Below are 72,089 nucleotides of genomic sequence, written 5' to 3'. Positions count from 1 at the left end.
ATGATGAACACTCCACGAAACGGTCCTCCTAACGTAGAACGCCCGCGGCGCAGACGACAGACACCTCAGTACTTAGAGGATTACGCTGTCAGTCAACTACCTAGCCTTCGACAAACGGTAAACGCGGTAAAAGTAGAAAGTAAAATTATGTCTGACCTTAACGACCAGGTTACCCCGACCACAGAGGCCCTAGTGGGTTCTAATGTAACTGACCAAGCTCACGGTGGGGACCAGGAGGGAGCTGACATGCCTTTACCCCCCGCCAATACCGAAGAAGTAGTCCCCGACCAGCCCCGGGAGGAAGACAACCCTACAGAGAGAGAACTCTGCACGGAAGAAGAGGAGGAGAGCGCCGAGGAAATAGAGCTCCGGGACTCCCCAACGAGTACCGCCAGGAGTGGCTCACCTCTACAACCGTCTTCCCCCAGCGAAGCGGAGAGGATGCTATCACAGGCGTTCCTCGCCAGCCTGACAGCCTCTACCGAACGCAATCGAATTCAGGGTGAACGCGATCGACTTCAGGGTGAACGCGATCGACTCCAGACACAGCAACGGAGCGAAGAAGAGCGCATACGCCTGGAGATGAGACGCCTTCAGACGGAAGAGAATATGGCAAGAGACCGGGCCGACGCCCAGCGCGCCGCTGCCGGTGCCCAAAGAGAAGCAGATCTCACCAAGCGCGAAGCCGAGCGCGACAGACTACAAGCGCAGCTAATGGAGCAGCTGATCCTCAAGGCAACACCCTCTCCCTCCGCCAGGGGTTCAAGGAACTCGTCGAGACAACAGTCAAGGGCAGCGTCTCCTAACCGAGCAAGCGACCCTGAAATTGACCAACAGACCAAGCCTATACCCCCCGCAGACCCCCTTCCCAGACCGGTCCAAGCGAGACCCAGCTACAAGGAAGGAGCGGCATACACTGCGGAGAAGCTAAATAAACGACTACAGGATCTAGAGGACCTGATAGAAGAAGAAGAGGGAGAGGAGGAGAACCAAGCCCGACGACAGCACAGTACTCCACAGGACCAGGAGGTCCAGTACAGCCCAGGCTATACCCCCGCGGCGCTGCGCTACAGACCCCCGACCCTATTCACGGGTGAGCACGACGCACGACCAGCCCCGAGGAATAGCACCTGGACCAGCGGGCCATGGTACCCTGCCGGTACCAGCCCACAGAGAGGCGCAAGAGGAGACTCGCCTAGGAGGTCTCTCCCCCAACGCTCGCCGATGTATCAGCCATCCACGGCGTCATACATTGCCACACCGACGTTTCCAGACTTCACCTATGAGAATCGAGCACAGTACACGGAGCTCCGGATGTGCTTAGAGACAATGATGGTGGATGTCGCTGATGAACGCCACAAGTATGCAATATTACTGAAGCACCTGAAAGTACCGCGAGCGCACAATATAGCGCTAGCCTATGCCACCTCTACGACCCCATACACCGCGGCTCTAGCAGCGCTGGACCAGAGATATGGACGTATATGGGATTACGTAATCCAAGAGATAAGGCATATTGACCGCCTACCCACAGCAACAGACAATCGCTCATTAGACGACCTGTCTATAAAAGTGCAGTCCCTGGTAGGGATGCTGGGAGCGCAACGAGAAAAGGGTATGCACGAGCTATACGCCAACTCTAACGTCGAGAGGATTTTAGAGAAGCTGCCACCCGCCAGACAAGAGCGCTTTAGGCGGCAGAGAGACCACCGTGATCCTAACGGTCCCGAACCATCCCTCCTCGATCTAGCTGACTTCCTGGCGAGAGAAGTCAGCAGCTTACGACTGGATACGTTCGTGCGGAGCACACCAAGCTCCAGAGAGGGACCCAGGAGAATAAACGATGGAAGAAGATCGGTGACTGTCATGCACCAATCAGAATCAGTACCGAGCAGTAAGAACCACAGTACCCCCTCGAGAAAAGAGAAGTGGAAGATGGTGTGCCCGTACTGCGAGAAGGAACATTGAGCTACCAAGATAAAGTCATGGACACTTACGCCGTCCTTGATGACGGGTCAGAGAAGACCCTTCTGCTCGCGTCCGCTGCGGCCCAGCTGGGACTGCGGGGGAGCGAGAACCAAATGACGATTCGGACAATAAGAAGAGATTTAAAGACGATAAAAGGCGAGAATGTCTCCTTCACTATCGCAGCAAGCGGGCAGCCAGAGCGACGGTATAGGATTACAAATGCTTTCACCAGCCAAGAAATAGGACTATCACAGTACACCTACCCCATCGCCAAACTGATGGATAAATATGTGCACCTGCGTCAACTACCTATCCCGCTCATAGACGGCGCCACCCCGACCCTGCTGATAGGCTCCGACCATGCAGACCTCATAGTCCCGATAGACCGGGTCCATACAGGACCCCGAGGCTGTCCTGCAGCAGTCGAGACCCGCCTAGGATGGACACTACAAGGCCCCCTCGCTAAATCTCTCAACCGAACAGCAGCCACTAGCTGCCTCCACTCCAGAGTGACAGAAGAAGACACCACTCTCCTGCAGCATGTCGAGAGGCTATGGACACTAGAGACAATGCCCTTTAAGAACGAAAAGAAAGACATTCGTTCTAAAGAAGACGTTTACGCCATAAACCTCCTCGAGCAAGGGACAAAGAGAGTCACAGTCGGCGGAGTGATGAGATACGCAACTCCACTCCTGAGGCGAGAGGGAATGCCCACCTTTCACGCAAAGAAAGACGCTACGGAGCGGTATCTATTGAACACAGAGCGGCGCCTAGCCAAAGACCCCGCTCAAGAGAGTGTGTACCGCGCTGAGATTGAGAAGCTAATCACAGCGGGACACGTGACAAAGATTGACATTAAAGAGGCCGATCAGACGACCGAATCATGGTACGTGCCGCACCACAAGGTCCACCACAACGGCAAGGATCGCATTGTGTTTAACTGCAGCTACCAGATCGGATCCCAAAATCTGAATAAAGAGCTCTTGCCCGGCCCCACACTCGGCCCCTCTCTACTAGGCGTGCTACTACGCTTCCGCCAGGACAAGGTGGCTATCAGCGGGGATATCAAAGGGATGTTCCTGCAGGTGAGACTAGTGGAGGAGGACAAGCCCCTGCTGCGGTTCCTATGGAGAGAGAGGATCGGAGATGAGCACCCAGCCATCTACCAGTGGGAAGTCCTCCCCTTCGGAACCACATGCAGCCCGTGCTGTGCTACATTTGCACTACAGAAACACGTCGCAGAGGACCCAGCAGCAGATGAAGAGGTCCGACACAGTGTGAAGAACAGTTTCTACGTGGACAACTGTTTACAAAGCGTTTCGACTCAAGAAGAAGCCGAGGCTCTCCTAATCAAGCTACGCGCCTCCCTGATCAAAGGCGGCTTTGATCTCAGGCAGTGGGCCAGCAGCGACCCGCACGTATTGCGCAGCCTCTCCCCCGCGGACAAGGCTGCCAGCAGCGAGACCTGGATGGCGACCATCCCAGGAGAAGCCCAAGAAATGACACTAGGACTAGTCTGGCGCTTCAAAACAGACTCGCTCCACTATAGACACAAACCCCTGACCACGGAGCAGGGAAGGTCGACGGCGATACCGACCACCAGACGGAGTGTGTACAGAACACTCGCCAGACAATATGACCCGTTGGGATGTATTCTACCTTACACCACCAGGGCAAAGATGATTGTACGAGCACTATGGGACAAGGACCAGGGCTGGGACGACCCAATACCCGCACACCTTGCCTCCACATGGAGAGAGTGGGAGACGGAGCTCCGCTCACTCCCAGGCGTCAATATACGCCGCAGCTACTTCCCACCCACAGTGAGGCCAGAGACATGCAAGATGTATCTACACTTCTTCAGTGACGCCTCCGAAGTAGCCTATGGATCGGTGGCCTACTTGCGTGCCCAAGAGAAGGGAGGAGAGATACACACTGCTTTCATCCTGGCTCGCTCAAGAATAGCCCCACGAAAGCAACAATCTATCCCGCGTCTAGAGTTCTGCGCAGCCCTAGCAGGAGCGCATCTAGCCACATTAATCCAACGTGAACTCACCATTCCGGTGCACAGAACAATCTTGTGGTCAGATTCCACGACAGTACTCACATGGATCAAGTCTGATTCATGCAGATACAAAGTCTTCGTGGGAGTCAGAGTCACCGAGATTCAAGAGTTAACAGAAGCAGCGAGCTGGCGATATGTGGACACCAAACACAACCCAGCTGACGTCATCACCCGGGGAATGTCCCTAGATGACCTCACCCGTCGCAACATCTACAGTGACGGACCAGAGTTCCTCAAGCTCCCGGAAGGAGAGTGGCCTACGCCCACCCCACGGGAAGCGAGTAAAGAGGAGGCTGAGAACAAGAAACCTATGTTCTGTGGACTGAGCACAGTCGCCTCCACAGACCCCAACATAGATGATTGCATTACCCTACAGAGTGCGCAGCTAAAGACATTCCTGTGGCACCACCGAGAGATTCAGCCCACTGCCGACATTTCAGCAGCTGACTACGAAGAAGCAGAACTTCTTCTACTACAACGAGCCCAGAGAGACTCGTTCCCTGATGAGCTAGACTGTCTACAGGGAGGAAAGCCCGTCCCATCAGACAGCAGATTGCTCCACCTGGCACCCGAGAGCGACGCCCATAATCTCATCAGAGTGGGTGGTCGTCTGCGGAGAGCCCCCGACCTACCGGATGACGTTAAGTACCCGATAGTCTTGAACAGCCGACACAAGGTCACAGAGCTGATCATAAAGAAATACGACGAGGATGTACACCACGCAGGAGCAGAGAGAGTCTTCGCGGAGATCAGACGTCGCTATTGGATACTTCAAGGGAGAGAAGCAGTGCGATGCTTCCAGCGAACCTGTCTAGACTGCCGAAAGTGGCGCGCGCAGCCCAGCATACCCCGGATGGCTGACCTACCTCCCTGTCGCCTCCGACTCGGCGACAAGCCATTCCACTCCACAGGCATGGACTGTTTTGGCCCGTTGTATATAAAGAAAGGAAGAGGAACCGAGAAGCGGTGGGGTATTGTATTCAAATGCATGACCACCAGAGCGATACATATCGAACTCCTTTCAACCATGAGCACAGACTCATTCCTTATGGCCTTCCGAAGATTCACATCACGGAAAGGAAAACCGTCTACATTGTTGTCTGATCACGGGACAAACTTCAAAGGCGGAGAAAGAGAGCAAGCTATGGGCCCAGAACTTAAGACCCACCTCGCTCCATCCCAGATTGACTTCCAGTTTAATCCCCCGAACGCACCCCACTTCGGTGGAACCTGGGAACGAGAAGTACGTTCTATAAAGACAGCCCTGTACGCCGTGCTTGGGGCCCAGACTGTGGCGGAAGAAGTCCTAATGACAGTCCTCACGGAGATCGAGGGAGTATTGAACTCCAAGCCCCTCGGCTACGTCTCCAGTGATATAGCAGATGTCGACCCAGTCACCCCCAACACACTCTTGATGGGGCGGCTGGACCCCGCGCTACCCCAGACAATGTACAGGCCTGAAGAAGCGAACGGCCGAAGAATGTGGAGGTACAGTCAAGTACTAGCTGACAAGTTTTGGAACAGCTTTCTACTCCACTACCTACCGTCTCTACAGACCCGCCAGAAGTGGGTAAAAGAGAGAGACAATTTGACAGAAGGAACAGTCGTCATGATTATCGACCAGTCACTACCCAGAGCTATGTGGCCGGCTGGCCGCGTGAGCAAAGTGATCACCGGTGCCGATGGCAAGGTCCGAGCAGCTGAAGTGCTCGTCCAAGGGCGAACTTACACACAACCCGTGGCGAGGCTAATAGAACTGCCCAGACTCCCAGACACTATCGATGACGACCATGACCCCACGACTTTGTGAGTTGACTGACCCTTACAGCGGACCTTGAGTGGTAGACAGTGCGGTTAATCTGTCTCTGCTTAGCTAATTAGGTGGGACTAATTAGGGGGCGGCTGTTGTGAAGGATCAGATTAAACCGAATATATATATTTATTTATGGATATATATTTAATAGTATTTGTATATCGTTTGATATCCCTTGTATATTCCTTGTACATATACACTGAATATCCCTTTAGTCTACTAACAGCCCATAATAGTTTCATTCTCTCATTGGACAAGAACCTGGCGCCAGCAGCCAAGCCCCTTGGTTCAAGTTCAATCGTGCCGACGAACATGTCGTTACTAGCCCGGTTCCGCGTAGGAATACGTCTGGCGAAATACGAATGGTACTATTTGTTCACAGCGCATATATATATATGGCGCAAGTAAAGTAGAACTTTCTTTTAGTCCCTTAGCCCTTAGTTCTTTACCCTCCAACCTAGTGGCAAGACGTTAAGCCTCACCCACGATACACGTGTGGTGCAGTATGGTCAACTTGGCCTCAGAATGGCATTGAGACATCGTGTGGATTAATAGTTGAATTGTCATAGTTTGGCACTATACCGTCGAGTGGGACGTATTTCTATTAAGTTAATAATAGTCTATTATGTATGGTGCATCGTTCGGTTAGAGTTATAAAGTGAGCAGTACCCCCATCGTTCCTCGCGTTATCTAGAGTCTTAACCAGGCTGGGCAGACCACGTGTGGTGCTTTCATCCGAGGAGTTCTGGGCCAGGACGAGTGGACCTGCACATTGGATTACCTTACCCGGACGACGGCGAGCCCTACACGGCTTGGATTATCTACTTGCTTTGGGTGCTTTGATTATGCCATGGATAACAGCCAACACTGGTAAGTGTTGGAACTACCCCTGAGAGGAGCCCAGGTGAGACGGCGCTCTACCCCGAGTGAGGTCGCCTCACGTCTCTTCGTTGTGGACCGGCAGCTACCGTCTACAAGAGGGCCCAACGGTATTCATCTGTGGACCAAGGTTCTGTGGGCACCGTGTTCAGCACTCTGAATTCTCCCAAGAAATCGTTGGCCAGATGGGATATCGCCGGCGGCTCTCCTAACCCCCCCCCCCCCCCTCTACTGACTTACAACCAGCAGGACCCCCCTTTAGTGTATCCAGCTATAATCATTTAAGTACCATCGCTATAGTTCCCTAAAGAACCAGGTTGTATACTTGCTTCCTGCGTAACCAGAGATTGGACATTCAATGTTGATTTGCCTACGAATACTAATTTGCCTTACAAGTGCATTCAAATCATAAATGTCATTAAGTGAACGTTGTATATACCCTTTGCTATATAAAATATTCGATTTATACATTTGTGTGGACTTGGTTTCATGGTGGGAAAGTGTTCATCATATCTATATCATGTACTGTGTGGCCAGTAGTTAAAGTACATAATCGGTAGTGGTTTAATGATACCATACTTATCAATACAGTCAGGGAATTGTACCCCTCAGTTACAACTATGCTTGCACCTCATGGTACCAAAGCACCTCAAAGGCGCTAAAAACAAAATTACAAACATCTCAAAACAAACTGGTCAGACTACTGCTTGACCTTACTCCTAGAACCCACCTCACCCCTGCCCACTTTGACAACCTAGGATGGCTTAGAGTAGACAAAAGAGTACAGCAACTTGCAATGGGCCTGGTCTACAAGATACACTACACGACCAAGGTACCCATGTACATGTCAAAATACTTCCCAAAGGTCAGTGAATACCATGATCACAACACCAGAGGGAGCTCCACAAATCATGTTAAACCCAGATTCGGCTCAAACAAGGGACTAAACACGTTTCGCAATTATGCCACATCAATGTGGAACGCCCTACCCAAAGCTGTAAAGGAATGTGAATCACTACCCACTTTCAAAACTCTCAAGGGACACCTACGGCATTAGCGGCACGGTGGTGTAGTGGTTAACACTGTCGCCTCACAGCAAGAAGGTCCAGGGTTCGATTCCCGCTTGGGGACCAGGTTTCCATGATGCCAGGTACTCAGGTGGGGTATCTCCCAGGCCTTTCTGTGTGGAGTTTGCATGTTCCTCCCCGTGCTCGCAAGGGTTTCCCCCCCGATAAGATAAAACCCAATGGAAAAACATGCACAACAACAGATCGCTAACGCTGTGGCGTCCTTGACGAAGACGGACAGGAGCACTTGGATTGGTCCCCTGGCGCGGCTCACGTTGACGCCTGTCTGCTCCCGGCTGCCCTTGGGGGGGAAGGACGACGGGATGGGTTAATCACAGAGACAAATCGCATCTGCGATCCTAAAGAGACAATGCATGTGTGTGTGTTCCGGTGTGTGTGCTAAACTAACCACTGTGTGTACCACTAAAACATTGAGTGTCGTTGCATGCCGAATAAAGACCTCTGCAACAGGTCCTGCATTATTATTATTACGGGAGACTGCAATTCGAAACTGGCCCCTGTAAATGTCCTAACCCAACCCCCTCCAATGTACAGTAATTTACGTATGGTTTTGTCAATATTCCAATGTACAATTTTGCTTGTTTGTACAGTGTCCCCCCCCCCCCCCCCCCAATGTACAGTTTTGCTTGTTTATACAGTGTCCCCCCCCCCCCCCCCCAACCACCTCTAATGTAAATTACCCAGTATGGTTGTCAATATCCCAATGTACCCAACCCCCCCCCCACACAACCCCACCCAACCTCCTCCAATGTACAGTTTCTACGTCAAATGTATATACTCCCTTTTCTTGACTCTTTTTGTATCACAAACAGTACTGTATTTGCAAATCTGGTATGTCATAAATGTATAGATGTAGCAGTACTGTCTATCTGTATGTCATGTATGTCATATATGTCCTGATGAATTGAAAATGGGGGACCCTGATGTAAACAAGACAAAAGTCTTTCTCTGGTCTGCATCCCCTTAACAATTGTGTGTATTGAGCTGAATGAATTAATGAATGAAAACTTTATTTAACAGATTGCAGAATGGGTACAATACAGTACGACTCAATAAATACAATTGTTAAGGGGATGCAGACCTGAGAAAGACGTTTGTCTTGTTTCCATCAGGGTCCCCCATTTTCAATTCATATAGACATTTATGACATACACAACATACATGACATTTATGGCATAGGGACATATAGGTATTTAGTACTGATACATTTGTGACATAAACAGTATTCAAATATACAGTACTGTTACCCCTAGATCCTGACAGAGTATATACATATGATGGGGAGGGGACTGTACATTAGGAGGGGGTGGGTGGGTGGGAGAGAAATATACATACGGCGGGGAGGGAATATATACATGCGGTGGGGAGGAGACTGTCTATTAGGAGGTGGTGGGGGTTTTGGGCATTTACGGTGGCCAGTTTCGAATTGCAGCCTCCCGTAGGTGCTCTTTAAGAGCGGTTTTGAATGTGGGCAGGGATTCACATTCCTTTACAGCTTTGGGTAGGGCGTTCCACATTGTTGTGGCATAATTGCGAAACGTGTTTAGTCCCTTGTTTGAGCCGAATCTGGGTTTAACATGATTTGTTGAGCTTCCTCTGGTGTAGTGGTTGTGGTATTCACTGACCTTTGGGAAGTATTTTGACATGTACATGGGCACCCCGGTCGTATAGTGTATCTTGTAGACCAGGCCCATTGCAAGTTGCTGTACTCTGTCGTCTACTCTAAGCCATCCTAGGTTGTCAAAGTGGGCAGGGGTGAGGTGGGTTCTGGGGTTCAGGTCAAGTAGTAGTCTGACCAGTTTGTTTTGTGATGTTTGTAATTTTGTTTTAAGCGCCTTTGAGGTGCTTTGGTACCATGAGGTGCATGCATAGTCATAGTACCCTTGAATGAGTGCTCCTGCCAGAGTCTTCAGGGTATTCTTGTTTACCAGAGAGGAGATCCGGTACAAGAATCTAGTTCGTTGGTTGACTTTTTTTTATTACATTGGATGCCATTTTGTCACAGGAAAGATTTGCCTCTAGGATGGAACCCAGGTAGGTAATTTCGTCTTTCCTTGTGACAATATTGTCACCCACTGTAACTGAGAAGCCGTCGGTCTTGCTGAGTTTGTTATTTGAACTGAAGAGAATGGACTCTGTTTTGCCCATGTGTAATGATAGTTTGTTATCAGTGAGCCATATGCAGATTTTGCCTAGTTCCGAGCTGAGGGTTTTTTCAACCTGCAACTTGTTCTTGTCAGAGACCAGCAGGGCTGAGTCGTCCGCAAACAGGAACAAGTTGCAGTCACAGGCTGACGACATGTCATTTGCATAAATAAGGAAGAGTAGCGGTCCTAGTATGCTTCCTTGTGGAACACCACAGCTCACTGTGAGGGGGGGGATAGAGTACCGTTTACCTCTACCATCTGTTCTCTCCCCTCCAGGTAGGATTGCATCCAGCTCACTGATAAGCTATCAAAACCAATTGCTTTTAGCTTGTCCATCAGAATGGAGTGATTGACAGTGTCGAAGGCCGTTTGTAGGTCCAGCATGACCATGCCGCAGTATTTGCCCGCGTCCACCTCTTGTTTGATGTGGTCGTTCAAATAGGGGAGGCATGTGTCAGTGGAGTGGGACGTTCTGAAGCCAGATTGGAATTCGTAGATTCGATTTTTTTTCCGCCAGGTACTTTTCGACCTGTTCGTAGACTATTTTCTCCATGACTTTCGAGATGGAGGTAAGAATAGAAACAGGGCGGTAGTTGCCTGGGTCTAATTTGCTGCCCTTTTTGTGCAGAGGGGTCACTCTCGCAATTTTGAAGTCCTTGGGGACGTGCCCCTGTTTTATAGAGAGGTTTATTATGTGTGTGATGACTGGGGTGATGGCGGCTGCTGCGTCTCTGAGGAATTTGGAGGGGATGTTGTCATGGCCAGTGGCCTTGTTAGGTTGGAGGGCGCTACATTTTTTGAGTACCTCATCGGTTGTTACCATTTCAAGTTTGAAGTCGTCTTTGTGGACCCCTAGGTTTTTGTAGTATGCTACTATGTGTTCTACCCCATAATGCCCTGAGTGGGAGGGTAGTTTGTTTACCAGTGTTGTGGCTATGTTTGTGAAGAAGATGTTTAAGTAATTGGCTACATCCAGCTTGTCTGTGATGAGCGTGTTGTCCGTCTTTATGTTTATGTTTGAGAATCTGGTTTTAAGTTTTTTACTGCAGCCTAGTTGATTATTGAGTAATTTCCAAAGTTTGCGGGGTTTGTTTTTGTTTTCCTCAGTTTTGTCGTTGATGAAATTTCTTTTTGCGGTTCTGATCATGGTGTTTACGTCATTTCTTAGTCTGTTTCTTTGAATTTTTAGTTCAACCACGTGGGCTTGGAGTTCACTGTTTGAGCTTTTGGAAAGCTTTTATGAAGTTCAGAGCATTTTTTGTCTCTGGTTTTCATAGCGGCCAGTATTTCAGTGTGCATCCATGGCTCAGCGCGATTTTTAACCCTGGTGGTTCTTATGGGTGCCATGTTGTTGAGTATTGCTGTGAATTTGGTTTTGAATCCAAGCCATGTTTCTTCAACCTGTGTACCACTGAGTTCATCTGACCAGTCCAAGCTCCCCAGTTCTAGGTTAAAGGCCTCTCTAGAGTACGTTTTGAGGTCTCTAGATGTGACTGTTTTGTGACAGCCGGCCTTCTGTTTTAGCTTTTTGCGGGTACAGAAAATCATATAATGATCACTTAACCCGCATGCTATCACCCCTTTATTGGAGATCATTGACTTGTCAGAGGTCAAAATGAGGTCAATGGTGGTTTGTGTCGAATCACCTACCCTTGTGGGTTGGGTGATTAGCTGGCTGAAACCGGGCAGATCAGAAAATCTACTGAAGGCCTTGAAGACGGGTGCTGCTTTACGCAGCATATCCGTGTTCCAGTCCCCAATAAGAATTTTTTCTACCCCCTCCACCCCAGCTAAACACCCATCAAGTGTGTCATAGAAGCCACTCTGTTCTGGTGGTTTATAGATTGTGCCTACTAGTACTGGTTTCGCCCTGTCTAATAAGATTTCAATCCAAACAGTTTCAATTTCATCATGGTTAAGGTCAGTACGGTTGATGTATTTGGTATCCTTGTGTATATACACACAGACGCCACCTCCATACTGATTTCTATCCCTCCTGACTATTGAGTAGTTTTCAATTTCAATCTCTGGATCCTGTACAGATGAGTCTAATTTTGTTTCTGTGAAACACAATATGTTAGCCTTACCGTTTAAAAACAACTGTTTGATTTCAGCCAGTTTAGGTCTCAGGCTATTTGTATTAAGATGGAATATGTGAAGTCCATTTTTGCTGGTAATCAGATTGATGTCGTCACACTTGAGGTAACTCTGTTCATTTGTGTCCTGTCCTGTGGTGGGGGGAGGGGGGGGCGTTGTTGCTGTTTGTGCCGTGAGTGGGGAGGGGGGAGGGGGTGATCCTTTGTCCTTTGCTGGAGTCTGTATTCCTCTGTGTGAAAGCCCGCGATGTGGGGGGGGGGGGCTGGTTGTTTACAGATGTGTCTGTTAGTACTCTGTTGTGGGGGAGGGGGGGTGCCTTTTGTCCTGGCCCCGGCCCGGGTAGACTAGCTGGCATGGCGGGGCCAGCCAAGCTAACCGTCGGGTCCTTGGTGACCTTGATGTCCCGCGCCGTTCTCCAAGTCTGCTGGGGCTTCGGTGAGGGTATGTCGCCGCTTGCTGGTCGGTTGGTGCAACTGCTGGCTGAAGCGTCAATTGCGTGGATGCTGTTGATCTCCGGCGCCGGTGTGAGGAGCGATGCCTCGCTGTTTTGTCCCTGCGACGTGCTGGGCGCCTCGGTTGTGAACCCCGGTTCCTTCCCTCTCGCTGTGGCCTCTCGTGGGTTCTTTTGCAGAGGTGGTAGAGGAGGAATGTTGCCGTTGATCATGTCGTTAGCCGCCGTCTGTGTGTGTAGCAGTTGATCTGTTGTGCTGGCGACGCTGGCTGCCGCTTCTTGGGTCAGCAGATCTAACTGTAGTCTCTGGTTCCGTGTCATTACGGGACCAGGGTTCTGATGTATGTCACCCGACATGAGCAGATATAATAAAAACATTGATCTCTTATTACACTTGCCTGTCGGGGGTAATTTCTTTCGTTCCGGATTCGCAGTAAGTACAGTGTGGATAGTCGTGGCTCCGAATGCTGGATGTTTCGCGTTTTCGCTACCCTCCTCTTCTGTCTGGAGTTGTTGCTTGAGTTGTGAATTCAGGTACAAGTCCATAATCCACAGGAGGGAAAGTAGAAAATGCGCAAAATACTTTTTTGTTGTTGATCTGTTGCGTTGGTTACGGGAGCTGGGTAAAATGCGACCGTCCATGTTGATGCCGGATATTGTTAGCACATGCATGAGCCTGGTCTCTTTTGAAAGATGACATTCTGAAGTGTCTGATTCCAGAATTTCTTTTTAATTTTAGTGCTAACGTAATAGAGTTACATAGGTCTGAACTTTGAGTTGTAGAAAAACGTGTTACTCAACGAGTAACGAGGTTAGTTAATGAGCGTTACCTCTGGCGGCAGCAGGTGAAGCGATGGTCCCAACTAGCAGGAGGAGAAGCCACACACACATCTCTGCTCACACACACACAGAGAGTCCCGGACACACACACACACACGCAAGTGTTAATGTGGTTTGATGTAATAGTCTCTGGTTTAACTTTAATCTAATATTGTCGGGTTTTCTTCACATGCTGACGTTCTGTACTGTATTGTACCCATTCTGCAATCTGTTAATAAAGTTTTCAATCAATCAATCAATCAATCAAACGATGGTCGCAGGCAGCAGCCTCTCACTCTGATTAGACCAGTCTGTCTCCGACTAGTCTGTTCCACAAGTGTTTTGCTCTGCATACCGCAAAGCATGCTGGGACCCCAGCTCAACGCCCAAATGTAAAATGGCGGCATGGTTGAAAAGTTGGAGCTGTTTTGTCTGACTTTGTTTTCCTGTTTATATGTTTTCTCTCGCGGTTATAATTAGACTAAAAGCATGACATGTTCATGTTTCGGGAAAGAGAGGTGTTTTTTTTGTATCGCAAAATAAGTATGCTAGAGTGGTAGTGTCTCGTTATTAGGTAAAATGTCATGCGCCCAGCAGGGCATCCTAATGTCCAGATGCTAGGCTAGGCTAGTTAGCTCCTCGGCTAACGCTAACGTTAAGTACAGCGGGACAGCTTTAGCCTCTGCACAGGTTGGGGATGGGTGATCGATTGATTGATTGGTTGGTTGGTAACGTTACCAGTTATGGCTCGTCTCTGAAATACTCCACGCTGAACTGAATATGAAGAAGAGGAACTATACATAGAAATGGAGGATGACGTGAAAAAAGTGAAAAAGGTAAGTTGGTCATAAATTATGGGCAACTTTGTTCAGATATTTATTTATTTGGCTGGCTAGCCAGCTAATGAACGCTACAGTAATCTAGCCTGCTGCTTACACATCTATGCACTTGTTATCTCCCGTCAGAGTCGGTGCAGGTGTGGTTAATGTTAGTCACCTAACTGAACTCTCACTTAACTTAGCCAGGTTTAGGTTATACAGCCACTGGCTGATGCAGCCACTTGTTATTCACAAGTTGTGATATGCTTTCAGTTTCACACACACACACACACACACACACACACACACACACACACACACACACACACACACACACACACACACACACACACACACACGCACACACAACTCAATCCCTTGTTAGAGTTTATTTTGGACTCTACTGAGATAGAATGTTAGCTGAATGGAAACATTTGCCTATTCTGAATATTCAATAAAAGCCTATAGTCTTTGAACTTGAGTGACCATCTGAGTTCAATTTCTTAGAATGTACTATTTATTTACATAGTACAAATTATAATTATGCCATCATAATGAATTAATATTAATACGTCTCTAAATGTACACAGTTATATGGAGGAGGAGGTCACAGTGTTTCTCAAACTGCTTAATAGCCTATTTGTAGCGACCCGCCACAAATAGATTTTCCTAAAGTGACACAAAAACACTATAACAACACTTGATGTGTAGCATGTCCATTAATTTCCACTGCTGACTATGTAGCCTACTACTTTGCCAACCCTAGCCTCCCACCACCACAAACAACCTAAAAAAAAAAAACACTTAATCTAAAATTATGCTGTGACACACCATTGGAGATGGACTTCTTTATAGCCTTAGTTGTTATAAATCTGGCCCATGTGTTGACTAGTTTTATGTATTGCATGATTTCTACTGGGGCCACGGTATGCACAAATGTTGTGCAAGTTGCAACCAAATCCAAGGCAGAGTTGTGATTTAGAAAATGATTATATATCGATGTAAAAGCTGTCTGAATTCTGTCTCCGATGTTCTGTGTTATGAAGCTAAATCAAATGTTCTGTCTCCCCAAGGTATGTAGCCTTGTATAGCCACATGTTCTACTTTTATTGTCTCACACTGCTGGAGGAAGTGTTTTGATTTATCTTGGAACTCAGACTACCCCCCCCCCCCCCCCCCCCACACACACTGCCAATGGTAGGCTCTCAGTCAGGTTAGACTGGAGGAGAGAGAGAGTCAGTGAAGGGCAGGGCCCACAGGAGCTATTGGGCAGGAGGATGTGACGTGGTCCAACAACCTCTGTGTGAAGTGAACACACTGACAGGACTGCTGGGATGTCTTGGGGCTGAGACCTCGGCTAGGGAACATCTGGGTGTGTGCTGGTCGTGGTCGTTTTTTCCATGTGAGGAAAACCAGTGTTATAACTTCCTCACTTAATGCTGCCTTGTTGGGCAGGGACTGGGAGGGAATGGGAACGTCGTCTTCTTTTTTTTCTTTTTTGGTGAGGACATTTTTGTTAGTAAGTAAGTAGCCTACTCGGCAGCAGCAGGTGGGCTTTTTAGGCCATATTTATTATGTTCATAACATTTTTACTTTACACGTTTGTTCAATCAATCAAGCCATTACTAGAAAGGCAGTGTCCTGGGAAATAGAAACTATTCTGCACTGCACTTATTTGGGCCACTTTCATTATGGTCTTAAATCAGATGCAGGTCATGCGACTTTCATGTGATTTACGTCACTCTAGATTGAGATTTGTATGCAGGTCAGTTAAGGAGCGTAACCCGTTCACACTGGAATCTGTCAATCTGATATTTGCCACATAAAAAAAAGAAAAAAAAGAAAAGATCTGAGCAATAAATCAGAATTGAGCACTAAGGCTTGCAGTGTGAAGGTTGATGCTAGGAGGTGAAGCCTCAGTAGTGATTATCAATTAATCTCTTTCAACACGGATGGTAAATGAGAGCTGTGGGTTAGACAGGTTTTCTGATGATATTCATACAATGTCGTCGTCTTGAGAAAAACTGATTCTCAAAATTATTGTTGGGTTATTAATTCTAGAAGCAATTTTTTGTATGTATGTTTTGGATTTAATCTACGACTGGTTATGGACCAAAATGTCATATCACAATATTTCTCTTAGTTTCTTTAACGGTATAGTGGTATTTGACACTGTAGTTTAACAATACAAAATTACAACGTGATGCAACCGATATTCTATTTTAGCCTGGTATCGGACCGATATCTGATACCAGTATCGGTACACTACACTCCTATACTAAACTTGAATATTAGGCTTAGGAATGTGATTCAGTCATGCATATTGTATTGCCGTTCAGCAATATGAAAAGTTATTCAATTATACGTTTGAAGATTGTTTGGCCAACTGTGCCATCCTGGTTTGTGAAATACTCCCCTGGTTTGTGAAATACCCTCCCAGGTTTGTGAAATACTCCCCTGGTTTGTGAAATACCCTCCCTGGTTTTTGCAATCATCAATGTGTTAGCAGCGCATACAGTTATTTTTCTGTCCACTAGGTGGCGACATTGAATATCATGAGAGACCCAGAATATGTTTTCTACATCACCTTTGGTACTAATTTGTAGAGATGTTCCGATACCATTTTTTCCTTTCCGATCCGATTCCGATACCTAAGCTTTGGGTATCGGCCGATACCGATACTTATCCGATACCAGTGCAAAAAAAAAAAAAAAAAAAAAAAAAACGATATTATATACATTTTTTATAAATATATATATATATTTTTTTAACAAATACTGTTTTATATATACTGTTTTTTAGTAATAACTAGAAAGTAATGGTATTTATTCAACAACAGGTGATTGTATAGATTTGTATTAGTATCATTAATCAATGAGTATGGGGCTTCAGCACTGCAGATATACCCTACTCCAATGATCCACACGGACATTATACGTTGCTGCACTCGCTACCCACTGGCTCTGCAGATATACCCTACTCAGTCTGTCTACAAGGCTCCGTTTCAGTAGCAGTCGGATCTGTTGTGATTTTTGCACAATAAATATTCAACATTCTCTTTTGAGACTCCGCCTCAGACTCTTATCATTTGGCACTAAAAGCTAAACATTGTCACCGATATGGCTGTCCGCAACATGTCATTAATTGTGTACGCGAGGTGGTCTCAATGACGACGTCAACGTGAGCTAAGTTAGCATAGCATGAGCTGCCGGTATATGAAAAGACTGTAACGTTACTGGTGACATTGTGATTTAACGAATACTCCTTTGCCAATTTGCTGTACTTTGCTTGCAGGTCTGCAGCCATTATTGCTGGATTATATGAATAGCCCCAACTTTAGCCAAGGTAATGTTAAAGCTAGCTTTCGGTTAGCTGTTCAATGCTAATAACACCAGCCACCAAGCGAACCCATGAGCTCCCCGTCAACACCGCTCTGTCGGGACGATGACATTTAAGAAAGTATCTGCTGTTAAAATGACAAATGGCATTGACACTAGCACCCGTTTGTTTTATAATGCTTACTCAACAGACCACAGTGTTGTTGATAAATTACGTCATATGGTATCGGAGCGCAGCATTAGAGGGTACTCGCCGATACCGATACCAGCATTTTAGCCAGTATCGGCGGCTTTTCCGATACTGGTATCGGTATCGGAACAACTCTACTAATTTGTCACAATACTTTAGCCCAGTAGTCAGGACTCAGGACTTGGGTGTTGTTCCCAATTCCCAACAGTGTCACAGGATGACGGATTAGAAAAACAAACAAATGCTGAAGGTTACATGAGCTAAGAAGAAGCTTCACAAGTGAAGGATGTGTGTGTCATACTAGCTCCTTTACTCAATGCTTGTTGGGTCTGATCTGTGGGGGGGGGGGGGGGATCATGGGGTTAGATTTAGATTAGTCTTGTTTATGTCATCATATTGGCATATAGACCTTTTTCTTTTCATCAACGTCATAAATCTGCTTCTAAATCCTTTGACTTGGAATCCTGACCCAGCACTCAAAACGTGAAATAAATAATAATTTAGTGTCGTCTCCACTGGGTTCTCATTCTGCGGTGAGCGTTAGAACTGGGTCAGGATCTCGTGTTTAATGCCCCGGTGTACCTGTTCTCTCTGCTGTCTTGTGTACCTGTTCTCTCTGCTGTCTTGTGTACCTGTTCTCTCTGCTGTCTTGTCTACCTGTTCTCTCTGCTGTCTTGTGTACCTGTTCTCTCTGCTGTCTTGTGTACCTGTTCTCGCTGCTGTCTTGTCTACCTGTTCTCTCTGCTGTCTTGTGTACCTGTTCTCTCTGCTGTCTTGTGTACCTGTTCTCTCTGCTGTCTTGTCTACCTGTTCTCTCTGCTGTCTTGTGTACCTGTTCTCTCTGCTGTCTTGTGTACCTGTTCTCTCTGCTGTCTTGTGTACCTGTTCTCTCTGCTGTGGGAGCGGCCACTCCGGGGACATTCTAGATGAAAGCACTTGACTTAGGTCGAAGGTCATCGACCGAATGCAAGGACAGGTCGCTGGAACAGCACATGGTTTCATTCAGTCTTTTGTGACGCTAGATTTATTTGTCCATTTAAGAGCAAAGTACCCAGCGATTCATGGATAAGAGCCTTTTACAGTTTGTCCACTCCACGACTTCAGTCCCAGTGAGCTTGAGTGTCAGAGACGGCTTTTTGCATCCTTCCACCTAGGGCTGGACGGTATGGTCTAAAATGTATATCACGGTTTAATAGGCCTGCCGCGATAAGCAATAAATCGATTAATTGCCGCGATAATTAAAATGAATGCAATGATTTTGACGGGCGCGATTAATTGCTATTTGCGCGTTTGTTTTAATGAGGCGGAACCAGTGCCCCTTGTCAGTCACTCTCCGTGTGGGTTGGCCGCTGGCGTTACTACAGAGCACAGCACGGGAGCTCCGTGGGGCAGTAGCAACGCCACATATTTAGCTTACCTACATTTCTCAATAGTGTTGCTCCTTTTAACCAAGTAGCGTTATTTGTAGTGTAACGTTAGAATAACACAGAATAACGTTAATACAATTACATGCATCATTGTTTACAATGAACGGGTGGGGCTAGTCAAAGCACTGGAGACGGGGACAAGTTAAACATGAATTCATTTATTATAACGGGTCGTTTTCGAGTCGTGCTGCAGTGCCTACGCACCACAGCTATTCTATACGGCTTTGACGAGTCCTCCTCATCGTTGATTGCCTGTAGTAGCTGCATCTAACGTTAGTAGCTAACGTTAAAACTAAAAAACACAACCAGACGAGACAAGTTGTCGGCTAGGATAATCGCAACAATACTTCCGGTCCGGTCGGTGGGCTTCAAAATAAAAGTCTTAAACCGGAAAAGACGGAGCGGTGGGCTTCAAAATAAAAGTTTTGGGAAATAAATTTCTCAAATTTTTTTTTAACCGGTCGCAATAATATCGCTTATCGCGATATTTTCGGGGGCAATTAATCGCCCAGCAAAATTTGTTATCGTGGCAGGCCTACGGTTTAATTTGAAGCATAGACGATAACGGTATATATCACGGTATATTCATTTATCTTAAAGTGTATATATAAATGCTTCTGAAGGGGTAAAACACTGGTATGGCAGCTATTATTACTAGCCATGCCCCGATCGATCGGCCACCGATCGTTATCGGCCGATAATCAGTATAAATATGCGATCGGTGATAATGCTTTATTTTCGCCGATCGTCAAAACCGATCTCACTCGCTGAGTTCTGTCTCAGACACCGGGTGGTGCGGCGTCTGCTCCTCCCTCCAGCCCCTCCTGCACGCATTTAAACACGGGTCTAGTCTAGTCTAGTCTAGTGGGACGGGAGGACGGCGTCTCCCTGAGCTAACGTTAGCTACCGTTACAAAATGACCCAGTCAACTATTCACTTTTAGTTTAATACATGATGAGGCATTGTCTAACCGAACGGTATCTAGCCGGCTAGCTACTGATAGCTCCTGATATCAATAAATGCTCCAGCAATAGTCTAGTAGAGACGTGTATGATACTCTCTGTTAGCTCACGTTAGCGCAAGTTAGTTCACTGTTCAAAACGAAATGTCCCATTGAACTAAATAGTTGTATTAACGTTATATATCCGGCTAGCAGTAGCTACAGATAGCTCCTGATATCAATGTCTTATAACACTGATTCGACGCGTATTCGAGCTGAGGGCATGTTGAATGTGATATGACCAAAGCACAGTAACGTTATACCAATAGGGTCCAGCTGCAGCGCAGGAGAATCCTGGCCGTAGCTCGAGGCTACTCGAGTATAGGGTCCAGCTGCAGCTCCGGAGAATCCTGGCCGTAGCTGGAGGCTACTCGAGTACACAGACAGTGGAGCTTGTTGCGTGGTGGCGATGTCTCGCAGATAATACAAGTACAAGTCTAATTATATAATATATATATTTTATATATAAAAAAAAAAAATTATATAAAATAATAATAAAAAAAATTTTAATCAAAAACTATCAGTATCGGATCGGTATCGGCCGATATGGCTCACGACGATCGGTGATCGGTATCTGTGGCAAAAAACGTGATCGGGGCATCCCTAATTATTACTGTACTCTTGTATTACTACTAGGACATTTCACATAGTACAGAGGTATTTTAAGAACATTTATTGTGCAAAACTGCAATAGAAAAATGCAAAAGCTTTTCTCAAGTTACTTCCATCTCTGAAAAACACTTTTTTCATGAAATACAATAAAATCAAGCAGCACAAAGTGAAAATAAAGACTACAGCAGGACAGGAGGTTTCTTTCCCTCAAACAACTCAAACACAATAAAACTCCATAACTTAACTTTAGTGTACAACATAGAGAGAGAGAGCGTGATGTAATAGTTTTGAGTTTTGAGGTTTGAGTGTCCTAAGTTGCCATAGTTGATGAAGTCACACCAGGATGTCATTGTCAACACACATAGTTGGAAACGGAAGCAGCCCAATGGATAAAGCGATATAAAGAAACGAATAGCCAATAAATGTGGATGCAGAACAGAGAAAGACTTTCCTCTTGTTTACACCAGGGTAGGGCTGGGCGATATATCGAGTATACTCGATGTATCGTGGCTTGTTCTACGTGAGATGTAGTAAATTACTATATCGTGAACATCGAGTATTAGCCGTCAGTTAGCCGCGGCGGCTAAAAACAAACTATCAACACGGACCGACTTGCTTTAGCGCAGCGTTTTCCTCATTTCATTATAGACACAGACCAGCGCTGACCTTCAATGACGAGCAATTGAATTGAATTGACCAATCTCAATCTCTCTTTCTTCTTCTTCTTCTTCTTCTTCTTCTTCTTCTTCTTCTTCTTCTTCTTCTTCTTCTTCTTCTTCTTCTTCTTCTTCTTCTTCTTCTTCTTCTTCTTCTTCTTCTTCTTCTTCTTTTTCCTCTTCTTTTTCCTCTTCTTTTTCCTCTTCTTTTTCCTCTTCTTTTTCCTCTTCTTCTTCCTCTTCCTCTTCTTTTTCCTCTTTTTCCTCTTCTTTTTCCTCTTTTTCCTCTTCTTTTTCTTCTCTTCTTTTTCTTCTCCTTTTTCTTTCTTTTTCTCTTTTTCTTTTTCTTCTTGTTTATTTCTGGCGGACTACACAACTAGGCGTATTGCCGCCCTCCCTATATTCTGGTATACAGCCCTGTGGCGAGCAGGAACCTCTCTCTCTCTCTACGTTCAATGATTTAAAGTGGCCACACGTTACAGTATAAATACTAACTGGATAGTTGATGATAAACATTTAATTTCATTATCTGAAATATTATACAATCATTAAGCCTGCTATAAAGCCATTATCCCTTTGTGTGTGATTATTGTCTCACAGTAGTGTGTATAAAGTGTGTGTGTGTTTTTAGCTAAAGTGGATAGAAAACACAGTACTGTGCAAAAGTCTTAGGCACCCAAGAATTTTTATATAAATGGTCTTACACTAGATTATTTCAAACAAATAAAAAGTATTTGTATGTCAGTAGAGACAATGTCTTAGAACTTTTAATTTAATTATTTTTTAAAGAATCTTCATGGTTTAATGCTAACATATGTTGCAGGGACTATTATAATCACCGTATTGGCATGACTGTATGCATCAAAGGGTTAAATCAAGCATTTTTAAGTGCTTTAGAGGAAATGTCCAAATATCGCGATATATATCGTGATATAGCAAAAAAAATCGCGATATCCTTTATAGGCCATATCGCCCAGCCCTACACCAGGGTCACCCATTTTCAATTTATAATGAGTTGTAAGTAGGGTGTGAATTGTAAGTAGGGTGCAACTAGCACCGTGCAATTCATTCTTTGTGGATCTAGCCTTCTGTGTCCTCCCCACTTGATGAAACCAAGTCCTAAAATAGGCTACATACTAAACTTGGCATTCATTCACCATGAGGCCATTATTTCCCGGGAGGCCCAGGCGGGTGATGATCACCTGCTGTCAGGGAACAAACTTAACTTTTTGACTTACCAGCCATTTGGCTGGTATATTTTAAAAACTACCAGCCAGGCAGATTTTTTACCAGCCAAAAATTAAAAATAGCTTTTTAGTATATCGCCATGTGTTATTATTACTATATAATACTCTCATATGCTATTTTCAATTAATATCATAAACAACATAAGGAATATTAGCATAATTTTGAGTGGACTGAAGGAATGAGTCAGCGTTAATAGTTTTAAATGCAAATAATTTATTGAAACATAGAAGTGGGGTCGGACACACACACACTGTTTCAACTCACCACCCCCGCATCATATTGTAGTCTAGTCTGTCTTCAAATTTCCACTCCTCTCGAAACCTTTTTATATTTGAATATCAACATTATCTGTGCATCCTCAGTAATCCTCAGTTTACTACAATATACTCCTCTCCTGAGTCCTGACTAGTGACTTCATCGTAGGGGTGGACGGTATGGTCTAAAATTTATATCACGGTATAATTTGAAGCATAGACGGTAACGGTATATATCACGGTATCATCGTTTTTGATAAAAAATTTTTTTTTAATTTTATATAATTTTTTTTTTTTTATATAAAATATATATATTATATAATTAGACTTGTACTTGTATTATCTGCGAGACATCGCCACCACGCAACAAGCTCCACTGTCTGTGTGTACATTAGTAGCCTCCAGCTACGGCCAGTGTTCTCCGGAGCTGCAGCTGGACCTATACTCGAGTAGCCTCGAGCTACGGCCAGGATTCACCGGCGCTGCAGCTGGGCCCTAGTATTGGTATAACGTTAAATCACATTCACAAGCCCTCAGCTCGAATACGCATCGAATCAGTGTTATAAGACATTGATATCAGGAGCTATCTGTAGCTACTGCTAGCCGGATATATAACGTTAATACAACGCCTCAGTGAATTATTTAGTTCAATGGGACATTTCGTTTTGAACGGTGAACCAACTTGCGTTAACGTGAGCTAACGGCTAACGGAGCTATCATACACGTCTACTCTCTACTAGACTTGATGGAGCGTTTGTTGATGTCAGGAGCTATCGGTAGCTGGCCGACTAGATACCGTTCGGTTAGACAATGCCTCATCATGTATTAAACTAAAAGTGAATAGTTGACTGGGTCATTTTGTAACGGTAGCTAAGCTAACGTTAGCTCAGGGAGACGTCCCGTCCCACTAGACTACTAGACTAGTAGACCCGTGTTTACATGCGTGCGGGAGGGGCTGGCACGCCCACTGCGCGAAGCCTCCTAAATAACTTTTTCCAGTTCGCACATATCTATTATCTATGACTAATTCTATCTATTTTTAGGGGCAAATGCGAGTGAAATAGTCGCGCTGTGGTTACATGACGTCATTGCTATTTTAGAGCTGCACTACCGGTTACACGGTATAGGCAAAATCCATACCGTAGAGCAAATTCATACCGTTTATACCGTATACCGTTTATACCGTCCACCCCTACTTCATCGTCTTTCCAAACGCACTCACACACACAGAGAAAGGGAGAGTGCCCCCCCCCCCCCATTTCCCTTTCCCCAGTCCACACTGTCTGCTGTTCTCTATGGCTCTGCCGCTGATCAGGATTAGCTTGTTAGCTTACGCTAACATAACGTTCATTTCGGGCGATGTGGACATAAAGGAATGGCGACGATGCAATGCATGTTAGATGCATTTGACCCATTGTGAGAAGAAGAAAAAACCACAGACTTATTTCGGCTCGCAAAATAGGCACACTGATGTGTAGCTCTGCTCTCAGGGAACAAACTTAACTTTTTGACTTACCAGCCATTTGGCTGGTAGATTTTAAAAACTACCAGCCAGGCAGATTTTTTACCAGCCATTGGCGGTTGGCTGGTACTTATTTTGTTCCCTGCCTGCTGTGGTCGTCGTCAGGTCTCACGTTTCACAGAGACGGGAGAGAAAGACCATGAAATGTTGATGCACTTGTCTTTATCAACAGAGTCGAGTCATGCGCTGTTAAATAATGCACTGGCTCGTCATAGATTGTGCTGTTTCTCTGTGTGGGATCATATGTCAAGTGGGAGAACCGAATTGTAGCTCACTGGGCAGCTCTGTTGAGTAGAGCGGCCCAACCTGCTTTGTCTGTAGTGTACATGGGGCACGGCATGCTGCCTTTGATTCAAGCCGTCAATCGTAGTGAATGAATTAACGTTACACCTTTATTGTCCATACTGGGGGGGATTTTGCATTGCACAACAATGAGCACAACAAAAACAATTAACACCATAGAGTACATAGATGACATAACATAACGCAAGACATTGCGTTATAAATGCATCATAAAAACATTAGCATCATAAGAAATGGTGGTCACGTCAGAAATCGGATGTTCTAAGTCAAAGGGATTTTGGACACAGGTTGTCTAATTGTCCTTATGTTTTCTACTAGAAAGGTACACGTATCCGTACCGAACCGTTTCAGTGTGTACTGTACCGTACCAAACGGTAGAGCCATATGAAATCCGCGTTCACGGAATCGCGGACGGAATCGCGGAATTAACCAATAAAAATGGAATCAACTGCAAAACGTGGAATATTGCAGAATTTGGCCTAATCTGGACTGAAATTTCGTTTTTGGGTGGAACGTTTGGTGTACACGCGACCGGGGAGGCGGGGACGCTACAGCGTGTTACACACAACACAGCCGCGGTGCTCAAGCGTCTGGCTGCTTGTGTTAACATCGTCAAGAAGCTAAACTATTCCACAATAAGCCCTCAACTCAGAGCAGAACAGTATCCTAATGACTTTTATGCCTCCGGTGATAAGGTGTTTTGCTAATTCTGTCAACGTTCCGTGGACTGGACCCGCAAAAACACTTGCGACACTATTGTGATTAAATAGCTATAACGTTAGGACGTTTAGCTTCTAGCTAAATCTAGTGCACCCATCCATTTGTTTAATGCAAACGACTGCCCTTTATAAACTAAATACACTTAAATAGCTATGTAACGTTATAGGACTATCTATGGAAATGATAGCTTCTAGAAGTTCTAGCTAAATCTGGTGCACCCATCAATTTGTTTAATGCAAACGATTGTCATTATACACTGCCCTTTATAATCTAAATAAACTTAAATAGCTATGAAACGTTACATTACATAGGACTATAGATGGAAATGATAGCTTCTTGCTAAATCTAGTGCACCCATCCATTTGTTTAATGCAAACTATTGTCATTATACACTGCCCTTTATAATCTAAATAAACTTAAATAGCTATGAAACGTTACAGTACATAGGACTATAGATGGAAATGATAGCTTCTTGCTAAATCTGGTGCACTCATCCATTTGTTTAATGCAAACGTTTGCCATTATACACTGTCCTTTATAAACGAAATAAACTAAACTAAAGGTGCCTAAATTATGCATTACTATATTTCATCACAATATAATAGATATAGCTAGGTTACTGACATTGTCATTGTGATAATGTCAGTAGTAGCTAGCTGTATCTATTGTTTACACTTGAAATATGTATTTTTATTTTGTCACAATATTAATTGAAAAATATTGTGTAAAATTGAACTGTATTTCTGAGTTGAAGCACTTAAAAACATTAAATGGACTGTTATATATTATTCAATTGTGGACATTTATTCATTCCCACTTATTAGACACTATTTCTGATGGTAAAATGAGCATAAAAGGCAAAATACAGAATTCTGAAATATTAAAACGGAAAAAATGGAATTTGGGAAAAAATAAAATGGAATTTGGAAAATAATAAAACGGATTTCATATGGCTCTACCAAACGGCTGTGTACCGAACTAATACAACAGTATGTTAACCACTAACGACTGCCCACCGGGTGCTGTTTTTTTCACAATCTAATATAATTATTATTATTATTATTTTTCTTTACAAGTCTATTATTAATTTCAATATAGAATATTCGTTGACAGCCCTACAAGTACAATTAGTTACTGCACACTACATCACCCCTGAGTGGAACATGGAAAGCCAAACTTTCCCCCACTCAACCGAAAACCCGTACCGAACCGTGACTTCAAAACCGAGGTACTTACCAAACGGTTGTTTTTGTGTACCGTTACACCCCTATTTTCTACACATCTTATGTCTTGCAGCCGCTGCTGTCGGGTAAAAACGTTTCAAGAATTAAGAAAAGCTGCCTCATTTTCAGATTTAACACCCATGTATTTATTAGGGATGCCCCGATCACGTTTTTTGCCACCGATCAGCGATAGTCGTGAGCCATATCGGCCAATACCGATCCGATACCGATCGTTTTTGATAAAAAAAAAAAAATTATTGTATATACATTTATTTTTATTTTTGTTATAAAATATATATATTATATAATTAAACTTGTACTTGTATTATCTGCGAGACATCGCCACCACGCAACAAGCTCCACTGTGTGTACTTGAGTAGCCTCCAGCTACGGCCAGGATTCTCCGGAGCTGCAGCTGGACCCTATACTCGAGTAGCCTCGAGCTACGGCCAGGATTCTCCTGCGCTGCAGCTGGACCCTATTGATATAACGTTACTGTGCTTTGGTCATATCACATTCAACATGCCCTCAGCTCGAATACGCGTCGAATCAGAGTTATAAGACATTGATATCAGGAGCTATCTGTAGCTACTGCTAGCCGGATATATAACGTTGATATTTAGTATATTTTAGTTCAATGGGACATTTAGTTTTGAACAGTGAACTAACTTGCGCTAACGTGAGCTCAGCTAACAGGTATCATACACGTCTCTACTAGACTATTGCTGGAGCATTTGTTTATCAGGAGCCATCAGTAGCTAGCCGGCTAGATACCGTTCGGTTAGACAATGCCTCATCATGTATTAAACTAAAAGTGAATAGTTGACTGGGTCATTTTGTAACGGTAGCTAACGTTAGCTCAGGGAGACACCGTCCTCCCGTCCCACTAGACTAGACTAGACCGGTGTTTAAATGCGTGCTGGAGGGATGAGCAGACGCCGCACCACCCGGTGTCTGAGACAGAACTCAGCGAGTGAGATCGGTTTTGACGATCGGCAAAAATAAAGCATTATCACCAATCACGATCGCATATTTATACTGATTATCGGCCGATAACGATCGGTGGCCGATCGATCGGGGCATCCCTAGTATTTATGAACTTCTGCATTGAGTTTTGAATAGGATTCAAGGTCCTTAGGATTAGGGCTGGGCGATAAAACGATAACGATAAATATCGCGATAAATTATTTCCTCGAAATAAACATGAAACGTGGTCGCAAAGTTTCGATATATCGATTTTCCAAGCTTGGATATCAGCACACGCACTAACAACCAATCAGTGAAGGAGATGGCCGACAGTGAAGGAGACCCGCGGTGCACCTCTGGGTAGAAAGGTAGGACTCTAGTAGTAAACAAGGCTGGCTAGGATAACTAGCTTGCACGGCGCTATTTTATATATTTACGTGCCGAGTATGTGTGTGGCGTGAATTCTGAGGCCACGTTTATAGTAGTGTGGGGTATACAGTGGACGTCGTTTCAATATATTGGGGCGGAAGAGAGTATTTTAGGGTAATATTTAGTACATTGTCTGTCATGAGATACTCCGCTTGTCGGCTAACTGCTAACGTGCGCGGACTGATGACGACATCAACATTTGCAGCAGCAAAACAAGTCTATTATATATATCTATGCTATTAATAGCCCGTCCATCGCCGCCGGGCATAAGAAGTTAATTAAACTTGACAGACATTATATCGACGATAATTATCGATATCGAGTTATATGAAAATAATTTTATAATTTTATCGCGATAACGTTTTTGGCCATATCGCCCAGCCCTACTTAGGATCATGAAATCCAGTCACAATAGACACGATCTAGTCCACACATAGAGAACCACGTCAACTTTTTCAATTCAGTCAAAAACATGAAAGTGACAGCAAACTGTAACTTCTGTGGCAGTTCTCAGAGTGAAGGCGTGAATTATACACGTGTCATCACAGGAAGTTGCGGTTGGTCCTCTTCCTGTTCCTGTGTCTCTGTATAGAAAGGCTGAGGCACTCCCCTTCCTTTGTGAGAGACACACACCCCTGTACGTACACACACACACACACACACACACACACACACACACACACACACACACACACACACACACACACACACACACACACACACACACACACACACACACACACACACACAATGTTAGATCCTATATCACACACACAATGTTAGATCCTATATCACACAGACTCCCTAGTGGCAGGCAACTGTTAGCCAGGCTGTAATTGACCGGAGGCAGCAGGTGACACGAGTTGTTGTCAGTGGAGTGTGAGGCAAGACAGGAGACTTGTGGTCATCAAGTGGATCCCGCAGAACCTCCGAACCGCCTCGGGTTCTCTTGTTTCGCTCGTACCACTGTCCCCAGCGACTCTTGTGTGAGGGTTCATGGAGAACGAGGTAGGTGTATTGTTTGTGCAGAACCTTGGCGTCGTCTTCCACATTATTTGTTTACAAAGCGCGCACAGCCGGCCTTTACTAGGGTTGGGTACCGTTCACATTTGAGCCGATACCGGCAGCTGTTTTAATTTTTTTTATACATTTTATCCACCTACCTCAGTTGTAAAAAATGTGTCCAAACTTATTAAACTTAATAAAATTATTTATTATCATTATTTATTTAAAACAATTTGTTAATATATATAATATTGCAGTGAGCGTTGTCTGCATCTAGCTTTGTAAAGTGTAACCACTTGCCATCGCCCCGACTGCTTTGTTGTTGTTGAATCAAGTCAAATCCTAGGTAAGAGTGCGTGTGAACGTTGACGTGAACGTGCGGCACACTTCATGGGTTATCGTTACCGATAACTTTCTGCTCCTCAAGGTCGATACCGATAACCGATATATATATATTTATTGTATTATAATTTATTGTATTATAATAATTTTTTTTTATGTATATTCCTGTAGTTTTGACCAGATTTATCATAACATGAGCGTTACTACTATGAACAAAACAAAGCCAAGAAACCAGTTTTGACTCTTCAAATAAAGTGACTATATTTATTTTTCCAAATAAATATAATTTGAGTCAATCACAAAATTCACAATCCGTCAATGTCATTAACAATGTGTTTCCCTGAACAATGAGTGAACTAAAAACCAACAGGTATTGTGCTTTGCCAGTAGGGATGGGTACCGTTCACATTTGAACCGATACGGTACCGGTACCTGTGAATCGATACCGGTACCCAACGGCAACGGTACCTTTTTTCTGTACTTTAGTATAATAAAATTTAATCTACCTACCTCAGTTGTAAAAAAATAAATAAAAAAAATCCAAACTTCAAATAACCACATTTTCGACCGTTTTCGGCTTGCCATTGCCCCGACTGCTTTGTTGTTGAATCAAGTCAAATCCTAAGTAAGCATATTGTGCGTGTGAACGTTGACATGAAAAGAAAAAAGTGTAAAAAAAAATATTTATATATATTTTTTTATCGGAGCTATCAATAATTTTATCGGGATGATGCCGTCATAATTGCTGATATCGGCCCGATCATTATCGTGCATCCCTAGTCGATACCCTTAACAGTACCGGATTCGGTACCCATCTCTAGTGTGTAGGCACAGGCCTTTACTGAAATGGTTGAAATGAGCTTCTTGAATGATTTTATATTTAGCCCACTTCTCCTAGGTTCTCTTATCTGGCGACAACGGTTCACTGTTGTTGCCCAACATTGCTGTTCAGCCTGAGAGACGGTCTAATATAAAGAGACGGATCACCGGTGGTCATTTTGAACGGGGAACTAGTCTGTATCACAAATATTCAGAGAAAATAGTTACCTACTCTCTTTCTCCCACTCTCTCTCTCTCTCTCTCTCTCTCTCTCGCTCTCTCACCCCTTCAGCCTGGTATCGTGTCTCCGTTCAAGCGTGTGTTCCTGAAAGGAGAGAAGGGGAGGGACAAGAAGGCCCAGGAGAAAGCCACAGAGCGGAGGGCCCTCCACACCTTCTCCCTCTCGCAGCCGGACCACCGCATCGACCCGGACATCCTGCTCAATGACTACATCGAGAAGGAAGTCAAGGTGAGAGCAACACAACACGGTCTCGTCAGAAAACGTAAATAAAGTATTAATCTCGACCACAGGGGAAAAAAGGTACATAATGTATGTTATGTTACAGCAATACGTCATATATTTACGTGTTGTATTATGTAATATAATTACGTTTCGTGTCGTCCCAAAAAAAAACTGCACCACCGTCAAACTAACTATGCTTGTGGTGGGGGGCGAGTGCACTCACTAGACCAAGACACCCACCCTGATACAAACACAGCAATATTATGATGATGGAAAGGTAGGGTTAGGGTTCTGGTTAGTTTAAGGTTAGGGTTGGGGCGAGGCTATCAGAAAAGTGTGTCTCTGTAGTCTTGAGCAGCCCGATCTCACTTAGTATTGTGAACAAACCATCATAGTTTTACTGTGTTAGTATCAGGGTGGGCGTCTTGGTCTAGTGGTGAGCACACCAGTGGCGGCTCTACCACTAGGGGCGCTAGGGCGCCGACCCACCTGCTGGCCAGCTGCTGTTAAATCAGAGAAGAAGACAATAAAACTTTTTCGTTTTTGTGTTTTATAGCCATATAAATAATATAAACATGTTTAAAATTAATAATATTTACTCATTTTAAGTGTTTGTATTTCCAATGCACAATATAACGTTATTATCTAAATAAAAAAAACATTGTTTTCCAGAGCAGGAAGTGACATCACGTTTTTTTTATTTTTTTTATTTTTTCGTATTTCTCGGCCCGGGCTATACGCGATAGCGCTCTGAGTGCGCGTCACAGTTTGATCGCTGTCTCCGTCACAGCCAATCAGTGCATACGGCGTTGTGCGTTGAAATATGACTATTATGTTGGAATCCGAGCGCGATTTGAAGCGGTCTAGGCACTTCCGTGAAGAATTTCCATAGCCGCATTTCGCAGAGACGCTCTCTGATTGGCCGACGCCAGTATTTTTTTCCATGGCAGAATTTCACAGAGACGATCTCTGATTGGCCGAATCCAATTTCTAATGTTCCAATTCTAGCTTCTAGCTTGGTTCCTAGGTTGGTCTAGGACTGTTGTTTGTCTTAGAGCGTGCCGTGCCGTGACTGCAAGTTCTTTAGACTGTTAAGCTTAGGCACTCTTTCAAAGTTGGTTAAGGTTAGAGTTTGTCTTAGAGCATGGCGATAGAACGCCAGGTAGTTTGCAGTCTGTTCGAGCGGAAATGGACAAAGGAATGTACTTGTTGAGTGTTGTGCTAACGAGCTCAGCTGAGCTAACACTTGGCTAACAACAAGCTATATGGCGGATTATACACGTTTATCAAGCTCTCCTGCCCTGGACGTTTCAACTAAACAGTGAGTCTCTCTCTCTCTCTCTCTCTCTCTCTCTCTCTCTCTCTCTCTCTCTCTCTCTCTCTCTCTCTCTCTCTTAACGTTAACGTTTGTAAATAGTTTTTTTTAGGAGCAGTACTGTTAGGCTACTGCTGTGCTGGCCATTCATGAAGCGAGACATTGCTGATTGTTTATTTATTTTATAACACAAGACTATGACTACCAACTGCCTAGCCAGCCGTGTATCAATCTTGGATGCAATATAATAACGTTACTTACCACACTGACTATGTCGATGGCTCATTGATTTAACTACTGCAGCTCTCTCGGATTGAAAATACGTGGATTATGGCTTGTTCAATATCGTCTATGTTTGAATGAATGAATGAATGAATGAATGAGAACTTTATTAACAGATTGCAGAATGGGTACAATACAGTACGGCTCAATACACACAATTGTTAAGGGGATGCAGACCAGAGAAAGACGTTTGTCTTGTTTACATCAGGGTCCCAGATTTTCGATTCATATCGATAGTTTAATAGCTAGCCTTGGCTCGTTTAACAATATGCAAAATATGTGTACAGCCCTGTACTCATACTGAAGTTATTCTTGGTATATAATAGGTCTGATTGTGTAACGAATCGATTCCACGTCGCGCTGTGTGTGAGAGAGAGAAGGAGAGAGGGAGAGATCTGCCTGTGTTTGGAGACTGAATTGATTGATTGAAAACTTTATTAACAGATTGCAGAATGGGTACAATACAGTACAGCTCAATACACACAATTGTTAAGGGGATGCAGACCAGAGAAAGACTTTCGTCTTGTTTACATCAGGGTCCCCCATTTTCAATTCATCAGACGGGCGAGTTTTGTTTCTAACTTTTCTATTTATATTGTGTTTCAAGTTGTGAATTAGAGTCTAGACTATACTTTATTTGACTGGTTGTGTGTTGTTGTAGTAACAGCTGAGCGACTCGTTCATAAGAGCCGATTCATTGCCGTGAGCGTGAGTCGAATCGCTCACGTCTTGCCATGAGTCTTGCGTGGTACAGTACTGTACTGTACAAAATATTTTGTATAGCGCCCCTAGTGGCGAAGTACCCAGCGGCCGCCACTGGAGCACACTGGCTCCCCCACCACAAGTACCTTGTTTACGTATTTTAAGTGAGATCGGGCTGGTGAGAGACTTATGTCCCAGGGTCAGAACGTAACCACCAACTACATGCAGATGACTGTAGGTTGTGTAAGACCATTATATAATTTTTTTTGTCTAATCACCCCAAACTAATGGCGTAAATCTATAATATTCACTGACAGTGATGGATCGGATTGGTACTCTGTATCAGCCAGTTCTGAAAATTTAGGACTCTAGCGGTATCGGCAGTGCAAATGTGGTATTGGTGGATCCCTAATTGACCCATCTCAAACCCTGCCCTCTTTCCTTGATCCTCCAATTACACTGGTGCACAAGGGAAACAACAGTTGTGTGATTGGAGGATCAATAAAAGAGGGCAGGGTTTGAGGTCAATTAGTCGATCATCTTTTACTTAAATTCAACTCCATGTGTCTTTGGTTCTCTTCAGTATTTGGGGCAGCTGACGTCGGTTCCGGGCTACCTGAACCCCTCCAGCCGCACGGAGGTTCTGCAGCTCATTGACAATGCAAGGGTGAGCATCTTAAACACAGGGGTCACCTTCACTGTCATGACTTTTTACAGGGTGTCTGCAGGGTATTAAATAACAAGTATTATTACATGGCGTTTTAACATTCGTCGAAATGCTTGATTGTGATTGGTCAATAGCGCTCGTCAGAGGTCCGTTATTACTCGATAACGGACCTCTGCCAAGCAATAATGACCACTGCTCGCAATCAAGCCCACTGACACACACTGCAGCAGTGCAATCAGTCCACACACCTGCCGGCGATAATAATAACTTTATTTGGGCTGACAGCGGACGGAGCCACAGAACAACTGCGTCTGCATTTGATCTCGTCTTGTCGATGGTGTAAAATGAATTAGGTATATTGTTAGTAAGTTAGCCATGTAATAAGCGGGATAATGTATAGCTATACTCTGTCATTGTTGCAAAATAATTGACCTTCACTACGTTTAAAACACCTCTGCGAGGCGCCTCGGTATTCTAAACTCTGTGTCGGTCAATTATTTTGCGACAATGACCTTGTAGCTATACATTATCCCTTACTTAAATACTCTTAATTCTCAACCTCTTAAGCCCTAGCCATATTTTCAGAAAATGTGCCTAAAAGTACATACCCAAGTAAATGGAACATTGCTCCACTTCTACAAGGTCTATTTGCATGTTCTTGGTATCTAGGGACATCTATTGACCTCAGGGAATGTATTCCCAGATATATATTGTGTCTGTTACTATGCTTGAGTAAATTGTAATGAACCAAAGAATATAAATTATTTTTAAATGTTTTATTTTAATTATAACTTTTTCCATCTTTGACGGTGAATAACACCATGCTAACATTGACCAGACATGAAAGACTCATTCAGCACCTTCTTGAGATCAAGTGTGCACAAAATCTAAGCAAATGGATTTACAGGTTTTTTTGTAGATACAGTACTGAATTATGCCATCTGGACACATGCTATTTGAAATATGAATATGGAATATCAGGCCTATAAATGACCTTATTATGGCCATCTATGGATTTAGTACCACCAGGCGCCCGTTACAGGGCAGCAACGACCGTGAATTAAATCTACTGTAAGATTGCGGTTTTTTTATTTTTTTTTCTAGACGTTTACAGAAAGATAAAGAAAGAATATACGTTGTATTTTGGTTTGTACAGGTTTGTTCGTTTGTTTAAAAATCATAGCAATATATATTTTTTTCACGCCAGCCGGCTCCATCTTTGACAGCAGCTGGTGGGAGCTGGGTAGTGTAGTTTTATGAAATCCATCGAAAGCCCCGGGTCTCCTCTTTCTTAGGATTTACAATGATTTCATGACGGCGTAATTTCCTTGCCTCTAAAATTTAAATCATCCGGTTTTTGATGCAATGCGCTGAGATTTTTATAAACTCATATTTCGCTAATAACACTTCAAATCATTGGTGAACAAGCGTAGTAAGAACAAGTCTCATCAGTTAGTGGGACAGCTGCATAACCTGTTTACCAGAAGTCTCATTAGTTAGTGGGACAGCTGGCTAACCCTAACCTGTTTACCAGAAGTTTCATTAGTTAGTGGGACAGCTGGCTAACCCTAACCTGTTTACCAGAAGTCTTATTAGTTAGTGGGACAGCTGACTAACCCTAACCTGTTTACCAGAAGTATCATTAGTTAGTGGGACAGCTGACTAACCCTAACCTGTTTACCAGAAGTCTCATTAGTTAGTGGGATAGCTGACTAACCCTAACCTGTTTACCAGAAGTCTCATTAGTTAGTGGGACAGCTGGCTAACCCTAACCTGTTTACCAGAAGTCTCATTAGTTAGGGGACAGCTGGCTAACCCTAACCTGTTTACCAGAAGTCTTATTAGTTAGTGGGACAGCTGACTAACCCTAACCTGTTTACCAGAAGTATCATTAGTTAGTGGGACAGCTGACTAACCCTAACCTGTTTACCAGAAGTCTCATTAGTTAGTGGGATAGCTGACTAACCCTAACCTGTTTACCAGAAGTCTCATTAGTTAGTGGGACAGCTGGCTAACCCTAACCTGTTTACCAGAAGTCTCATTAGTTAGGGGACAGCTGACCAACCCTAACCTGTTTACCAGAAGTCTCATTAGTTAGTGAGACAGCCAGGGTTTGCTCAAGGTCCTTGAAGTGCTTAAAGTGCTTGATTTTTTTTACCAAAAAAAGTCAAGGCCTGGAATTCCTTAAACAGCCCAACAATGTGCTTAAAAAGTCCTTGAAATTCAATCAACCATGCGGTCGGATGGCGTAGCGGAGATTGCGCTCATCACCAATGCAAGAGGCTGCGGTCTCGACTCCCGGAGTCAGCATTGCCTGCGGCTTGGGCCGATCGTCATACTAACTCGTTTGGCTGAGTTAGCGGGAGGGAAGTCGAGGGTGGTAATCTGGCATTGTGGACAGCGACGCCTACAGGTCAGGTCTGGGCGCCTGCGCAGCGAAAGGCAGGAAATGGTGAAGGCAGCGTGACCTCCCACGCATTCCGCTTCACCAATGAGAGTCCTCGCTGCCAGGTGAAAAAAAGAGCCACTGGCTGTCTCCACATGTGTTGGAGGAAGCATGTGGTGGACTTCAGGGTTCCCTTGTACCGACCAGTAGGAGGAACATGCGCACAACAACTAGGTAGGGGAGGGGGGGAATTGGCATAACGACTAAATTGGGATGGGGAGAAAAATAGAAAGTCAGGCGGAGAATAAGAGGATAAAAAAAAAATTCAATCAACCATTCGCATTGAAAGTGTTTTCATCCATGATAAAATTGTTCTGAATCAAGAATTTTTTATTTAAAGTGTAACTAATTGTTGGAAATTGCTTTTAAGCCATACATATTGGATCAGTTTTTTTTCTTCTATAAAAACAGCATTTAAAAGTGAATGGTATCCTTTTAAATGCCCTTTTTAAAATGAAAAATAGTGCTTAGAAAAGTACTTGAATTTCATTTTGCACTGTCTGTGGGAACCCTGGCTGACTAACCCTAACCTGTTTACCAGAAGTCTCATCAGTTGACGGGCCAGCTGACGTCGGAGCAGGACGCAGTGGTGTCTCTGTCGGCGTACAACGTCAAGCTGGTGTGGCGCGATGGAGAGGACATCATCCTCCGGGTACCAATCCATGACATCGCTGCCGTCTCCTACATCAGAGACGACTCACTGCACCTGGTGGTCCTCAAAACAGGTACTGGCTGCACCTGGTGGTCCTCAGCTACTGGGACTGACACTAGGGAAGCCCTCCCTAGTCCTGTCTCCATCCCTAAGAATACCATTCATTGAATAGGTTGAAATGCGGCATGTTCTAATATTAATGATAACTTTACATATTATTACAGCATCAAAACAGCCGTAAAATGCGTACAATTAACAAGTTCATTGTGTGTTGCATTTGGGTAGTACTAATTCGGTTGTTCTGACATATGACGTGTATTTATGTCTGGGGTCAAATGTTCCGCTTCAGACAGCGGGAGATCATCATCGACCTTTATTTATTCTCGAAAGGATTGAGGTCACCCTCAATTTCAATGTCGTCGAGACTTTACAGACATTTCAATGCACACATTTCTACAATATACTTTTCACCGCAGTCCAGAGTGCACCACAGCAATTAGTATAAAATTAACATAGGCATAAAATCAGCACACAAATTGACAGAATAAAAAAAAACAATGCATAAATTGCAGACATAAGAATAGGTATAAAAGTAGTGCAATGTAAACGTGCAGACTTAAGAATAGGCATAAAATAAGTACAATAGTACACCAGGAGCACATACCCAGAACCGTTTTTTTTATGACTGATCTATTAAAACAAGGGACACAGCACTGAGGCGTGTTGGAAAGCCCAGAGCCTCAAGGCCTCTACATGCTACAGCAACTGCAACGCAACTGCAACACAACACCAGCACGACTTCAACGCAACATGTTGCAGAGGGTGTTGTAGAGTGTGTTGTGAGGATGTTGCGTACCTCTCCCCAAAATCTAATCTGAACAACCTTGCGTTGATGTTGCGTAGCAGTCAGGGGGCGAAACTAGAGCCCGCCAAGCGCCATTGACGCTCAGTTTTTACGTTTGGCGCCTCCCACTGAGAGGTCTGCCCGCCGTGTGGCGTGTAATCAATCAAGTTCATAACGATACTCTTATTTTGAAAATCTGTGCGGGTCTCATTTCCGCCGCAAGCGCATCTCCAGTCATAATATCGATGGCTCCGGCAGTTAGCAACATTCGGTTCGTATGATACTCTTATTTTGAAAAAAAACGTGGCAACGAGTCATATCCGCCCAGCCCTGCAGCGGGATACTATTGGCTTCTGCTCGTATCAACACAGAGGCAGTCTGCTCTAATCTAGAGCGGACCTCCATGAGCTACCGTTACTGTTTAAACAATGACCCAGTCAACTATTCACTTTTAGTTTAATACATGACAAGGCATTGTCTAACGGTATCTAGCTGGCTAGCTACTGATAGCTGCTGATATCAACAAATGCTCCAGCAATAGTCGACTCGAGTGCATAATACCTCCGTTCCCTCGTTAGCTAGCTCACGTTAGCTAGCTCACGTTAGATCGATATGTCCCAGTAAACTAAATTGTCTTAACGTTATCTAGCGGGCTAGCAGTAGCTACAGATAGCTCCTGATATCAATGTCTTATAACATTGATTCAATGCGTATTCTAGCTGAGGGCATGTTGAATGTGATTTGACCAAAGAGCCGTAACGTTATACCAATAGGGTCCAGCTGCAGCGCCGGAGAATCCTTGCATGCTGAATGTAGGGTCTAGCTGTAGCGCCGGAGAATCCTTGCTGGATCTGGAGGCTACTCAAGTATACACACAGACAGTGGAGCTGTTTGCAGATAGCGAGCATTTGGACTTATTGCGTGGTGGCGATGTTTCGCAGATAATACAACTACAAGTATGATTATATAATATATATTTTATTAAAAAAAAATGTTTATATAAAATATATATATATTTTTTTTAATCAAAAAAAATTTGGCAGGTAAGAAATATGCTTGGCGGGTAGATTCTTCCCATCTACCCGCCACTGGCCGGTGAGTCAAAAAGTTAATTTCGTGCCCTGGTAGCAGTGGTTGGTTGGTTAGCGAATGGGGGCGGGGCTGTCATAGAATAATATTGGTCCCGCAGGGAGGAATACTATCCTCGAGTTATCCTAATTTATACAAATGGAAGTATTGATTTCGCCGTAACGAATCATTAAAAAAATATACCGTTAACTGGAATATGTTGTTTCTTTACACATATGTTGGATTATGTAATTGGTAAAAAACCGTGAATTAACCGGTGGTTATCCTATTAACATAGCTACAGGAATTGTCAGGAATTGGCTGTCTGACAATAGGCTCTCACTTCACTTAGGCAAAAGTCTATTTTGTTCTGATCTAAACTCAGATTAAAAAAGGCTCCTGAACTCAAGGTAGAATTAGGGTCTGAGGTTATAGCAGCAAGAACGGCAGTGAAGTACCTGGGCTGTATGCTGGATGACAGTATGGGGGGGGGGGGAGGGAATGGCCTTACAGGTGCTGGGTAAGGTAAATGCCCACACCAGGTTTTTGGCTAGAAAGGCCAATCTTCTTGACAGGGAAAGCCTTAGACTACTGGCCAACAGCCTGGTGCAGTGTCATTTTGATTATGCTAGTGTAGCCTGGTTTGAGGGACTGTCAGCTTCATTAAAGAAGAAACTACAGGTGTCACAGAATAAGCTGATCAGGGTTGTGATGGGCCTAGGACCTCGTGATCATGTTGGGAGGAGACATTTTCAGGAGCTCAACTGGCTACCAGTTGAGGCCAGAGTAGCCCAGCTTAGGCTCAACATGGTACACAAAATAATAAATAACAGGGCCCCCAAATATTTTAGTAACTATTTTCCTAGTGTTAGTGAATCACACAGCCACAGAACGAGATCTAGCATAGCAAACCTGCATCCTCCAAGGTGTAGAACAAAGATGGGACAGTGCTCATTTGCTCACAAAGGAGCACAGGAGTGGAATGAGTTGCCTTTGACCACCAAACAGATCGTGAACCTGTATACTTTCAAGGTGAACGTTAGGAAATGGCTCCTAGAAAATGTCCCAGAGTAACTAAGGCAGGTTCTAGTTTTTAATGTAGTGTAGTTTTAGTGTGTCTGTAAATTTTGTATATTGTATTTGTATATTTTATTAATAATGTTGTATTTTACTTTTTAATTCTATTTTTAGCAATATACTGTGTAGGCTGATGGTAATATGTGTAATACATGTTTATGTAAATACCATGTGCTGCTGAGACCAAGGACCACAATGGAAATAAGTCTGTGACTTTTTTGTGCTATCCTTGATAATTTTAGGATGCATGACTTGTTGTAACATGTAATGTATTTTAACAATTGTCAAATAAACTAAACTAAACTAAATACAACACAGTAACGTTAATATAATTACATGCATCATTGTTTTCAATGAACGGTGGGGCTAATCGAAAGGACTGGACACGGACAAGTTAAACAGCAATCAATTAATTTAATATAACAGGTAGTTCGAGCTGCATTTTCGTGCCTACAACCACACCACAGCCACAGGGATATATCCGGCTTTGACGAGCTCTCTCTCTCCTGCCGATTAAATTCAGCAGCTCTTCCACCTCGAGTGCCTGACTGTAGCTGCCTGCATTTGCACAAAGGCGTCCATCCCTGCTGCTAGCTAACATTAAAACTAACCTAAAGTTAGTTGTTCACCAACAATCTACAGACACCAACAAACACAGAACCGGACTAAGTTACACAAGCAGAAAAGCATCACAAATACTTCCGGTCGGGGGGTTTCAAAATAAAAGTGCCGTGCCATTGTGCCACCACTAGGGGCAGAGTGGCTCTAAGTGTGAGTGAATGGCTGATTATGAGTTAGTGACATTGCCAGTCATAGAGGTGTTTCACATCTAAACATGTGTAATTTGGTTGAAAATGCCTTGCGGTCATGTTGAGAATGAAGAGAACGATATTATCTCTGTGTTTCAGCCCAGGAGTCTGGAGGCTCTCCCTGTCCCAGCTCCTGCCCTGAGCTCAACAAGTCCCAGACCCTCAGCTCTCTGTCAGAGAGCGGCGCGGTGCTGGTGGAGGTCTGCTGTCTGCTCGTGCTGGCCGTCGAGAACAAGGTATGCTGCTCTCTTACCAGGGTTTTGTCTCCTAGGCTTGCCACGGCAGTCTGTGATACCAATGTTACTTGGTGTTCAGGCATCCACAGAGTACATTACTTCAGTGGCGTCGCGTGGGTAAAATAACAGGGGATGCCAAACATTTTTTTATAAAAAAATATATATATATAAAAAAAGAATATATAATTTTTTTTTTATATTTAAGCCAAGCAGTCACCATGTATGTTGTGTATGTCATAAATGTCCATATGAATTGAAAATGGGGGACCCTGATGTAAACAAGACGAAAGTCTTTCTCTGGTCTGCATCCCCTTAACGCCGTACTGTATTGTACCCATTCTGCAATCTGTTAAATAAAGTTTTCATTCATTAATTTGCTGTCTCGTTATAACACAAACGGCTCACGTTAGTCACCATGAACTAGGGCTGGGCGATATGACCAAAAACGTTATCGCAATAACATTATAAAATTATTTTCATATAATTCGATATCGATAATTATCGTCGATATAATGTCTGTCAAGTTTAATTAACTTCTTATGCTGCTGCGAATGTCTCAAGTCGAGTTGATGTCGTCATCAGTCCGCGCACGTTAGCAGCAGCCGACAAGCGGAGTATCTCATGACAGTAATTTTTGACACTAAAACTCTCTTCCGCCACAATATATTGAAACGACGTCCACTGTATAACCCCACACTACTATAAACGTGGCCTCAGAATTCAAAACACACACATACTCGGCACGTAAATATATAAAACAAAGCCGTGCAAGCTAATTAGCCTAGCAAGCCTTGTTGTTGAGTCCTAGTACCTCTGGGTCTCCTTCCGGATCTCGTTCGCTCTCGGCCATCTCCTTCACTGATTGGTTGTTAGCTGTTGTGCGTATGCACGTCACGTCATCACGTAACGTTGGTTGTTGTTAGTGAGTGCTGAGCCGAGGCTGAACGGAGCCAAGCTTGGAAATCGATATATCGAAACTTTGCGACCACGTTTCATGTTTATTTCGAGGAAATAATTTATCGCGATAGTTATCGTTATCGTTTTATCGCCCAGCCCTACCATGAACCATGACCAGCTTACGTTAGTTCGCATCCAAGCTAGCCTGATAACGTTAGTAGTTTAGCATCCAAGCTAGAAACTGCTAGGCTGCCTGCTTACCTGGCCAATAATGTGGTCCTCCTCGCTCCTCCTGGACAGATAGATTTGTTAAATCATAATATCCACAGTGGTGTGCTGTGCTGGTCCTCAGTAAATGTCCCGTCGGCGAAAATAAGTTGCTAATAAAGTGCTAAATGTTAGATACACTAATAGAGGATTCGGACGTGCCCGCTCTGTTAATAAAATTTGAATCAATCAATCCCGCGAGGGGATGACGTTCAGACGTTGTCACGTTAGATGGACGTGCCTCCAGGGCATGCCCGTATGTGGACGCTAGAGTACTTTTCTATCAGAGGGACCCGTGTTATCGTGTGGGAACTGCTTTATTAAGCTTGAATCCTATTGGCTAATAATTGGTTTTGGACTCCACACCCATGAATCACGTGGTGGAAGCTAGGGAAAGACACCTCCCTCCTCCCCTCCTGCCTGAGCTGCAGTGACTGAGCACAGTGACTGCCAGCCTGCCTCAGTGAGTCTGACAGTGTAGAGAGAGTGAGAAAATTCACAAAAAAAAATTATAACAGATGAAAAATAATGATTTTTTATTATTATTGTAAAATATATATATATATATATTTTTTTTCTTTTTCTTTTTTTTCATATTTCATATTTTAATGGGGAAGCCTGGCTTCCCTTGGCTTCCAGGAGGATTCGCCACTGCATTACTTGCCCACCGAGTCCTTACATTATTATATGTTCAGCCTTCATTGTCACCAAGACAAACAACCATACCATAATTTGTTGAATGAAATGTTTGTTTGAAATATTTGTCAAGTGTTTTCTGACTGGTGTTTGTATCTCTTATGTGTTTTTTGACTGGTGTTTGTATCTGTAAAGTGTTTTCTGACTGGTGTTTGTATCCGTTATGTGTTTTCTGACTGGTGTTTGTATCTGTAATGTGTTTTCTGACTGGTGTTTGTATCTGTAAAGTGTTTTCTGACTGGTGTTTATCTGTCAAGTGTTTTCTGACTGTGATGATTGTATCTGTAATAGGGCTGGGAGATTCTTGCTAAAATGTGAATCACGATTTTTCTCTCTAAGAATTGAGATCACGATTCTTATTTTTTCAATAAAATCATTTATTGCACTCTTTCTTAAACAGACAACATAACATATCAAAGTGCTTGACTTAAACTTAAACATAACATATATGAAAGTGCTTGACTTAAACTTAAGTCTCTTGTAACATACAAAATAACTCAAGTCAGAATCGTCATTTAAAAAAGTTAAGTAAAAAGAAAAAATTTTTTTTTATAATTTTTTTAATAAAAAAGAAATCGTCATAACTTAGAAATGAGATTGCATAGGTCTATGAATCGAGATCCGATTAATTTCCCAGCCCTAATCTGTAGTGTTTTCTGACTGTGGTGTCTATCTGAGTGGCGCAGTGGGCAAGGCGCTCGCCACTAACGCAGGAGATGCTGGTATCGAGCCCAGCTCTCGGCGTTGCTACCGGCTTGGCCGGTCATCATACTAACACAATTGGCAGTGTTAGAGGGTGGGAAAGCCAGTGGGTGGGGATTGGACGTTGTGGACAGCGACTCCTACAGGTCGGTTGGGTGACGCCGGTGCGGCGGAAACAGGAAGTATCGGGGGCAGTGTGAGCCTCCCACGCATTACCCCTCGCCACAGAGTTCGAGCTGCTGCGGTGAAAAGATGCGACAGGCTGCCTCCTCATGTACCGGAGGGGACACGTGATGCAAGGCTTCTATCCTCACTACAGCCGACCAGTGGGAGGCATAGTCTAGCAACGTTCAAGACAGGGGAGGGAAGAATTGGAAATACGAAATTGGGATGGGAGAAAAATTGAAAATAGGGAGAAAAAGTGGATCAAAAAAAAAGACTGCGCACACACAGAAAGGTCTCCGGAGAGACAGCTCCCTCCCCACTCGCCCCCACCCTTTTTAACTCAGATCAGCTGTTCTTTCTCTGTGTGTGTGTGTGAGCAATTGAGCATGTTTAGCTAGCATTAGCACCGCAGCTAACGTTAGTTTACCCCGAATTAAATTAATGACTAGTTTGCAAAGCATTGGAGTAGTGTGACTTCATCAACTATGGCAACTTAGTAGTGTTGTCACGATACTGGAATTTCGAACTTCTATACGATACCTTGAAAAGTATCGATATTCGATACCATTTTCGATACCACAGGGAAAAAGGTTCAATCTTAAAATGTAAAGAAAAAATATATATAAATATATATTTTTTTTAATAGATTTTGCTTTTGTTGCTGGTTGATTCTCCTCAGCTTCTCTCTGGTACTATAAGAGAAGATAAATATAACACTTTTAAAACCCTTTGTTTATCTTTAGATCACATAAAAATAACTAAATGATATAATCTTAGAAATTAAGTTAATAGTACTGCGTGTTAAGCATAACAGATTGATTGATTGCTAATTGTATTAACAGATTGCAGAATGGGTACAATACAGTACAGCTCAATACACACAATTGTTAAGGGGATGCAGACCAGAGAAAGACTTTTGTCTTGTTTACATCAGGGTCCCCCATTTTCAATTCATCATATATTTTCAATTACATTTTTTCAACATGTTTTATCTAATAAAATAAAGTTCAGTCTGTTCATCTCACTTCAATCATTTTTATTGCAGAACATGATATTTTCTCAAGCAGACAGATGTAAACACTGTAATCTGTGTTGCATGTACCTGACAAACTGAACTGTTTGTATTAGTCATATTCCAACTTAACTGAATGCACATGTGTGTGTGTGTGTGTGTGTGTGTGGACTACTGTACTATTACAGGTATTGAAATGAACAATGCAACTTCCTTATACAAAAAAAATGTAAATAAAAAATTATGAATAATTAAATATCGATATTGCAGGAAATGAGTATTGAAACCGTTTTAAATATTCAGAATCGATATGTATCGAAAAATCGATATTTTTGACAACACTACATTGGAGTAGTTTTCACTGCACATAGAAACAGTCAAACAGCAGGAGCATTTCGGGAGCATATGCGACCAAATACCAGGCAATTTTGAGCCCTCAAGGAATCAAATAGTCTGCTATGGCTGCATGCGTGGCGCTAACGTTATTGTTTAAAAATGCGCAACTGTCGGAAAAACATGGCACCGATAAGAGGAATCGATCGTCACGGAGGCATGCGATTCCCAACGGGAACCGGTTTTCGATTCCCATCCCTATTTCTGACTGATGTTTACCTGTAAAGTGTTTTCTGACTGGTGTTTTTAGATGTAAAGTGTTTTCTGACTGTGATGATTGTATCTAAAGTGTTTTCTGACTGTGATGATTGTATCTGTAATGTGTTTTCTGACTGATGATTGTATCTAAAGTGTTTTCTGACTGTGATGATTGTGTCTGTAAAGTGTTTTCTGACTCTGATGATTGTATCTAAAGTGTTTTCTGACTGTGATGATTGTGTTTCAGGCAGCAGCAGAGGAGCTGTGTCTCCTGCTCAGTCAGGTGTTCCAAATTGTTTACACAGAGTCCACCATCGACTTCTTGGACAGAGCCATATTCGACGGAGCCACTACCCCTACCAGGCACCTCTCACTGTACAGTGGTAAGAAGGGGAACTTTTAATAATAATCAAAATATTGACGATGCTGGTGGTGGTATGGACCTGGGGAGTCACATAATAGTTTTAAGACCGGCCTAGTTCCAGATAAATCTTTTACCATATTTGACCAATTTCTCAAGGTAGAGGGTTTATATGGTTCCACTTATTCAGTTGGTTTGACATTTGATGGGAGCAGAGTTGAGCCTAATTAAATAAGTTCTGCATTTTTACATTTGAGGAAAAACTAATAAAAAGTCATACAAAAGGGTACAAGACTGTGCCTAATGCAATTGAACCATTACTAATTTACATGGTAACCACTACAGTACCCATATGCCTCTGCATTTAAAGACCAGTCGCGAATGAACACTGCAGAGCTGAGAGGACGACGATACAAAACCAAAGTAGTCAAAACAACAGACAGAATACACTATTGGAATTATATACTCATGATTACCTGACTTTGTTTTTAAATGCTGTAGTTTTCATGTTTGAATGTTTTATCGATGGCTATGAATAAGGATTGCACACCGGGTACTCCCCAGATGTAACATGTTCAACAATGCCTTATCTATACCTTACCAACAATACAATATCTTCTTTCCCACCTTGTCCCCGAAGACCGTGGACGGCAAGGCGTTTCAGAGAACAGGAATAAAGGGACACCAATATAACATAGCCTACAAAAACCACAGCAATGCATTTCTTCAACTAACAAGTATGGTACCAGATTATAGCTCACACCTCAAGTCATACAACTACCAATGTTTTCTAAAAAAACGTTAAAACAAGTCACAGAGCCGAACTTTTTTTTTTGGTCTGTATAATTTTTCACTGCAATGAACGTGAGCAGCATAGTCGTTTTCCCCGGAATTACTGTATGAAGTGACGGAGATCAAGTTCAGTGGAGTTCTATGACATCTGGATATGAACTATAATGTGGTGTTGTTCTGGATGGACCGTACTGTTAAGTAGAAGAGATGCATTGTTGGTTTTGGTCTTTCCGTAGGCTTTGTTGAAAAGTACACCAGCCTGATTCTGTAAAGCTTGGGGAAAATATCCCATCCACTGCATTTAAAAGTCATTGTTCTGTTTTGCGTCCACTGTAGCTGTTGAAGCTTCACAGCTTTGGTTAGTCGTCCTTATGTTGCAGTCATCCTAATGTTATATGGACTTCTCAATATCAATCTCTCTGCTTCTACAGATGACTCCTCCAGTAAAGTGGACAAGGAGGCCTTTGAAGCTGAGGCCAGCACATTGTAAGTATTACTAGTCCTGCTACAAATGTATTCTTCCATAGTGACTAGTCCTGCCGTGGTGATGTGAAATTTGTGTCACTGGACTTTTTTTTTACAAAATTATGCTCAATATCTGTTAAGCGCTTACTTTTATCCAGATAGAGTTGACGTTATGTTGTAATTTAAAAATAAACCAAGGGACAGTAATACCTTCCATCAATTTTATTTTTATATCCGTTCATTGCCGGATCAATGATGGATCAATGTAGCTAGTGCATTGTGCAAACATACTGTTGCTGGTCTGGACACGTGAATGCCTTCTACAACGCTGTTCCAGTTCCGCGTTGCCGTTTTGCGCTCTGATTGGCCGAGCGCGCGCATGCGCATGAGCCGCGACTTTACACTCTCGCGCTGTGAAGCGCCAGCGGGGCGATTCGGTGGTTTCTCCCTGGCTTACGTGCGCCGCGCTGCCGCCGGCTTGACTCGGTCCAGCTCCAGCAGCAGCGGCAGAAGCCGTCTTCCGCCTGCGGTTTCTCGTTCTTATTATTATCCATTTATCCCCCATTGTTCAGGTCGACATGGTCGCACAAACACCCGTTGGAGGAGTAGTGGGGGAGAAGAAGAGGAATATTTTTAAATAGCAAGAATTATCGGCTGGCAACTCTGTGCTCGTCATACCTGCAGCTGCTGGTAATGTATGGAGAGAGAGAGGCACACAACAACAGACAGACAGCCGGTTTCAATCACTGAGCTGTCTGTCTGTTGTTGTGTGCCTCTCTCTCCATACAGTACCAGCAGCTGCAGGTCTGACGAGCACAGAGTTGCCAGTCGATAATTCTTGCTATTTAAAAATATTCCTCTGGGAGGATACCGCAGGCGGAAGACGGCCGCTGCTGCTGGAGCTGGACCGAGTCAAGTCGGCGGCAGCGCGGCGCACGGAAGCCGGGGAGAAACCACTGCATCGCCTCGCTTGCGCTTTACAGCGCGAGAGTGTAAAGTCGCGGCTCATGCGCGCGCTCGGCCAATCAGAGCGCAAAGCGGCAACGCGGAACTGGAACAGCGTTGTAGAAGGCATTCACCCAGTCAAACATACTGTTGATGGTCTGGACTGGTCCTCTGCTCCTCTCCAGTCAAACATACTGTTGATGGTCTGGACTGGTCCTCTGCTCCTCTCCAGTCAAACATACTGCTGCTGGTCTGGACTGGTCCTCTGCTCCTCTCCAGTCAAACATACTGTTGCTGGTCTGGACTGGTCCTCTGAGCTCCTCTCCAGTCAAACATACTACTGCTGGTCTGGACTGGTCCTCTGAGCTCCTCTCCAGTCAAACATACTGCTGCTGGTCTGGACTGGTCCTCTGAGCTCCTCTCCAGTCAAACATACTGCTGCTGGTCTGGACTGGTCCTCTGAGCTCCTCTCCAGTCAAACATACTGCTGCTGGTCTGGACCAGTGCATGTGAGCGGATCGGAGCGTGAGCGGCGCGGAGCGGCCGGTTTTGACGTGAGCGAGGAGTGGGTTTTAAAATGAGTCGGCGCGACGTCCGGAGCGAGAGTTCTCCTCCGCTCCAATCCACTCCAGGCCGCTCACAGTGGTTTAACACTGATGTAATATATACATGCAGTACAATGCCAAAGCAACAGATGGCGATGTACAAACATGAAGGCCATTTTCAACCAATGAGAAGGGTGAACCTGTGATAGGCTGTTCGTTCAGGCTTTGTCACTGTAGAGACGCCCACACTCACTCCAGTTAGGAAAAAGTATCGACGCCATTGTTGTTGACGTTAGCTTACATGCTAACGTTAATGGCAGCGACCATAGCATTGTGGCTCGGCTAGCCTATCATCGCTTAATAGAGATAGTGAATGGATAAACAACGTTATTTAACATTGCAGAATGGCTACAATTACAATGCGGCTCAATACAAACAATTGTTAAGGGGCCCGGGGGTGTAGACTGTTGTAGTTTGAGCTCATTTACACCATGCTCCAAAAAAAGAAGAAAAAAAACTGCCGAGCGATCTGGCGCGGGGAGCGGGGAGCGCTCGATTCAAGGTGAGCGGGGAGCGAGCGGAGAGCGACTTGGGGGCGGGGTCAACATGAGTGATTAGCGGAGCGGACCAAGCTTTAAAGAGCGAAGAGCGGATTTCTCGGCCGCGCCGATCCGCTCACGTGGCCTGGTCTGGACTGGTCCTCTGAGCTCCTCTCCAGTCAAACATACTGCTGCTGGTCTGGACTGGTCCTCTGAGCTCCTCTCCAGTCAAACATACTGCTGCTGGTCTGGTCTAGACTGGTCCTCTGAGCTCCTCTCCAGTCAAACATACTGCTGCTGGTCTGGACTTGTCCTCTCAGCTCCTCTCCAGTCAAACATATTGTTGCTGGTCTGGACTGGTCCTATGAGCTCCTCTCCAGTCAAACATACTGCTGCTGGTCTGGACTGGTCCTCTGAGCTCCTCTCCAGTCAAACATACTGCTGCTGGTCTGGACTGGTCCTCTGAGCTCCTCTCCAGTCAAACATACTGCTGCTGGTCTGGACTGGTCCTCTGAGCTCCTCTCCAGTCAAACATACTGCTGCTGGTCTGGACTGGTCCTCTGAGCTCCTCTCCAGTCAAACATACTGCTGCTGGTCTGGACTGGTCCTCTCAGCTCCTCTCCAGTCAAACATACTGCTGCTGGTCTGGACTGGTCCTCTGAGCTCCTCTCCAGTCAAACATACTGCTGCTGGTCTGGACTGGTCCTCTGAGCTCCTCTCCAGTCAAACATACTGCTGCTGGTCTGGACTGGTCCTCTGAGCTCCTCTCCAGTCAAACATACTGCTGCTGGTCTGGACTGGTCCTCTGCTCCTCTCCAGTCAAACATACTGTAGCTGGTCTGGACTGGTCCTCTCAGCTCCTCTCCAGTCAAACATACTGTAGCTGGTCTGGACTGGTCCTCTGAGCTCCTCCAGTCGAGCTGCTTCAGGGTTTCATCTGTTGTGTCGTCTCTAGAGCCTCCTTTCTCTCCTTCACGCAAAGTTAAATCTACTCTAAATGAAAGTGAAACTTATCTACTCTGTAGGCTACTGTGACCTATAAAATAGATCTGCTGTCCGTGCAGACGCATTCAGTCTATAATGAACACGGAGTTTCCGTAGTAGTTCAGCAGAAACTCAACAGGCAAACTAGAGACATCTGCATGACGGGAGGCGCTAGAAATAACGTTTAGCGAAAACCTTCACATCCACTGAAAAAAGGCATAGGTTCAAAGGTCCATTTTGGGATTATAAAAAGATTATTCTGAAACGGTGAGCCCAATGAATGCAAAATTAGTCCAATGAATGTTAAAAACAATTAATGTTTTTAGCCTAGCTAAGAACTCAGAAAGAGGTGTTTTTGGCCAACAGCTAGGCTAGTGGTCCATATCCACTTCCATTAATTTGTGCTAGGTTCACTTGCAGCCGGATAGCCTTTTACTGAATGCACAGAGAGGAAATTGATTGATGTACCTTACTGGAGTCTGAATTTATCACAATATAATGCAGTGTGAGTGTTTACAGTATCGCAATATATCACAATATACTGCAGTGTTTACAGTATTGCAATTAGGGGTGTAAAGCTACACGTATCCGTCAGCGTTTCCGTTAGAACATATTCGTGCCGGTCTGGGTGTCCTGCAAGATTTCTATCCCCGGACATATTCGAGAAATTCCGGTCAGAGTTTTAAACAGCAGTCTGTTATAATCACATTTTTATGAGCTAACGAATTCCGTTATATTGGACATTTGTATTAATTACATCAAGCGAAGAATGAGAAATTGATTTGCAGAATCAAATTACTATCTATCGCCTCCCAAGTTAGTGCGATACGCTAATCCAGCATCAAGCTCCCGCCCCGCAGGCTCGCGGCTGCAGCAGCTGTCACACGCACCCCCAAATTAATCTCGAGTCGACAACGCTTCACCTCGTTGTATCAGACACGTCACACATATCATAATGTTCAACTTCACACACAGCAAACTGTAGTTGATCATCACATTGCCTCGTTTGCTAGCTCGTCGCCACATGCAGAGAGGACGAGCCACATGCTCGTAACGCATTTGTTGATTTCATTATAGCCTACATTTAGTTATAATCAATAATATGCATTACTATGTGACACGGCAGTCAACCAACAGTTGCATATGATTAAAAAATGTCAACACTCACTCACCCCGTCTCTCGTTGTGCCTATCCGTTTTGTACCTGCAAGAACAGCGGGTCAAGTCAAGTCAAGTCAAGAGTTTTAATTGTCACGGCATACAGGTATACAATGAAATGCGGGTGGTCTTGCCCGCAACGATGTGCAATACAGTGGTACAACATATAATAGAATCAAAAATTAAAAAACAACATTGTGCAGTAAACAGGTAACAGGTAACATGGAGTGACATCTCGGGTCGTCTGGTTGGTTCGACTTTGATATATCCCCATTGGAACAGGTGGACGTCTGCGAGGCTCGCAACGGTAGCAGCAGACTGGGGATGCTCTTTGTGGTTCAATCAATAAAGTGTACTTTGTGTACGTTCAATCAATGTTATCTCTCGTACATCATAGAGGCTAGACTACTAGACTATAATGTCGTACCTCAGCCAGGAGAATTTAACTTTCCACTCGGGCCGCCGCCTGAACGCTCTACATTTCTGTTTATTTTCCGCGGGAGCATCGGCGGTCTCTGTGACTTCAGAAGACTCATCTTCGTTGTCAATGTCATTATTATTAGACCTGCTTGTGCTTGGTTTCATGAAATATTTGTTAAGTTTAGCTTGTTTGGCCATCTCTCTCTCTCGCTCGTATAGCTGTTTGTCGTTATGGTGGCTGGCCAGACAGGCTCAAAAAAAAAAAAAAAAAAAAAAGATTCACATCTGAGCGGCGCCATCCGCGCTTTATCAGAGTGAAGCAACAATGAAACAAATGTAATGATTGTTTTGTTCATCGCATAGGCTATTTAATTTTTGCCTATTTTAATACAATTCAAATAATAAAATTGTGCTTAGAGGAATTATTTTCACCGGACATTATGACCGGAGAGATTTAAATATTCGGACTTCAACATATTTTGCCGGTCAAATACTGGTACCGGCTAACGGAAACGCTGGTATCCGTACCGAACCGCTTCAGTGTGTACCGTACCGAACGGCTGTGTAGTGTACCGAACGAATACAACGGTATGTTAACCACTAACGACTGTCCACCGGGGGCTGTTTTTTTCACAATCTAATATTATTATTATTATTATAAAAAATTACAAGTCTATTATTAATTTCAATATAGAATATTCGTTGTCAGTACAATGAGTTACTGCACACTACATCACCCCTGAGTGGAACATGGAAAGCTAAACTTTCCCCCACTGTACGGCAAACCTTGACTTCAAAACCGAGGTACGTACCGTACTGTGGTTTTTGTGTACCGTTACACCTAGGGATGCTCGATATTGGCTTTTTTACCGATACCGATATACCGATATTGTCAAACTCTTAATTTCCGATACCGATATCAACCGATACCGATATATGCAGGGTTTCCCCCCCCAAAAATGGAATAATTTCAGGTTTTCAGGTAATTAACATTACATATCTCTTGTTGTGGAATTAACACAACATTATGCATACTTTTGACAATAAATAAAATCAGAATTTGTTCTTACTTGCTTGCCTGAGTAAATAAAGGTTATAGAAATGTAAAAAAAAAAATTGAAAACCGATACCGATATTTTCCGATATCACATTTTAATGCCGATATCGGCCGATAATATCGGTAGGCCGATAATATCGGACATCCCTAGTTACACCCCTAATTGCAATATATCACAATATACTGCAGTGTTTACAGTATCGCAATATATCACAATATACTGCAGTGTTTACAGTATTGCAATATATATACTGCAGTGTTTACAGTATCACAATATACTGCAGTATTTACAGTATTGCAATATATCACAATATACTGCAGTATTTACAGTATTACAATATATCACAATATACTGCAGTGTTTACATTATTACAATATATCTCTATAGTATACTATCTATATAGTATATGGAACCATGACCCCTTCATTGTGATGTGTGTCGTATGTATGGCCAGATCTTTGCCAATACACAGCCCTAGTATTCTTCTGTAGGAACAGAGGAATATGTTGAAATAACCCAGCAGTTTGAAATGACCGTTGTTTCCTTTGCTGTTTCTCAACCCAGAGCTCTTCACACGTATACATGAACATGCCATGGTATTTGACACCGTGTCAGCCTCATGACAGAAGGACTGTTCGTGTATATTATGATCTGTTTCCTCTTCACTCAGCTCGTTCCAGGGTTCTCTGGATGCGGGGGAGAACTCCCCGTCAGCCTCCACCCCGGCCTCCCCTCAGACCAAGACAGCCAGCGAGGGAGAGCTCAGTACCACAGCTGCAGAGCTCCTGCAGGACTACATGACCACGGTATGATGAGGGTGGTGATTATAATGATGATGATTGTGGTGTTGATGGTGGGGATGGAGGTGGTGTTGATGACAGGGTTCGCACAAGGTCCTTGAAGTGCTTAAAGTGCTTGATTTTTTTACCAAAAGTCTAGGCCTGGAATTCCTTGAAAACAGCCAATTTTTTTACAATGTGCTTAAAATTTCCTTGAAAAATCCATGATCGGGGCGCCCTCGTGGCTCATACCATAGTGCCTCGCGCACCTACGCACCCGACGTTATTTGTCGCATGCCCTCCCCACCTCTCCTCCCGTTCGCCCTCTCCTCTGTCGGTCCTGCGTGACCAAGAAAAGCTGTAAAAATGCTAAAAAATTATAATAAAAAAAAAAGAAAATCCATGATCAAATTGTTCTGAATCAAGAAATAGTCGCTGTCTCGCTCACTCCAACTGCTTTTCCTCATTTCTTCGCGTGTGATGCTCTAGCTAGCAAGCAGGCCAAGAAGATGCTTAAAAAACAGCATTTAAAAGTGAATTGTATCCTTCAAGTGACATCCTTGAAAATAAAAAATTGTGCTTGGAAAAGTACTTAAAAGTAATTGAATTTCATTTTGCAATGTCTGTGGGAACCCTGTGATGATGATGATGAGGATGGTGTTGATGATGATGATGGAGTTGATGATGATGATGGTGTTGATGATGATGATGGTGATGATAATGATGATGATGGTGTTGATGATGATGATGGTGGTGGAGGAGGAGCAGGTGGTGTTGATGATGATGGTGGTGGAGGAGGAGCAGGTGGTGTTGATGATGGTGGTGGAGGAGGAGCAGGTGGTGTTGATGATGATGATGGTGGTGGAGGAGGAGCAGGTGGTGATGGTGATGATGGTGTTGATGATGATGATGGTGGTGGAGGAGGAGCAGGTGGTGTTGATGATGATGATGATGATGGTGGTGGTGGTGGTGGAGGAGGAGCAGGTGGTGATGATGATGATGGTGGTGGAGGAGGAGCAGGTGGTGATGATGATGATGGTGGTGGAGGAGGAGCAGGTGGTGTTGATGATGATGGTGGTGGAGGAGGAGCAGGTGGTGATGATGATGATGATGGTGGTGGAGGAGGAGCAGGTGGTGTTGATGATGATGGTGGTGGAGGAGGAGCAGGTGGTGATGATGATGATGGTGTTGATGATGATGATGGTGGTGGTGGAGGAGGAGCATGGCCCTATTCCCCGTACCTGGCTAACTGAGTTAGCCGGATAATTTTCAGCATAGCTTGACTTAAGCCAGACATTTCCGTTCCCCGACGTCAGATTTTCTAAATCGCCATGGTAACAGATCAGAAAGTTTGAACCTGCTCCGGAGCAGGGTTTAGTTCAGTTAGCTGGATGAACCATGGCCACACCCTCGCAAAGAAATGCAGCTCGCTTCCTGAAATAATTACCACAGTGTAGATCTGCATTATACCATTCTAAATTATGTTTTTGTGCTTCGTTTTCCTAGAGGGGGCTTTTGAAATGTAAAATAATAGACCTAAATGCTGATAATAAATCATATTTAGCCTATAGATTTACTTTGTCCTAAATAAAATAATGCACGTCATATACGGCACTCGGAGTCGCGATACACACTGCATGTGGTTATTTTAATAACGGCGCATTGCAAATGTGAATCCCGTGGGGATATTTTTATATCCCATCGGCCGTTTGGCTCTGATTAGTTTCATATTCTCCGCTGTAGATTTGCTTAACGGAGCGCCCGGATTGTGTTTCATTCAAGCATAAAATTGAAGTGTCTATGCGTGGATTGTGGTCTTTGTGGATTATGAATTACGAGGAATCTGAGGATTGTTGAATTGTATCATCACTAGGGCTGACCTTCGAGCTTTTTTTGGCAATCGAAGCTTCGGGGCCGAGCTTCGATTTTAATTCGAAGCTTCGGAATTATTTTTTTTATTATTCTAATTTTTTTTATTATCTTATGTTGTGGGACTTGTACAGCACTTTGGTAAACGTTGTTGTTTTTAAATGCTCTATAAATAAATTGGATTGGATTAATTAATTAAGTAGCCCCTTTCGTGACTGACGAAGCCAACAAGGTTTCACTCGGCTGTGTGATTTAATTCAAGGTGGATCGCTGTTGTCGTTTGAACAACTTCAGATTTCATGGGAACAATCCCCCAAATCAAGAATGTTTAAGATGATTTTTTTTTTTTTTACTTTATTTTTTTTTTATGTTCGAAGCTTGTGCAATCGAACGAAGCTTCGAAGTATTTAAGACAGCCCTAATCATCACTCACACGTTATTGTGATATTGTAACTGGGATTAAAATGTCTGATGAGATGCTCTGTTTGACGGATTTGAGCAATTGAATAAGCCGTTGACGTCACATTAATGCATTTGAGAAAATGCATTTATCTGTTCAAGCACTGTTATCTGATGATGAACATGATGACCGAAACAGATTAAAACCTGATTAATAGTGAAACTGTATAGCCGGCTCCAAGCCTCTCTGTTATTTCGGGGGTCGCGCCTTGAAAACTGTATTTATATATAAAGTACATGTTACCTAAACCGAGCGCATACAGTGCAGGTATCCTCATAAGCATCTATTAATTCTTATCAATTAGATACTCTTTGGGCTTGTTTTTATCTACTTATTCTGAAAGAGTTTAACTAATTATTTTCGCTAGCAATAGATCTCATTCGATTATTCATTCCATTAAGCCTAGTACTGCCATCAGGCACATTTAAAGAAATATAATCTGATTGATTGGGGTAATGAGGGATTTAACATTAGCCTATAGATTATGCATTTAACTTGTCGGCGAGGCTATTGAGCCGTACTGTATTGTACCCATTCTGCAATATGTTAATAAAGTTTTAAATCAATCAATCAATGCCGTTAGAAAATCAGGATTTCTGCGATCGATACCTGCTGTCTTTTCAGCTGAGGCGGCCGCGCGCAATTATCCTGAGCATCAAGTCTGGTTCGAATTAACAAGACTGAATCCACCTTTGAGGAACAGGGAAAGCGCGGATTCAAACATCAGGTTAATTGAATCTGGATAATGGGACTTTTTATCGACTTAGTTGAACCAGGTACGGGGAATAGGGCCCAGGTGGTGTTGATGATGATGGTGTTGATGATGATGGTGTTGATGATGGTGGTGATGATGGTGGTGGTGGTGGTGTTGATGGTGGTGGTGGTGATGATGATGATGGTGGTGGTGGTGATGATGGTGGTGGTGGTGTTGATGATGATGGTGGTGTTGGAGGAGAAGGAGGTGGTGGTGGTGATGATGATGATGGTGGTGGTGGTGGTGGTGATGGTGGTAGTGGAGGAGAAGGTGGTGGTGGTGGTGATGATGATGATGATTGTGGTGGTGATGATTGTGGTGGTGGTGTTGATGATGATGGTGGTGGTGGTGGTGATGATGATGATGATGGTGGTGATGATGATGATGGTGGTGATGATGGTGGTGGTGGTGGTGGTGGAGGAGAAGGAGGTGGTGGTGGAGGAGAAGGTGGTTGAGGAGAAGGTGATGGTGGTGGAGAAGGAGGTGATGGTGGAGAAGGTGGTGGAGAAGGAGGTGGTGGTGGTGGTGTTGATGATGGTGGTGGAGGAGAAGGAGGTGGTGGAGGAGAAGGAGGTGGTGGTGGTGATGGTGGTGGTGGAGGAGAAGGTGATGGTGGTGATGATGATGGTGGAGGAGGAGCAGGAGGTGGTGATGATGGTGGTGGAGGAGGAACAGGAGGTGGTGATGATGGTGGTGGAGGAGGAGCAGGTGATGTTGATGATGGTGGTGGAGGAGGAGCAGGTGGTGTTGATGATGGTGGTGGAGGAGGAGCAGGTGGTGATGGTGGTGGAGGAGGAGCAGGTGGTGTTGATGATGGTGGTGGAGGAGGAGCAGGTGGTGTTGGTGATGGTGGTGGAGGAGGAGCAGGTGGTGTTGGTGATGGTGGTGGAGGAGGAGCAGGTGGTGTTGGTGGTGGTGGAGGAGGAGGAGGAGGAGCAGGTGGTGTTGGTGGTGATGATGGTGGAGGAGCAGGTGGTGATGATGATGGTGGTGGAGGAGGAGCAGGTGGTGATGATGATGATGGTGGTGGAGGAGGAGCAGGTGGTGTTGATGATGATCAGATGATGGTGGAGGAGGAGCAGGTGGTGTTGATGATGATGATGGTGGAGGAGGAGCAGGTGGTGTTGATGATGATGATGGTGGAGGAGGAGCAGGAGGTGTTGTTGATGATGATGGTGGAGGAGGAGGAGCAGGTGGTGTTGATGATGATGATGGTGGAGGAGGAGCAGGTGGTGTTGATGATGGTGGTGGAGGAGGAGCAGGTGGTGATGGTGGTGGAGGAGGAGCAGGTGGTGTTGATGGTGGTGGAGGAGGAGCAGGTGGTGTTGGTGATGGTGGTGGAGGAGGAGCAGGTGGTGTTGATGATGGTGGTGGTGGGGATCTGTGTTGTTTACATGGAGCTGGCCAATAATTCAACAACTCTTAACCTCTTTCCTTCTAGTTGCGGACCAAGCTATCGTCTCAGGAGATCCAGCAGTTTGCTACTTTGCTCCATGAATACCGGAATGGGGCCTCCATCCACGAGTTCTGCATCAACCTGCGACAACTCTATGGGGACAGCAGGAAGTTCCTCCTACTGGGTACAATACCATTTATTAACACTATGGTCGCCAAAAACGCCTTACCACGTCATTCCCCGCCATGCTCATTCTGCCAAAGACGCCGTACCACATCTTTGATATCAATATTTCAAAAATCTGTGATCGCAATCATATTTCTCCCCCGGAGACTTGAGATCTACTGTTGATCCCCTCTCAACTCTCCAACGGTTCAAGAGTGCCATCTGGTGGCCGATCGGCGGATCGCTCAAACCGGAAACAGGAAACGGAAGCTGGTGCTCATTCCAATTCGGTCCGATCACTCGCTAATAGTCCCAGGACTCGAGCTAGACACAATGGATAGCAATCCGTTACCAATAACTCGATAAACAACATGATTTGGACGTATATACTATTATACAACCTGGAGATGGATCGCATATTTCTACATCCCATAATAGGAATATTTCTGCTCCACGCTCATCGCCCAACGGCCCGAGGAAGCTACGGTTAGTTTCAGCGTTATTTTTTAACGTGTTCGATACAAACGGCTCTAATGATCATATCACCCACACTAGATGAATCATCTAACGTTGGCCACGGAATTATAAACTACCCCCCCCCCCATCCGGTCAACATCAGATGATAAGTAGTAACTTCTAGAAGCACGTCCATTTGAATTTTTTTTATCTCGCACCGATTGCTATCAAACTGTATACAATCATCAATATAATGCATTTAGGGCTATAAATCACGTTCTGGAGAAAGCTGCAGAAAACGATAAAAACATACTTATACTTTAGACCGTATTTTAGTATGAATATGTGAATGAAAAAGTATAACGTTGCTACACCCTGAACAATAGATACTTGATGTTGAATGGGCCATAGTAATGTCAATTTAGCAATACAATTTAAAAAGTTATAGCCCTGCAAAGAAGGGGAACTTCTCCATAGACAAATAGAGCTGGCGTGGGATTGTTTATTAAGAATATAAGCCTGGCGACCAAAGTGTTACATTTTTTTTTTTTTTTTTTTTTTAATACTTGAATCCTATCATTATGTTGTGAGGAGGAGATAATCAGACATAAAACTTACCAACGTGTTTTGTGTCAAGAGTTCGGCCACATCACTGCATCAAAACGGTTACTCGGGTTACACAAATTAATTATAATTCTGATTGCTTGGCTCTCACTAGTCAAATGATTTATATTCACAATTATAACTTTTACACAATTTTTCACAATTAAACTTAATGGTATGTATGGAACCCATACTCCAAAAGGTAAGTTTCCATGAGGTCATAGTCAGTGATGCAGTATATGGGAACTGCCCACACGCCGCGTGCACGCGCATACATGTGCCCTCAGTTGCGCACAGAACAGATGATTATTATGCATAACAATGTTTTAAATGTAATTGTAGTTACAATTTCTTTAATTGAATTAACTTAAACTAGAAAAGTAAATACAAACTAAATTAACAATGTAACTTAGAGTTATTTTACAGAAGGACAGTTTCCTTCAGACTGAAGCACAACTTGTCTCATCCTTCCAGTCTGGAGATCAAGCAGCCCCCCACCAATTGGTAGCCTACAGCCAGGGCTCTTATTTTGGTTTGGCACTTCTCGTAGGTATCCTATTATTATGCAAAGTCTAGGTGATAAGTGCCGGCCGGGTAGCTTCATTGCTTTCCACAACGGCCGGGTACTTATCACACGGCGCGACGAGTGCGTGCGTGCACATCATTGCGCGCACTTCTGCCCTGAGTGATCTACTAACACGCCGTGTAACCGCGTGTGTGCACGACTGCATGCCTGGTCATAGTCTTTACTTTGATGTTTATTAGTGTCCAAGTAAGTACAGTAAACGTTTCCGTCATACTAACATGCCTCGTCAGTGCCTGTAGTTAAATTGAATTGCATTATTTATTTATTCTTTTGCTAATTGTTAGATCATAGACATGTGAATGATTAGATTAAAAAAAATGTATTGTCAATATTCAGCACAAGTACAGTACAACAAAAATAAGTTTGGCATCCAACCAGAGTGCAAATGTAATAGTAAAGTGCATTAATAATATACAATGTAGAGGTGATTAAACGGGGTATAAACTATTACTACTGAGTAATAGTGCTAATCAGATGTATGTATAGAGTTGTAGTATTAATATCTACAGTGATGCTGGTATAAAGATACTATGGTAGTACGGTAGTTATACTGCCCAGCAGTGTAACTAGTAAGAATAGGTAAGGGATATGTACAGATATAGATATAGTATCTATCTATCTAGGTCGTCCTCGGACGGGCCCTCCATCGGTGCTTCCAGTCATCCCGATCCTCCATGCATCTGGCTAGCTCGCCGGTGCTTTCTGTTCCCGCATCTCTCCTGAGTACGTCCACGTAGGTTAATGTGGGACGTCCTCGTGATCGATGCCCGTGTGTTGGTTCCCACAGCACAAGTTTGCTGGTTGGCATCTCATGGTGTCTCTGGCAGTGACCTGCCAGCCTCATTCTCCTGACTTTATCGCTCACCTTTAGCACCCCCCCATACAAGATTGCATTAGTGACATGCTCATCCCTGTTGATGTTGAGCACCACACGCATCATTCTGGTGTAGCACCCATCCAAGGACTTCTGCAGGGTGGGCTTCAAGGTCCAGAATTCACTGCCATACAAAAGGACAGACTCAACTGTTGCATGAAAGAAGTTGAGCTTGATTTGACGGGGGAGGTTGGATTTCCACACACTGGTCATGCCGTTCAGAGCCCTCCACGCAAGCGCCTTCCTCACTTTAAGGTCTTGCTCGGACGAGTTGACCCACGAGCCCAGGTACTTGAAATCACTGACTTCCTTTAGAGCAGAGCCTCCTGTTGTCCTTAGAGGTGGATGATCCGGGAGGATGTTATACATTATGACCTTGGTTTTCTTGGCATTTAGCCTAAGGCCAACCTTGGCGCACTCCGTCTCCACTCTGTACACTGTGCCTGCTCCACGTGGTCAGAGAGCAGGCTGATGTCGTCCGCGTAGTCAAGGTCTGTTAGGACTATGGCGGGGTGTCGTCTCGATCTCCTTGGGGTTATTGTGAGACCAAGTTCCTGCTCCCGTCCATTGATGGCCTTCCTGAGCACATAGTCGAGGACTATGACGAAAAGGAAGGGGGCAAGGGTGTCCCCTTGCATCACTCCAGCCAGGATGTCAAATTCTTCACTGTTGCCGTCTGGGGTTACCACCTTGGCCCTTGTACCCGTGTGCATGGTCCCTATGGCCCGGAGTAGATTGGGAGGGACTCCGTAGGCCTTGAGTATCCTCATCATCACGGCTCTGTGTATCGAGTCAAAAGCCTTTTTGAAGTCGATAAAGCACAGTACCGCTGTCAGGTTGTTCTTCTTAACCTCCTCGATGATTCTTCTCAAGGCCAAGATCTGGGCCACAGTGGTCCTCTTCTCTCGGAAACCATTTTGGTTCTCCCTGAGGTGGGGGTCGATGGCTTTCCTTATCCGGTTTAGTATCATGCAATTGTAAATTTTTGCAATGACACATGTCAGACTTATATCTACAGATGTGTAAAAAGGCTTACATGCAGACATGTAAATGATCATAGACATGTAAAACATCATATACATGTAAAACAGATGTGTAAATGATCATAGACATGTAAAACATCATATACATGTAAAACAGATGTGTAAATGATCATAGACATGTAAAACATCATATACATGTAAAACAGATGTGTAAATGATCATAAACATGTAAAACATATACCGGTACATGTAAAACATATACCGGTACATGTAAAACAGACGGGTAAATGATCATAGACATGTAAAACATCAGACATGTAAATTATCATAGACATGTAAATGATCATAAAACATAGACATGTAAATGATCATAGACATGTAAAACATCATAGACATGTAAATTATCATAGACATTAGGGGTGTAACGATGCATCTAAATGTGACGATTCAACTGCATCGATTTGAAAATGTTAGAATCGAATTAAAAAAAAAATATATATATTTTTTTGACCTATAGTCCATTCATGCTGAGTGAATCAGTTCCCCCAGCCACATTTGTGTATTCAAATTTGTTTGGGGAATTAACTGATAGAAAATATATCGAATCGAATCGTGGTCAAATGAAGAGATTTCATGATGCATTTGCAGGGCTCTACAGTGCGACCATATTACTCGCATATGCCTCTAGAAATATGTGTGTGCGAACCGGAAAAATCAATTACTCGCACGGTGTGCGAGTGAAGATTACAGCCTCAGTCGTGCTTTTTTCTCCGCTGATAATCGTTCAAAAACTACAAGTCCCACATTGCACTCAAGCCAACGGTCCAATCACAGTAGAGTGATGTTACTGGTTGTGACGGGGTCCTTTTCCTCTTCCCCTCGAAACTCACAACAATGATGGCGTAGTCGGAATAAGTGGTGTTGGTGTTGCTTTTATTGCCAGCCTTCCAAAGTGCAGCGGTGACATTCCATAATATGTGACATAAACAAAATAATAAAACCTATACTTCTACCTCTGCAGTCTGTCAGGTGGGTTCCACAATAACCTCACGTTGACAGACAAAACACTTACTGTGTGGAGCTCCCCTGGTTACCCTTTTTGCAACCGTGGTTCTGGTGAAGCCCCACACAGAGACAAACAGACTAACAACACTTACGGCGCTTCCCTCTGTTACCTTCACTGTAACTGATGCAGGAAAGAACAAAAACTCCTTGGGCCGCAGCCCTCATGAACACCCTGGACTCCTCCCCCTCCACAGGTGCCACAGATAATTAAATTAACCAAACTAAACAGGTGCTACACATCAATTAATTAGCAGTTTCATATACACATTAAAATCAGACAACCTCCAACACCAATACCCTCACAACCCAATAAATAAATATATACACAACCCAATAAATAGATATATGTACACAACCCAATAAATAAATATATGTATGAATGGATATGAATGTATGGTAATATGTATGAATGCATGTATGATAAGATTAATGAATATGTATGCATGTTTGATTATACATGAATGTATATGATGAGTGAATGTTGTGTGTATGTGTGCGTGTGTGCTGCCTCGGAGTCAGTGACAGACCCACTCTGTCACACTGGTTTCAAGAAAAAAAAGGAAATGACCAATCGGAAGCTCTCATTTTCTCTTTTACTTCCTGAAAGTCCGCCATTGCGATATGCGAGCGTTTTCCGAGACAGTAACTTATTCTAGTCTTACCAATAGCAATAGATTTGAGAACACCTAGATTTATCGATAGCAATAGTAATATAACGTTAATGCAACAAAACGAATGCCTTGCTTTGTTAATCATAACGTTGATGCAGTAGCGTATGTTGTTGTGTTGGCTGTAAGAATAGCAACACTGTGTACACATTAAAATAGCGATAATCGATTCTTTTCGACATCGACATTTTCAAATCGATGCAGTGTTACACCCCTACACCAAAGTCACTGGCCCACTGTGCGTGTGTGCGTGCTAACTTGGCTAGCGTTATCAACAGCAGAGGTGGGCAATAGGGTCCAGCTGCAGCGCCGGAGTGCAAGCGGTGTGCCGTAATTGGCAGAATCGACTGTCAATCAATGGTCTACCTGACACGCAAACTCATAAACAATGTTTCTGTACTGGAGGTGTACAGTATTTCAATAGGCAACCCTGAAAGGATTATTTTTCTAGAAGAGCAACACAGCCAAAACATAGGCATTGTATGCATAAAAGGGGCTAAAGTTAAGTGACTGTTACTTTTGTAGCAGTAGTTTGATTTGATAGTTTATTTGATAGGGACAGCACATGTTACAAAGTACAAAATACAAAATGTAAACATGCAGGGTTGTAGCAAGAGCTAATTTACACCAGGAGACAGCAAAACGCTTTCAATAAATAAATAGCCTGCTTAGGGTAAAAGCATGGTGACAATCAATGATAAAAACAAGAAACAAGTTACATAAACTAAATCAGATAAAAAATGATCACAGTTCTGGTTTGCCTTAAGATGGGTCTTGAACATGGAGTATGTGGGGCACTCTCTAATCACAACTGGTAGGCTATTCCAGTAGTTACCACCTTTAACAGAGAACACAGTTTTAGCAAAGGTAGTATACCGAAAGGGCACCTTACAGTCCCCTCTACTGATGGCCCTGGTGGTAATGCCAGTGTCTCCTTTTTGTTCAATGTCACTGCCTTTCTTATTAGGCCTAGTTGTTGGCTACAACTTTGCCACAGTAGGCATTAATCACTTAATAGTTCAAATGTCTGTGTCCCATTCCCGTTTGCACACGCAGATACACACACACACAGTGGGCCAGTGACTTTGGTGGTATGTGCTATTGCACAGATGTGTGTCCTGTTCCCGTTTGCACATGCACGCACAGTACAAATATAAATCTTAAAAAAAAAAAAAAAACTCTATTACTTGAAATATTTTCACTGTGCTCCTAAATATTTTTGTGTGCTCCTAAATTTCTTTGTGTGCTCCTACATTTTTTCATTTAGGAGCACATGTGCTCCTTGGGAAAAAGGTTAGCGTAGAGCCCTGCATTGAATCGTTGCCTGAAGAATCGTAACCAAATTTAATCGTTGTGAGGTCGCATGGTTACACCCCTAATAGACATGCAAATCATCAAACTCGTAGATGTAACCGTGGCCACTGTTGACCCCTTCTCTCCTGCTCCTCCCCGCAGGCCTGCGGCCCTTCATTCCAGAGAAGGACAGCCAGCACTTTGAGAATTTCCTCGAGACCATCGGCGTGAAGGACGGCCGCGGCATCATCACCGACAGCTTCGGCCGCTACCGCCGTACGGCCAGCTCCGCCTCCGACTCCACCACCAACGGCAACGGGGCGGCGGGGGCGAGCGGCGGCGGGGGGGGCTCGGAGGAGGGTCCCGAGCCCTCCGAGGGCGACGAGTGGGACCGCATGATCTCCGACATCAGCAACGACATCGAAGCGCTGGGCTGTAGTATGGACCAGGAGGGGGGAGTCACGCCCTGACAGAACAGGGGGTACCGTGGAAGAGCAGAGGCTTGAAATGGCTGCCAATCATCAGGATATACTGTCGTGGCTACACGGACACAGACTTACTGGATCATGTGACGTTGGTCCTTGGCACTGATTTTGCATTACTTTTGCCGTTTTTCTTCTGTTAAGAGGCTGATCCTTAGTTAGTTGAACGCCCATGGGTAACTTCCCCCCCAACAGGACTTGAAGTGGCAATAGAGGGCAACGATGACAACGTGGCTGGCGCTTCTTCTAGGCCCTGTTGATGACATGCTGTGCAGCGTCCCACTTTTTTAGCTATCTGCCTAAATATTAAAGGCAACCAACTTGTGTCTAGCCAAGCCCAACTTGCGTCTAGCCACGCCCCCGCAGCGACACGGCAGCAGCAGAGCGGAGCTCTGTCGTGGCAGCATTATGTAGCAGTAATCCCCCCCTCTTTTAACATCGACAACTAGCTCAACTGGTAGCGCCGCCTTGCTGTTGATCCTGCGGTCCGTTGGTGACAAGTTTGATTCCCTTACATTTTTTTTTTTTTTTTTTTTTTTTTTAACTTGCATTCTTTCGCCGGTTAAGTTTAGGCATGTTAACTTTAAGCATTGTTTCGGAGTTGGTTAGGGTTAAGGTTAGGCATTGTTTCGGAGTTGGTTAAGGTTAGAAGGGTTAAGTTTAGGCGCTGTTAAGGAGCTGGTTAAGGTTAGAGTTTGTCTTAGAGAATGGCAATAGACAGCCTATTTCCGCGCTGCAGCTCTCTCGCGCTGCCGCGGTCACATGGGCGTAGTGGCCAATCAGAGAAACGCTAAACACAAGTTGGTTGCCTAAAATATTCACGCGTTTGGCCTTCATCATTTATCACGTTGCTGCATTTCAAAGTCATTCATAGGGAGGTGTAGTCTGACGTCACTTTAGTTTCCCGCACGGTCCACCCATATAGGGATTTGTCATTGGGAACATTTATTATCGGCTATTGTAATAATTCTGCCTCATGAACATTGGCAAGCTTTCCATTTTTGCACAAAATGAGTTCCCTTCCATCACTAACATTAACATGCATTTTTGGTGAAATAAAGTTAGTTATAAGGTTGTTTCATTTGTCGTTAAAAAAGAACTACACTTACCAGTAGAACGCCTGTCCTTCAGTGCTGTCGCCTGATACAGCCAGGAGTCTACGCTGTGGTGACGTCAGTCAGCAGCGCCAGAGTGAAGTGTAGTTCCACAGTGAACGAAAACATTTTTTCATGTTGAGCTATAGATTGTGGATGAATACACACAGAAAGGTACACCATGCCAATGTTCATGCTTTATTTGTTTTAAACGAGACGTTTTGGAAATGGGTCAAATTGGAAATACATTGCCATTTCAAGGAGGGTGGACCGCACAGGAAACACCAATGACGTAACCACTACACCTCCCTATTGGAACTTCAAAAGACTGCTGAAACCTTTGTTTACTGTTGATCCACTTTTTCTCATATTTTTCTGTATTTTCCTCCCATCCCAATTTTAGTCGTTATGCCAGTTCCCCCCCTCCCCTTCCTGGTCGTTGCGCGCATGTGCCCCCCACTGGTCGGTCTAGGGAGTCCTGAAGTCTATCGCATGCTTCCTCCGATACATAGGAGACAGCCAGCAGCCTCTTTTCACCTGACAGCGAGGACTCTCATTGGCGCAGTGTAACGCGTGGGAGGTCACGCAACCTTCACCATTTCCCTCCCTCGCTGTGCAGGCGCCCTGACCGACCTGTAGGAGTCGCTGTTTACAACGACCAGATTACCACCCACCGGCTTCCCTCCCGCTGACACCAGTATGACGACCGGCCAAGCCGGAGGCACCGCTGACAGCCATATTCGATACCAGTGTCTCTGCGGTGGTAGACAGACGCTTAGTCCGCTGTGCTACCCGGCCGCCACCTTTGTTTACTGTTAACTTTGTTTTGTGCTTATTTATTGGCAGTATCTGCCACCACTGACAGAGATGCAGCTGAATCCCATCTTGAAAACCCTGAAAGGTTCTGGAGTCTGAAGCAATCATATCCACCAAAGGATTCTGTACATGCTATTTATATTATAGTAATAACCCTTTGAGATCTCAACATAATAAGGTTGGAATTTTGAGAGCTGAATATTCTAATGATGATGTCACAGTGGCTACTGGCCAATGAAAGCTATAGATTGGCAGAATTCTGAACATTTAAATAAGGAAACTAAATTCTTACACCTGAAAGGGTTAAAGGGATACTTGGGACATTTTACATTTTAATTGGTTAATGCTCTTCACCTTGTCGCTTTGTTGGGAAATGTTTATGCATTTTGCTTAAAGGAACAGGCCAACCTTTTGGGAAATTAGCTTATTTTCCATCTACCCTTGAGTTAGACAAAAAGATACATACCTTTTCCGTCTCTGTGCATGCATTAGGCATCAGGAACGCCTGCACCGTTAGCCTAGCTTAGCGTTATTCACTGGAAGTAGGTGTACCAGGGTAGCCTAGTTCCCAAGACTCTACTCACTCACTCCAAATACACTCAAAATACAACTCCAAAACGTTCCTGTAAACATGTTGTGACCTGTATTTACCACGTGGAGAAAAAAAAAAGTTTTCTAAGCAGATATATACTCGGAACAATTTTTTTTGCCGAACCACTGCTGTCTGGGCGCAGTGCTTTCACGTCACCTGTGCACCTTTCTAACGTCAACAACAAATCCAATGTGACTAACGTTAGCCTCTACTCGAGCGACAGGGCGTGCTTTCATTGAGTGAAGTGGATATCATCAGATAGTAGTAGTATCTAGATAAATTACAACTTTACAATCATGCCTCTGTGTGTTGTAAAGAGTTGTGCTAAGAAACCATCGAGGCCAGGGTTTGCATTTTCGTTTCATTCAATTCCAACTAAACATCCAAACGGTTGAAGCTATGGCTAATTGCTCTGAACATAGATTCCAACACACCAATGGAAATAATCAAGAACGTGCGTATTTGCTCAGAGCATTTTGCACAAGATGACTATTATGAAAAAAATTCTACCTAGTAGACGTTTTCTGAAGGATACGGCCATCCCATCCATTGGAGAAAAATTAACACTGGCAACCTTGACTGCTAAGTTTTCATTTATGTTATTAGATGGAAGGCTGTATTCCATCTGTCTAACGTTAGCGAATATTGTGAGATTGATGAAGAATAGGACGTAACTTTGCTGGACGATCTTGGTTGACGGTAGATGCAAAATAAGCGAATTTCCCCCAAAGTTGGCCTGTTCCTTTAAAATAAGAATATTGCTGTTACTAATTGAACCCTTGCACTGAAGAACCATATAAGTCAGTTTTGGACATTTTCCGGACAGTTTATCTAAATCACTTGGGAGTGTGAATGTGATGTATCACAAGAAACGACTCAACCTCGAAAACTATGAATGAACACAACACTCTTAACTTCCCATCTTTAGCTAATAAAACACTGAAAACATTGTTCCTCTGAAAACGGACTTGCATGGTTCTTCGTTTGAGGTACTCGATTCAGGGTTCGCACAAGGTCCTTGAAGTGCTTGATTTTTTACCAAAAAAAGTCGAGGCCTGGAACTCCTTAACCAGCCAATTTTTTAACAAGGTGCTTAAAAAGTCCTTGAAATTCAAATCAACTCGACTGTCTTGCGCGCTCCAACTGCGTTTCCTCATTTCTTCGCGTGTGATGCTCTAGCTTGCTCTAGCTGGCAAGCAGGCCAAGCATATCCTTAAAAAACAACATTTAAAAGTTAATTGTATCCTTCGAGTGACATCCTTGAAAATGAAAAATGTTGCTTGGAAAAGTACCTGAAAGTCCTTGAATTTAATTTTGCAATGTCTGTGGGAACCCTGTCAATTGTAACCATGGGGCTCAGCGAGCTGGAAACGTGTCTTCAAGGAAACTGAATGACCAATGCAAACTGTTCCCAACAGAGTGACGGGTGTCTCCGGTGGGGAGTGTGAGACTGTACTGGAGTATCTGTCTATTCCTGGAAGTCAGTCACCTTCACCAAGTGAACCTGCTTGTTTTCTTAATTTACTTCACGTGTGTGTGTGTGTCTCTTTTGGCTATATATTTTGTGTGTTGTTCGTTTTTACACACACATCAACTGTCATCAGTGTTTACCCATTTATATCATTTTGTCTTATTGAAATCAGGCATTGCTGTAAAAATGTTACTTTAAAAAAGAAAAGAGGAAGAAAAAAAGAATCTCAATTAAATTCCAGCGATTTGAATGGAAAGGACATCTTGACGAAGCCAGTTGGTTAACGGCTGATGGAAAGCTTGGATGTTAAACTCGTGCTACTGTATATTATCACCCGTCTCTGTCAACGTGCCTTTATGACCAGTCTCTGTCAACGTGCCTTAACCCTAACCCTACTGTATATTATCACCCGTCTCTGTCAACGTGCTGCTGTATATTATCACCCGTCTCTGTCCACGTGCCTTTACATCGCAGCACCGCTGTCACCCGTCTCTGTCCACGTGCCTTTACATCGCAGCACCGCTGTCACCCGTCTCTGTCCACGTGCCTTTACATCGCAGCACCGCTGTCACCCGTCTCTGTCCACGTGCCTTTACATCGCAGCACCGCTGTCACCCGTCTCTGTCAACGTGCCTTTACATCGCAGCACCGCTGTCACCCGTCTCTGTCAACGTGCCTTTACATCGCAGCACCGCTGTCACCCGTCTCTGTCAACGTGCTGCTGTATATTATCACCCGTCTCTGTCCACGTGCCTTTACATCGCAGCACCGCTGCCAAGTGTCCTAAACCTGACGCAAAGTATGAACTGTAACCGTTCAGTTGGTTATTAAATAACACTTACTTTTACATTTAGTCATTTAGCTGACGCTTTTATCCAAAGCGACTTACAAGTTCTGTACGACAAGTCATCAGGAAGGGTACAACTCTTATCAGCTGAGTAACAATGTTCATCAAAGTGTTGCGTGTTACAGTGTAGGTTAGTTTATTAGGACAAGTGCATGACAGTAAGGTTAGTTAGGGTTAGAGTTTTTTTTTTTTTTTTATATATTATTTCAGATAATTGTTGAAGATAAATTGTTATTTATTATTATTAAGCAACGTTAGGTTACAGATTGAGAATTAGGCTCGCGCTTGTATGGCGAAGAACATACGTAAAGTCAGTCAAGAGCATAAGTCAATGAGAATAGTAGGAATACTATGATGGGTCTAAGCTGACGCCACCTGTGGTATAGCAATTATATGGGCCACACCGGTACCAACTGGAGACACTGGGTTCCCTCCGGGGTGTAAGGCCGGGAGGGGTAGAGGAATGTTCGGGTACACAGTCTGGGTCAACGAGGAATAAAGAGGCTCCAAATACAGGAGCCGGTGCATGTACTCCCTTGATCAGCAGACAAAACTATAGTTGTAATCCAATATGCTCGATATCATTGACGACAGCTAGCCAGCCCCTTCCAAGAGGCGGGCCCGAGTGGTGATCCTCACGAGGTTAAATCCCAAACGACAGTGGAATCAACGGTGCTCTTCTCCGGTGGTCACGGTCCCAAAGCAATATAATCCAACCAGAAATGGTTCTGCAATCGCCGGTGTAGATTCTCCTGTGTACATATCCAACGGTTCTCGCCTAGGACTCCTCGGGTGTGGGCACGGATTTAGGCCGCACAGCCTGGATAAGTGCACTAGCTAAATACACAACGAACCGATGGTAATGCTGGTCACTGAAGAACTGTAGCCGCACGATACACAATAAATGATCGACTATTACTTCACATTAGATTAAGTCGAACTCAACGTTACTGCGTTAAACTCTGACACTTTAACATTCTATTCGCACGCGGTTCTCAATGCTCTATTTAGATGCAAGGTTGCTCACTTCACTGCACGTTGACTCGTGGTGAAGGCTTGGACATTGAACTTGAACTACTGCTGTTTACACCTGCGCCGTATTTATACGTAAGGTGAATATCTAGTCCCAACCTCAGTTCTTGTCTCGTATTACTACGCAGACTCTGGGCATGTACCGACATGCCCGGAGTTGCCTTTGAACTTGCCGTTGGGGGCTTGGTCGTTGGCGCCTGGGGTCGCTGTCCAATAGGAGAGCGAATATTACTCTGGTTTGTACGCAGGTAAAGGGATATTCCGTGTATATATACAAATAATATACAAGGTATATCAAACGATACATATATATATTCAGTTTAATCTGGCCCTTCACAACAGCCGCCTCCTAATTAGTCCCACTTAATTAGTTAAAAGGAAGACAGATTAATAGTCCAGTCAACTGCTCAATGTCTGTTGTGAGGAGTAGGTCAATCTACAAAGTCAGTGGGTCATGGTCGTCATCAGGGGAGTCAGGGAGCCTCGGCAACTATCAGCCTCGCCACGGGTCGGGTGTAGGTCCGCCCCTGGACAATAACTTCTGCCGCTCTGACCTTTCCGTCGGCACCAGTGATCACTTTGCTTACGCGGCCGGCCGGCCACGCAGCTCGGGGTATTGACTGGTCTATGATCATAACGACTGTGTCCACTTTTAAGTTGTCCCTGTCCTTGACCCGCTTCTGACGGGCTGGAAGGGATGGTAGGGAGCTTAGGAGGAAGCGGGCCTGAGACTGGTTGATCTGTGATTGGCTGTGTCTCCACATCCTCCGTCTGTTCCTCTTGTTCGGTCTGTACCCCGTCTGAGGAGGGGCCGGTTCCGGCCGCCCCATCAAGAAGTCGTTTGGGGTGCTGGGTTCGAGGTCAGCTACGTCGCTTGGAGCGCAGCTGAGGGGGGTGGAGTTCGGAACTCCCTCTTCTTGGGCCCACGGTTCTCTCACAGGCCTCTCGTCTAATGTCAATAGCCTCTCAACGGGCTGTACGAGAGAGTGGCCGGTGTCGCTCACCTTTGTGTGCAGGCAGCGTGTAGACGTGGGTTGATTGTCAAGTCCGTAGAGGGGGCCCTGGAGCATCCACCCCAGTCGGGTCTGAACCGCGACTGGGCATCCTTTGGGTCCGATGTGGGCCGCCTCAATTGGGAGAATGAGGTCCGCGTGGTCGGAGCCTATGAGCAGGGTCGGTGTGGCGCCGTCGATAAGCGGTATAGGTAGTTGACGTAGGTGCACGTACTTCGCCATCAGCTGTGGGATGGGGTAGGTGTACTGTGACAGGCCTATGTCGTGGCTGGTGAAGACGTTAGTGATGCTATACTGCTTCTCGGGCTGCTCGACCGCTGCTATCGTGAAGGAGACATTTTCACCCTTTATGGTCTTCCGGTCTCTTCTAATGGTACGGATTGTCATTGTTTCTTTGGCACCCCGCAGGCCCAACTGGGCTGCGGCGGAAGCGA

At 44.2% G+C, this 72,089-nt stretch overlaps 1 protein-coding gene across 2 annotated transcripts; it reads left to right on the top strand.

Moving 5' to 3' along the window:
- Positions 1-13,745: 13,745 nt before the first annotated feature.
- Positions 13,746-69,074, top strand: ccm2 (CCM2 scaffold protein). Of its 2 annotated transcripts, none has more exons than XM_084315031.1 (10): positions 13,746-14,163; positions 30,492-30,668; positions 33,545-33,628; positions 36,619-36,799; positions 40,624-40,760; positions 45,338-45,473; positions 46,675-46,729; positions 53,028-53,163; positions 57,661-57,799; positions 64,471-69,074. In XM_084315031.1, the coding sequence occupies exons 1-10, from the start codon at positions 14,134-14,136 to the stop codon at positions 64,776-64,778; spliced, it is 1,383 nt and encodes a 460-aa protein (XP_084171157.1). In that variant the 5' UTR covers positions 13,746-14,133; the 3' UTR covers positions 64,779-69,074. The 2 variants fall into 2 exon arrangements, with proteins under 2 accessions (XP_084171157.1, XP_084171156.1); XM_084315030.1 differs by having other exon boundaries at positions 36,616-36,799.
- The last annotated feature ends 3,015 nt before the right edge of the window (positions 69,075-72,089 follow it).

This window comes from Notolepis coatsorum (assembly GCF_963971535.1).
Source record: "Notolepis coatsorum genome assembly, chromosome: 5".
Taxonomy (NCBI): Eukaryota; Metazoa; Chordata; class Actinopteri; order Aulopiformes; family Paralepididae; genus Notolepis; species Notolepis coatsorum.
This window is presented reverse-complemented; position numbering and strand designations above follow the sequence as displayed.

Excerpts from the sequence above, each read along its gene's own strand:
- ccm2 (XM_084315030.1), top strand. The coding sequence starts at position 14,134 with ATGGAGGATGACGTGAAAAAAGTGAAAAAG. Across the intron at positions 14,164-30,491 it reads ACGTGAAAAAAGTGAAAAAG|CCTGGTATCGTGTCTCCGTT; the intron begins GTAAGTTGGTCA and ends TCACCCCTTCAG. Across the intron at positions 57,800-64,470 it reads CAGGAAGTTCCTCCTACTGG|GCCTGCGGCCCTTCATTCCA; the intron begins GTACAATACCAT and ends TCCTCCCCGCAG.